The following is a 72,089-nucleotide window of genomic DNA, read 5'->3' on the forward strand; positions in this document are numbered from 1 at the left end:
TTGGTTTTATCCCGAGTTGCTGTTATACAACAATGTGGGGGTCCTTCCAGTATTTGATTTGCCATATTTATGCCCTGATGTACAAATGTTATGTGTGGTTGTGTCAGCGCTTTCAAAATTCTATTCTGCCTTAATGGTGTCAGTGTGAATGCAGAGGATGTTACAAACGCCACTGTGGCGTGTGAGGTCAAAATTGTCAGTGGGTGATGCATGACAACATGTGCGACTTTTTCTAGTAATTTTGCAACTGCCGCTGCATATCTTACACATGGAGCAGCTCTTTTCTCCTGTACATCAAACAATACACTGCAGTATATCAATACTTTCCTTATCCCCCTTTGTTTCTGATAGAGAACACCATATGCAGATGCCTGTCTCTCAGAAACATCCAGAAAAAATGTTTGAGTGTAGTCTGGGGGCGCTAGGGACGTGGCCTGCGACAAATCCTGTTTAAGACAGATAAAGTCAGAGTCTGCTTCAACTGTCCACTCTAATTTGTTACTGAGGTTACGACAACCTTGAGTTTTAACCATTGCACGCAAAGACTCAGTCCTTCCTGCGTAGTCAGGCACAAAATGTCTCGAGTAACCTGTCAGACCCAGGAAGGAGAGCATATCTTTCACTGTTTCTGGTCTGGGATGGTTCAGAATAGAGTCTTTATGCAATGCAGAGATGTCGGCTCCTGTACTGGAGACTTCTCTTCCGAGGAAAGTGACTGAGGCCCTACAGCACTGAAGTTTAGATTTAGAGACTTTGTAAACACATGCATGTAGACGCAAAAGGATCGATTTGGTGAGCTGCAGGCACACATGGGGGGCTGGACACGCTATTAAGATGTCATCAACGTACTGAACAACCAAACATCCTTCTGGAATCACTAGGTCGGCCAGTTGAGATCTCAGAATGTCATTAAAGATCGACGGTGACAGTAAAAACCCCTGTGGAACATGTGTGTATGTGAGTCTGCGTCCCTCATACGTGAAAGAAAACATGTCCTGTAGGTGTGGTGCCAGAGGTAAACAGAAAAACACATTAGCCAAATCAATGCAAGAAAAGAATTGATGAGAAGTGTCTAACATTGCAAGAGCCACATGAGGGTTGGGAACGGGTGTGACAGGGGGAGGTGATGATTTTGTTAATAGCCCGTAGGTCATGTGCCATCCTGTAAGTACCAGAGGGTTTTTTACAGGTAAAATAGGAGTGTTCTGTGACTGTGACGGTCTCAACACCCCAGCCTGTAACAGGCCTTCAATGGTGGGTTTTATGCCTTCCGTAGCTTCCTGTTTATGTTTGTATTGTGGCTGCCAAATTGGCGTAGCTGTGGGCATGACTGAATAAGATATTGGATTTACATCTTTACAGAAACCGACATCAAAAGGTCCAGATGACCACAGAGATTCTGGTAGGGATGAGAGTATTTCCTGCATCCCATCTCCATCAGTTCGCTCTCTCCCGTGGTGTCGGGTGAGAGAACGATGCTCACACACACCATTAATGTCAGCTTGGAAGAGAATTTTGTACATTTTTGTTGAGGGTGAGATCATTACTCTAGGAATTTGGGTGGGTGACCAGTCAGTAAGTGTAAGTGCCTGTTTTACCATGGGATCCAATTCTTTGGCTTGAGGCAAGAGACATGTGGCACAGCGGTGTTTGACATTTTGTACCAAGTATTTCCATATTCAGGTAATACGACGGCTGCTGCCACACCCTCTGGTCCCCTCTGATCCGTTTGTATAGTCCATGTCTGACCCTCAACCTGTTCTTCAAACTCGGTGAAATAGATTAAGTCATCAGTTCTATCATAGTACAACGTGCAGTGGGGAGGATGAGGAGGGGGATGATAAGAGGTGAGGGAATGTATCCACAGGGCTCATAAGTTAAACTGATCTATCAAGGGATTGTTTTCTGTGTCTAACAAAACCCAGTATATGTCAGCTGGTGGTGCAGCAGCAGTATACGGGGTAGAGGCCCCCAAAAGCATCTGTCTGGGAGAGGTGTCGTAGGATGAGCCACAGCGGATGACAGTTCCATCGGGAAAATGCAACGAAGTTCCCTGAGGTGCACATTTCACAGCCACTCCAAGGCGAACCAATAAGTCTCTTCCCATTAAATCCACAGGACAGTCAGGTGCATATGCAAACAAGTGATTCAATGTCTGATTCCCCACAGTCACAACAGTCTCTTCAGTGAACAGCAGTTTTTGCTCAGTGCCGGAAAATCCCAAAACAGAAACATAGGTGGCTGAGAGTCTGCAGGGTGGATCACTCAAGGTTGAGTAGCGAGCTCCTGTGTCCACCATGACCCATTTGGTTTTCCCATTCACCTTTAGAGAAAAACAGGGGGCTGCCAAACCCTGTAGTTCTTCTGCTGTTGGGCATCCCTATTGTTGTGGAAATTGTCCCCACCCACTGGGAGGTGGTGGCCATCCTCCTGGTGCCATATGTGGGTTGGGTGCTTGTGGAGGTGCAGTTCCTCTTGGGGGACCTCCATTCCCTCCCTGCTGCTGACCATAGTTATTATACGGGCAGTTTTTAACCCAGTGTCCCGTGTCTCCGCAAATAAAACATCCCGTTTTTCCCTGACCTCTACCTCTGCCTCCCTGTCCACCAGAGTTTTTACTGAAACATTTGACCTACATCATACATTGGGACTGGAACAGGCACAGGATAGTAGGGGTAGGGATTTGGAGAGGGAGGAGGGATAGGGTTAGGTGGAGGAGGGGTAGGGGTAGGGGTAGTTTCTGGCACCAATACCTGCACCATTTGTTTGGATTGCTTACTGCTGGCCTTTTTATCTGTAGCATGTTCACAGGCCTGCTGTAGCTGTAGCTTTAAAAGCTGACCCTTCAGTTCCTCTACCTCGCTCTCTTTTTTCTTCTGTTTCTGTGCGTGTACGTCCATGTGATGTGTGAAATGCCTATCCCATACATCAGATTCAGCTCCAGGGAGATCAGGATTGTCAGACATTTTAGTTTTTACTTCCTCAGGACAGTTCTGGAGGACTGCCTGCCTAAACAAATAGTCATTGCCGTGTGAGGGGTGTTCTCCTGTTTTATCCAGCCACTCCTGAGTGCATTTACTCAAGAACACAGATGCTGACTCACCCGGTTGCGGGTGGAAAGTGAGATTATGTCGTTTGTGTGCAGGAACCAGGAACCGTGCCCTAAGTGCGTCTCCAAATACAGTAGCATACAAACTAAATGGGGTGTTATCTGCTACTAGTTGTGTTCTTGCCTGTTTTTCTGTCGCGTCACTTTCCCAGGATCCACAGGAGTGGCCTACAAGGCCTCTCATATCTCCCATGGCGACAGTCTGTCCCCGTGTGAGATGTGAAACCTTGTTCAACCATGGCTGAGCTCCTTCCCTCAGGGGAGGTAACTGATTTACTAACGCTGTCATGTCACCCAACGAAAACGGTTTATATTTGGTGGGGAGTTTATTTGGACCTTCTGCAAACAAAGGGAGCTGCAGGTCTTGCCATCTCTTACCTGTATGAAATCCTTTCCTTGCTCTTTCCTTCTCCTTCAGCCTGTACGAGTTTCTTAACCCACTTCCTCTTATCCTTACTTCACTGATCTCCCCCGATATCTCCTCTTCCTCATTTTCACTACTTTCTGCATCTGCCTGGCTTCCCCTAATATCATACTCTCTGCCCCTGTTATGTCTGTCCCTACGTCGTTTATCCTTTATATCTTCATCCTGCCACACTTCTAACCTTTCCCTTCCCGCGTCCTGACATGCTGCATTCTTATATCTGCGTTTTTCCTGCTCCCACCTCTCCATTTCTGGGGCTTGATTTTTATCTGACTCTTTAGATGCGGACATGGGTGGTGAACGTAGTGATGAGCTAGAGCTTTGTTTCATGTGTTTTTCTATCCCTTTCTCCATTTCCTCTAACTTATCTTGTAGCTGAGTGTCTGCCTCCTGGAAAGATTTTAGCATTTCTCCCACTTCTCCTCCATCACTACATCCTCCCGCAGAGCACACTGAACTTTTGTTGTCTCCTACCAGCCGTATTTGTGTCACATCTAATTTACCGCGTACCTGTACTAACGGTGCTTGCACAGGTGGTGAATGTACTGTCTTGTATACTGGGTTATAGGGAGGAGGATTGTCAGATGGGTTGTGAGCAGGAGGAGGAGGAGGGGATGGATTTTTTGTGTTAGAGACTGGATGTGAGACGAGAATTAGGTTTACATATCCCATGTCCTGATCCAGCTCTTCAGTCTTTTTCTTAGCGTCTCTCTTTTTTTTAGAAAACTTCCCTGCCTCATCTTCTTCCTTTTCTGCGTCTTTAAACTGCTTTTTTTAGCTGTGTCAGTCGAGTCTGGAGAGTCTTTTTTATGTCATCCTTACAGTCGTCATGAGGAAACCAACCTAGTTGTCGTTTTGTCCCGTACCAGTCCTCAAATTGTTTGAGTATTTTTCCTTTCCTTTTTTCTGGTTGGCACACTGAGATGTTATGTTTTATTACTTCCCACTTCCTTCCCCATGTTACAGGGACACCTGATTGTTTTTCCAGTGTGGATATATCAACTTTCTGCTTTTTCACGATCAAACTCGCCTTCCATTGTTACAACTTGTTACTTTCGTTTTACAACAGTTATTTTATCTGGTGTTACACAAGGAAATATCTCATGAATGACTCCTGTAGGTCAATCGGGGCTGCTGAGAGACAAACTTCTACAGATTCTCCTAGAGAGAAAACTGCGGTCTCCCACTGGGTGTTTAAGATTCACACAGTATCCCGATCTTTTAATTCATGAAATAACTTTCCTTCCAAACCACCCCAATACTTTACCTTCTCGCAGATGTGTGTATGACCAGCATACACCAGGCCCTCCCCACAATCCCTTTATTATCACACACAAATACACATGTAGGCTTTTAAGGCCCGAAGCCTTCTACAACATAAAAACACAATACAACACAAAATATGGCGTGCTAGGACTCTCCTGCACTGGGACCTGCCCGCACAGTGCACAAACACAAAAAATATGGCGTGCTAGGACCCTATACAGTAGCATTTCAGTTCTTCTAACGGTAGTTTCAGCATTCTTACTTCAGCATTCTTGCAATTGCATAACAATTCTAACCTTGCTTGGACTTGCTTGTTATCTGCTGATACGAGCCAATATTATTGTGCATCCCCAAAAACAGTTTCATATAGGCCTACTTACAATCTTGCCAATTATGATTTTACAGATGAGATTTTGTGATTTTATATAATTTCCAAACAAGTATTGACATTTTTCTTTCGACCAAAACATATCATCTCTATAAATAAAACCGTAAAAAAGTGAGGAAATGGTATAATGTTTTGTCCTTTAGACAGGACTGTTTACTGAGGTCCCAGTTACATAAACCAATGAGCCAGGCTTATCTGTATGGCAAAGACACTTGAGGACATGCACATACACACACAGGTCGGTTTCATCCACACAAAGGGGAGAGTGAGGGTGTGTTTTCTCTAGTCACGAGAGTCTGTCTCTGTCTCTCTCCCCTTCCTGCCTGTCTCGTCTTCATGTCTTCAGCTGTCACATCATTGTTTCTATCAGTCTCTGTGCTACATGTAGCTGCGTTTGTGCATACATTGTTTTTGTCACTATTTTATATATACACAGTCGCACAAATATATTATGTAAATGCTTCACATTTTTCCACATACAATGTATTTTGGGTATTGTTTGTGTATTTGTCGACAGAATATATACAGACACAGTGCACATGTATCGTACAGACACTGTAAACACACTGTTAATTTGTCTATTAGCAAGCTAATCATTGGAAAGAATCATATTTTACCAAAAACTAAACTAATAGAGCTAGGGTGTAGGCTAGTGATTTAAATCATTGTTACAGAAAGACATTTAAAATAGAGTGCACCTACACTGTTAATTATATCCAGTGTTTTACGGGATGTAACTGAAAAATTTCACAATAAATTACTCAAAAATTATACAGTGAGACAGATACAGAGATACTGTGAATATTTTCAGGATTTTACAGGATGTAACTGTAATATTTCACAATAAATTACTCAAAATGCATACAGTGAGAGATACAAAGAAACTGAAGTTATTTTAAGGATGTAACTGTAGCATTTCACAATAACAACAAAGAAAATACAGTCAGATACAGAGATACTGTGATTTTTAGATTGATTGATGATTTTACAGGATGTAACTAATATTTCACATTAGATTATTGTAAAAATGATGTAATGATCACTGTAAAATGTTTGACTGAACATTTACAATAAATTTCAGGCTACTGGTTGGATTACTTTCACAGGAAGTTACTGGATTGCAGTTATTTATTGTGAAACATTACATCCTGGAAAATCTAAAAAAAATAATTACTGGTGTACAAAGATGCTGTGATTTTTTTTTAGGATTTAAAGGATGTGACTGTAATATTTCACAATAATGTAACTCACTGTGAAAGTAACAAGTTGCTATTAATTTATTGTAAATATAAGGTCAAATGTTTTCCAGCATACATGCACATCTGTTTTAACTGACACAGTTGTCCACACCAAAAAGCTCAAGCTTTCCTCCTGTTTTATAGATGAAACTGCATCTGACGCATCTTAAGTCCATGTTTTGCATAGTCATTGTTTCAAGTTCATGACTTTCTATTTCCCTGTAAACTCTGTCAAAGTTCACAAGCGTACAGCAGCACTGAGGCAAAACAATTCCAGTTTAGACACCAAAGAAGAAGTGCTCACTGTGTGGCTGCTGAAGAAAAGGTCTTCTGTCTCTCCATACTGGTTCCATTCAAAGTTTATTTCAATGTTAAAAATATATAAGCGTATGTAATTTTAACTCTTTTAAACGAGCAATAAAGAGATTAAGCAATTCAGAATGATGCTGATAATCAGTGACGCATGTCCTCAGAGCCCTCTGTATGAAACCTTTGGTCTCTGACTCTCAACATAAAGATGTTTGTTGTCGTTGTTAAGCTTCGGGCACAATGTCAATAGCAGCAACAAATCAAAACATGAGTTTTATCAACTTTATCAATTACCGGAGTTAACAAGAAAATGTGATGTGATGTGAGGCAGCTGTCAGTGTGTGCCCACCCTTGGTAATGAACCTCGTTTACTGCCCTCATTATGAGCACACTCCGTTCTAATGAGCCATAATAGCACCTCCTGATAATCAACCTGATAGGTGGCCCCTTCGGACCCTCTACCCCTTTGATTGGCTGGCTGGACAGCGGTGTGGGGACACTGATAGGCTATCAAAGGGGAGGTGGGAGGGGCAGGCTGGCTGCTGGCCAATAGAAGTGATAGGACCCAGAGGGCACTAACACCGCGTAGATGAAAAGGCAGTGACGTAAGGCGTGTTTGGGTGTTTCAGCTAAGGATGGTCATTTCGCTGACCACTTCCCCCTTTCATGTTAAAACGCAAAGTATCAAACTTACATTAACAAGCGTCAACATCATCGACGGCTCTTTTCTATTGAAGTGTCCCAGTAACAGTGTGACCGTGACAGTGATGCATGCAACAACATTGCAGTGGTTATTATCGTTTTCAGCTTGTGAGTCTGTGTGTGTGATCATGGCAACATGTGGCAAAATGTGTCTACCTGTTGTAGCAGGATCTGCCTCAGGCCTTCAGAGGTGGTCTTGAGTACTTTGCCAGGTTTATAAAGGCCCAGACACACCAAGTCGACATCGAAGAATTTGTAGTGTCAAGAGTCGACTGTTGCTTCGCCTCACATCGCGTGTGTCTCGGCCAAAAAGCACACCGCAAAGACTACACGACAGCCAACAAGCACTTCCGTTCTGTGTCTGCGGGAGAAGAAATAACTAGCAGACAGCGGGCATCTAATCGTCATTCAAAAAAGGAAATCATTACTGGATGCCAATGAACAACAACACAAACAATCAGGAAAATTTTCTGCTAAGGAGCTCAGTGGCTAAAGACAAAACAACTGACTTCAGTCATTTGTTTACTTTCCTCATTTATGTGTCTGTTCTTGTGTGCTGAGCTAAATGCTGACAATCAGTTTGGTGTGTCAGGGCCTTAACACTTGTGTGGGTGTTGCAAGTCAGCCCAGAGACCAGTATGACATCATGGGAAATTCTAGGTTTCTGCACCTGTATGTCTGTCTCTCTATCTTTTGACAGATTTGTCAAATGTGTCACAACCTTGCAAGATGCAGTTAGGAAACTTTACAGGTGTGTAGTTGAGATCAAAATGAAGTTTCGAAAATATTTGTGGTCCAAGCAAGGGGTGAGAGTAAGGGGGTAGGACGTAGGGACGGGGCCATTGGCCCTCAATTTTATGCCCCTGGCCAAAATTCTTTTTAAGTTGTGTATCACTGTATCACGGCTGGAAGGATCACATCACAAGATGGTCACTAGTTAATTGTGACCATCTGTGTTGTTTCATTCTGTGAAATATCAAAATGTCTGCACTGAACAAGGCCCATTGTTTATGCTCCCTCTGTAACATGACTTACGATGACAGTTTTATACAGCAGAGCCTTTCTTATCAGTAACAGTATGTTTTCTACACCACTGACTTTAATCGCAGTTTTTCTTTTAAGTCTTTGAATTGTACTTTGATGTTACTTTGACTTGATTGTTTACAAAAGCTTATTTTTTGATTAGATGATTAAATGTACTAGTTGACAATCAACACTATCAAATTCAGTTTCTTTAGCAATCAACGACTTTGGCCTGTTTTTCAAAGTTGAGAAAATGTTTTCTTTGTAGTAGAATGAGTGTCAGTGATTTGAGCATCCTAAAGGATGTACGTTTTCAGGAAATGTGAATGGTGGCAGCATGGCAAATTTGGCAAATTGTGCATGTGCAATTTGTTGCGTGTTCTTGAGAAGAATGTTACCCCTTTCAAAACGAGAGAGGAAAAAATGATGGCATGATAAAAATATATCTTTCCCCATCTCTTCTTTCCCTGGGGGGCTGCTTCTCCTGCTTTCATCCGGTAGCCTGAAGGAAGAGAGAGAGAGAAAAGGGTGGGAGAGAGAAGGAGAGGAGAGAAAAAAAGATAAAAAAGGATAGTAAGAAGTAGAGAAGAGAGAGAAAAAGTTAAGAAATAAAAGGTGGGCAGGCGTCATTCAGTCATCACCTCCCAGAATGACCAACAGTGACTCTGTTGGTGTTAAAGAAGAAGGAGAGCAATGCTTTCTCTCTCTCTTCCCCCACCCCTTTCTCGTTTCCTCTCATCTCCACTGCTCTTTTAGCCCTATATAACCCCTGACATAGACCCTCTCCCTGCCAGAGGCTGCTTTCGTTAGTTTGGAAACAGCAGGTGTCTGCATGTCACAGTGATCAAGACTTATAGATATTTTAGGTTTTTGTTAATTTAAAACTTTCTAAGAAAAGTATTTGGGCATTCTGTCCAGCTGTGCCGACTGGAAAACTGAAACATTTCGACAAACTACAGAGACAGAGACAGAGAGAGACAGAGTTTTTGAAATTATTGAAGATCGACCATCAGCAGCTGGCTGAACATGAGGAACCAATCAGCACTCATCCTAAAGATGACCTTGCTGCTGCTGCTGCTGCTGCAGGGTGCAGGTAAGATCTGTTGACATTATTTTAGCATGGCAAAAGGTTTTGAAATGATATGTTTGGATGCACATTGCATGGCTGAAATATTGAGACTGGGAGCAAAAGTAAGTTTATGCTGTTGTGTAAGCATTGAATAACACAGGAAATAACAAATATCTGATTGTTTTTGTCCCAAATCTTAAGCTTCCATGTCTGTATAAACACGGAAAATGCAAGTTTCAGTTGAATTCTGCCTCTTCAAACAGTTGATAACTTTTTGCACTTTTCAGTTTTCAATTTTTTGGAAAATGTGATAAAACTACCTTAATTTAAAAATGCCAATATGTCGTTTTAGCCTAGGAAAGCTCAATAAATATTTGTGAATATAGTATCTGTCAAAGCCAGAAACCAGACAAAAAGAAGTCTCAAACTTCTCCACAGACAATAAGTGGGAGACTGATTTTGTGTTTTTATAAAACCAATTGAGTTTTATTCTGTTGTAGTGTTTTTATTCTTTTGTACTGTTTTCAGAAACAGAAAATGTTCCCATGTACTCCGAGGTGCTTCACACTGTAAAAAATAAGCTATTTGGTTTAACTTGGTGTCTGGGTGACGATGATGACATCACAAACTTGAGTTTAAGTTTTCTAGTTTTAGGAGTTTCAAGACTTCTAGTTTTGAGTTGTTCAAGTTTACTATTTTTTTTGGACTGTCTTAGACAAATGGAGACTATGGAGCACCTGATGAGAACCCAAAATTGCACACTGAGAAACTTTTGGGTGTGGTTCAAAATGCGTTTGTATAAAAAGCTGAAACAGGTGCAAAAAACAAAAAAAAAAATCTCTTCTTCTCTCCTCTAGATGCGAGAGTGGAAATCATTAATGGTAAGCCAGATGTCGCGATGGGAGAAGAGATCCTCCTGGTGTGTAAAGGTGAGTCATTTCAATGTCATTGAGTGACCAATGAAACTTGTCCACATGCATCAAATTTTCCAGTTTGAACCTTTAAATATTATGAAGACATTTATTTTCACTTTTTTCTCTTCTTCTTCTCCTTCTCCTGTCCAGTCAGCGGGGGGGAAGGAGAAATAATGTGGCAGAAGGATGGGACAGATATCGATGATGAGGACAAGGTGTTAAAGGCGGATGAGACCACCTCTAAATTGAATATTAAGAAGGCTACGATGCAGGATGCAGGCAAATATACCTGTGTGTGTGAATTTGAAAGCGGAATCACCGATAATGCTCAGACACAGGTGTTTGTTTATGGTACGTATCAGCAGTTGTTGCTGAAACTGTCTGGTGCAATAGATCTTTTATTTAGATAGAAAAGACAAATAGGTAGTATTTTACCTATAAGGATTTGTTTAAAGCAGTAGTTGGTAAAATAACTTTTTCCATATTTGCGGAAACTGTCTCTATATTTACGCACCAATAAATGAGACCGCTGATCTGTATGGAAAAGTCATGCGCCTCTGAAGAAAATGTTATTTTAGTGATAAGCTAGTTATTGAGGCTAAAGGGAAAGTTGAGGTACTTATTCATAGTCAGTCTATACATACAATAAATGATGATCATCCCAGTGTGGAGATGCAGGCTGTAGTCCAACACGGAAGCTTAACAATATTGGGGGGCAGCAACACGTGTAGTAGACACCTAAAACCTCAATATCAGTTTAAGTGTATGCTATATTCAGAGCTTTGTCTTGCTGCACACAAAAATTTCAGAAAGGGAACTGAAGTAATAGTATCGCTCTCTTCAAGGCCAGATTCCGTTAAGAAAAACTATAATTTAACATTGCTGAACACAGGAGCTGCTGGTCTACCTCTGCCTCGATCAGTTAGTTCATTTGTGTTATTATGTGACTTGGTGTTTTACAGGGTAAGTTCAGATTCACCAAGTCAGTCAATAACAAAAACTACTGATCAAGGCAGCAGTAGACCAGAAGCTTTCATGTTTAGTGAGCTAAAATTATTGTTTTTCTCAATGGAATTTGGTGGTTTTGACAAGAGCACAGATGAGGTATTGAAGCCGTTACAAGCTTTCCTGTCGCAACGGGCTATCTGATGGAAAGGTAAAGTGATGAAAATACTCTTAATAGAGCATACATACTGATATTGATTTTTTTTAAGTTGGACTTTTTTTTAGGTGGCTAAAATACATCTTGTTGCCGACCCCTCCTTAGCAGTACATTGTTTAGGTTCCATATCAGACTCCAGCCTGCGTCTCCAAACTAGAGTTGTGCGGACTGACATCCTTTGTATATTATTTATAGTGACTATGGGAAAGTACCTCATACAATCTCAATTCAACAGTCTAACACAGCTGACAGTCAAATCAAACACTTTGTGAACTGTTTGGTTATCTGTTTTATTGTTTTCAACATGACAGCCGGGCCACAAACTTTTTCATTTTACAGCGAAATAACACACTAAAATATGTTTCTGAAAACATTGAGGCACGAAATAGACAATGGAGAATCTTTATTCATATTTTATCAGGGCTGCCTAGTTTGACAGTTTGACCGCAGTTCACAAGCAGTGATTCGCATGATTGACAGCTGCATTGGAGACTCCTCAACTTGAATTATTATGTTTGTCTGTCTTTTCAGTGTTTCTATCAAATGCCATAAGAAGCAACAGGAACAGGAGGAGGGACAGTGTTTTTTTTTTCATTTTTCACTGAATGTCTCTCCCATGTGCTACTTTTAAAATATGGTGACAGTTTCAGCAAAGTTGACAAAGTTATTTTCCTAAAAGTTACCAACTGTATCTATAATGAACCAAACCCTACTTTGATGATAATATAATTTATATTTTTTGCATTTTCTCTTTTGTCAGAGGGTCCATCATTTGGAGGAACCCCAAAGTACCATGAGTTTCTGGAGGGCACAGAGGGTGTGGTGCCCTGCCAAGTGACTGGCAAGCCAGCGGTGAATGTTTACTGGCTCAGAGATGGAGAAGAAATCTCCACTAATGGTAGGAACAGCACCCTGAGAAGCCAGAGGCTTCCTTGCAGTTTAAATCAACCTGCTAAGCTTTTGTATTGTAAATATGCAGTATTTGACTGGTAATTAAGATAAAGCTTCAGTAATATGACTGAATATATGACTTTAATCCAGAATTCTTTCTTGCTATTTGATTATTTCTGCTTAAATCTTTTTCCATCGCTGTTTGTATTTTTCCAATGTGTTTTTTCACTGTCTTTCTCAGCATTTCTGTGCTCCCATCTCTCTCTTCAGCTGAGAAACGTGTTCGTCGGCTGCCTGGTAACTCACTTCTTATTGAGAAGGTGAAGAGAGGGGATGCTGGGACGTACTTGTGTCAGGCCCAGATCAGAGCAAGGCCTGTCAATCAGCAACTTTCCGTCTCTGTTGTTGTCAATGGTCTGTATCTATTTCACATCACAATTTACCACTGGTTAGGGTTTTGAAAGATAATTTATGACATAAAATTCCATAGGTTTAGATTTCTGGGGATAATCAGGGGACACATCCCCCTCGATATTAAAAAAAATATGCATTTTCTCCTCAAGGGAAAGTATACAAGTAACCGAGGAATTTTATTTTGACAAAAGTAAAGACATTTAAACCAAAAATTGATGCAGAAAAGGCACTAAGTTAAAAAAAAAAAATCACCACAATGCAGAAATGTATGATGTTTAGTTATTAAGTGTTATTGGTCAGTGATGCTTTATTGGTTAGGCACAAAAAAATGGCATTTTACTTTGAATTAGAATGATGCCATCACAAATTTGACATGTAAATAAAGCATTATTTTAACTAAAGTACAACTCATCCCTGCAGCTCCTCCCACTGTGCATCTGAGAGAAGAGGTGAAAAAAGTGGTGGCCGGACCAGAAAACAATGTGTCCTTGCTGTGTTTAGTGGACGGTCTACCAAAACCCAACATCAGCTGGACCATGTAAGTCCAGACTTGTGGAAGTTGGTCATGTCTTTTTGGTGTCTCCATTAAAGGCACATTATGCATCAGGATGTTGAACATATAATGTGGAATGAACTAAGCTGACCTGTTTTCTCTCTATTTCTTCCACTATAACAAGTCCAATGACTTAAAGCATTGGTTGTTTTTCAGTAATCATTTGCAATGAAGTTAATTTATTTCCTTCATGTCAGTTTACTTTGATGTTTTTCATACATTCTACCTTTTTTTTTTTTAATTACAACTTTGGTTTAGGACAATGTACCACAACTGGATCATTTTGTGTTGATTGTCCTGTCTTTGAAATCTGTGAAATACACATATCCTTTGAGTATCACTCAGTTTGTATTTTGCTCCCCTCCCAGGCCCATGATGTTTGACTCTTCACGTCATCAGTTCAACTCAGACCGCAGCCAGTTGACCATACGGTCTGTTGCTCGGGACGACTATGGAAACTACATCTGCACCGCCACCAACAAGATAGCTGAGAGCACTGCTACAATTAAGCTTCATGTTTTTGGTTAGTTCCTTTTTTAAATTTTTTTCCACCTTTGTGATAGCTCCATTAGCTCACTGAAACACAACAAAGAACAACAATATAATAAGCATGAATATGCAATAGCTTTTACCACTTACATGCAGGCATCCACGCATGCATCATTTACCCACACCCACACACCACCGTACATGCACTTTGCACCACATGATGCCTCGCAACAATGATCAGTTAATGAGTTTTGAGAGGGACCATGCAAAATGGTGTATGTGTGTGAATATGTGTCTTTAAGTTTGATCATGAATCTATTAAAAAGTTATGCACCTTTTTGTGAGAAACCACTTTCATTGCTGCTACACCCTCCTGTCTAATCGTTAAAAAACAAACGGCACGTTCAATCTCAAAACTGTGTGCACAGCTTTGCAACTATTTTTTACAGCTTTTTTTTTTGTTCTCCCATTTGGTGGGCATGTCACAGGTGTTAGCCAATCAGCAGTAATACAAATTTAAACTAAATTCTAGTAGATCTTTCCTTATTGTACTTTGGTAACGCTTCATCTTGTTGTACCATGATGACGCTTGACATGTTTCATTTCAGAGGCCCCAGAGGTGTTTGTGTCAGCAGAGCAGCAGAGTGTGTCAGTGGGTGAGCGTGTATCTGTGTCCTGTAACATCTCAGGCCATCCTCAGCCCGAGCTGCACTGGCTCAACAAGCACAATGGACGAACAGTGGTAAGAGTGTATGGAGACACACACGCACACACACACACAAACACACGCATTACCACACAACATCAGCTGCACATGATAAAATTGCCACATTAGGCCGAATTGTAAAACACAGTGCTCGTACATCTTAATCAATCTGACATATGTAGGAGGTTTGGAGTCGTCCCAGAACTGTATGAGCTCTGTGACTTGACAAACACTCTGTCAAACTCACTGACATATTTGCTGAGTGTTGACTTTTAACTGCTACTCCAACAACTTTACATTTGAACATTTACTGACTTATGTTTGATACAATATGTGTCTTCATCTGTCAGGACTCCTCTACTGGTCGGATCCATGTCATTGATGGTGTGTTGGTGATTGATGATGTAGTGCCCTCTGATGGTGGACTGTATTCCTGCATGGCTGTCAGCACCATTGGAAATGCATCTAGGGACGTTGCAATACACAGTAAGAGTCTGTCTTTGTGTTAAAGAAAGAAAGTTAAGTGGAGGAAAAATAGATTTAATCTGTACTTATGAGCATGCCTCTGACATACATTTTTCTATTTTTAATTTCTTTCGCTCCCTCTTTCTTCCCTCTTCTGACCTGCCTCCTTGTACACAGCCCAGCCTGGTCCGCCTCACTACCTGACAGTCTCACCTGGACCAACCTCAGTCATCTTCTCCCTTAAAAACCCACCAGTCTCTGGTGGAACACCAATCACAAGTTATGTCCTGCAGTGGAGGCAAAGTGCATCAGAAAAGTGGAAGGAGATCGCAGTCCCGGGTTCAGGTAAAACATCTGCTCTTTAAATGAGGTTTTGTGTATCATGACTCTCTAGAGAAAATCAGTCAGTGTACAGTTTACACTTTAAACTGCTTTAAACTGCTTTTTTCTCTGCAACTTTACCACTAGATGCCAACAAATCCTACACACTAGACCTCTAAAATACTAAAATGACATTTAATTATTATATTATATGATATTTTATACACATAAGCTGATGTGGTATTTCTCTGTGCGTTTGCTTTTATAGATCCCCTTACTATCACCAACCTCAAGCCATACACATTGTACACAGTACGTCTGGCTGCCTTGAATGCAGTTGGAGTGGGACAGTTCTCAGAAATAAAAACCGTCCGCACCCAGGGAATACGTAAGTGCTCGGCTACATACACTAACAACATCACTGACAAAACACACAAAATCGGTATTTCATAATATGTGTGGAGCATTGATGGGATATGCAGCATGTGTGTGTCCATATTTACAAGTTTACACATATGCATGAATGCAGTATGAGAATATATTCATGCATGCCAGTGTATACGGTCTATATGTATTGCAAGCAAAGCTTTCCTTCCTCATCTCCCATTCCTTATTTTTTTTATTCATCTTTCATGCTACCATCATCATCATAACATCTCCATGACATCATCATCATCATCCGCTGCCTGATGTTCATTTATGCCACTGATGACGCCATTTAATCCACTATCATCCTTCCTCAGAGGGTAAAGAACACACAGTGATCTATTAAAAAAATGAAAAAATAAACAAACAAGCTTAGTCAATCTGTATGGAGCCTACAGAAATGAATACGTAACCAAAGTTTCAAAGTTAATTTTTAGTCATTACTCTTAAATGTGGATGTTTCCTGTCTGTACCTTGTAGGGGAACCAGATAGTCCGGTTTTGTCGACTAATGAGATGAAAATAGAGGGCAACTCCTTCACTGTCCCACTTAAACAGAATGATGATGGTGGAACTCCTCTGCTGCACTTTGACGTACGATACAAACACGTAAGTTACAGTGTGAATCTGTTTATGTCTCTCTTAATGATTTACTCGTCTTTGAATTTTTTTCATTCCCTTGATTTCATCCATCGGTCCTGTCCTATGCTCTTTCTCAGGATAAAGAAGGGACTAAGTGGAAAGACATGCAGGTGTCCTCCGATGCTGACTCTGTCTCCCTTAAAGATCTGTCCTACGGCTCTGACTATCAACTGGAAGTCATGGCAGTCAATGCTAATGGTTCCTCTATCCCTGCTACGTTCAACTTTACCATTGCAGAACAACCTGGTATGTGGCTTCCCACTCCCTGCAGTAAACACTCACAAATCAAATCACAAACAAGTCTGATACTGACTGTACCTCAATATTGTGGTATGACAAAAATGTCTCTTCCCATGATGAAGATGTTTAATTCATGTTGACCTTTTCATCTCTTACAGCAAGCAGCCGCAGCATGACCAAAGGCAGTGTTGTTGGCATCGTCATGGTGATCTTCCTGTTGGTATTCCTGGTGGTAGACGCCACATGCTGCTACAGAAATCGCTGCGGCCTGCTCATGTCTATTGCCGTGAAACTCTTTGGACAGAAAGTCCCAGGCCTCAAAATGCTTGAAGAAGGAGACGGAGCCACTAATGGGTGAGTAGGAGTTGGAAAAGTCTTTAAGTGTATATCTATCATCATGTATTATTTTTTGTCCGTCTTTAAGTTGTCATCTTCATATTTTAAACCTTTGTGTGGCTGCAGAGAGGTGAAGCTGAAGGGTATACCAACTCCAAGAGGCAGCGTGCAACATACGGGGGTTCAGACTCTTACTAAGGATGGGCAGCTCACAGAGGTCACCTCCGACAAAGCCCCACTTACCAAACATGAGTATGTTTATTCATTCCCGTATACATCAAAATTGTAGCTCTACAACACTAAACCAAATTCTATGTTTCATAGATGTTTTTCCAACGTAAGTATTTTAGCCCACCCCTCATATAAAAATGAACAGTGGAACAGAAAGTTATCAAAGACTTTGTTGTTGAAATTGAAAATCTATTTTTGTTATGAACATAATATCAACATTGAATGGAGTTCTGTTTGCAAGACAGTCTTAAGAGCTGTTCAAACCAGAATTGATAACAATAACAATAACAAAAGTGATGACGATGTGAGCATTCACTGATGGACAATACGTTGTGCTCGCCAGCTGTGTCGGCCGCTCAGTGACATTGACGACCTGTTACTACTATACCTTGTGCAGAGTAACACAAAAAACAAAACAAAAAAAAATTATATGGGGTCACAAATTTAAAAGAAGTTGGGAGAATCCAAGACAAAGAATTGTATCCATAATTTTGTATAAGTCAACATCAATTTGGCAATATTTTATCGATTATCAAAGAGACCAAAGACCAGGCACTAGGTTCTCAGATAAAATTACTTTTCGTTTTCTGTGTGTGTAATCTGTTGACTAATATTATGTTACATAAGCAAATCTGATTCCCTGTATTTTCAGAATGATGATATCTCATTGATGAATCATTTCTTTACCGCAGGAAAAAACAGCCAGGCAGAGACCTGCACCCTGCCGATGCATGAGGTTAGACACCGGAGGAACAAGAAACAACAAATGATGTATAGACAACAAAAGAAGATATAAAATAATCACTGAGTCAGAACAGTCAGCGATGGCCACTATCAATACACCTGGGATAGGAAGAAAACACTGAGACTGTTGCGGTTTGTTAAAACAGATCTGTTTCAGACGTCTGTGCACTGAAATGAGATGACAGTGGGCTGAAAATCAGTTCACGTGAGGCAGATGATGTCATTTTGTAGATTTTTGTTGTTGTTATATGTGTTCTGATTTAGATTAGTTCCATAGAAAAAATTTTATTTTACAGGGTAATCTTGATGTCTGTGTTCTACAGGGTAAATTTACTGGTGTTAGAAATTCATCCTCAAATGTTTTCTAAAAATCACAAATGTTTACCTTCAAAAATCTGAATGTTGTACACAGACACAAGGTCTTATCATTTTTTTCGCTCTTTGTTAATCTTGTTAGTGCATTGAAAATATTTGTCTCTGATAATTATGTTTTTATATATATCTTTTTACCGTTCACCTTTTTATTGATCTGCATTGTGGCTGCTTTCTGATGGTTATATAAGACTGAACATCTTATTCTTTCAGATGAAATAACACTGTACACAGATACTGACTATTTACAGGACATTTCATCTTAAACTGCACCTATCCAGCCTTCATGTAATTATCATGCATGAATATTTATTGTTTTAAAACCCATACATGACAGATATTTATCATGAGAGGCTTTGAAGTTGAAGCCATTTTAGACTTTTTAACCAGCTTTACTGTTCAGCTTTTTGTGGAAGAACCTTATAAATGCTCGTCAACACACAGAGGACCTGTAATTATAAGCAACTTTTATTATGAGATCATTCTTCATCAGACAGGAAATCCGCATACACTATTAAGCTAGCTCCCAGGAATTTTATCCAACGTTTTGATGTAACAGATCTTCGTCAGGCATTGTCATTCTTTAAAGTACCTGTAATAATAGGTGTCACATAAAACATACTGTATACAACAAAGTTGACTGATTCTGTAAGTGAAGGATTTATAGTCATATTAGTATTTACAGTAATTAAATAGGTTCAGAAGCGCTGAATGTGATTCTGGAGAAAGACAGTTGATTGCTAAGTCCCCTTTCACAGGTTTGCCAAATACTGACGTGTTGGGCTGGTGGTTCGACCCGACTACCAACCAAATATGTCTTTCTCCAGAGTTACATACAGAACCATAACTTGCAGCTTTTTTTGTTTAGAAGATACTTTGACAGTATGTCATATTGAAATATGTCATGTTTGCATGTGACCTGATCATCTTAATTATGTGTTGTGATATTTTTATTGTATTGTATCGAACACTGTACATGGCTGTACATACACATGTTGTTACATCTTTGTCTTTGATAAAAACATGGACTATACGACAGCTTTATGTCTTTTGTGATCACCAAATAAATCTTTGTTTTTGCATTTTACAGGCATCTCCATGACAAACTGGGGGGGGGGGGGGGGCATATCTTGCCAGTTGCTCACTGCCTTTTTTCCCTTGTTTTCAACAGAAATCAAACATCAAACCAGTTTGCTCAGGTTTCAAAGGGTTAAACAGCCTCTAAAATGTGTCTGAATGCAGCAAAAGAAAACTGATCTTTATGTTGGTTTTAAAGGGTTTTTCATCTGTGTGTAAATGCACACTGTAAGCACACCAATCCAATCTGTGCCTCTATATAAATTCATCTGTTCAGGCACAATCACTTCATTTTAGACCTTTTAACTGGTTATACGACTGTTGATCTGAGAGAGATTACGTCAAGGAAATGACTTTGAGAGTGAATCCAACTACCCTGGACCCTAACATCTTGGCCAGGGAGCTGAACAACTGCAACATTGCATACGAGGCTCTAAGCACCCAGGTAGAGGTGCTGAAAGCTCACCTCCAAGGCACAGAGCAGCATATTGCCTGTCAGGAGGAAAAGATGAACGAGTTGTCCACTCAGCTTGAGACAGAGACGAAAGAGAATAAGTCTCTGCAGAAACAGGTGGAAGATTTGATCAGCGAGCTCCAGAGAGAAAGAGCTGAGAGACTGAAGCTCAATGATCAAATGACAATTCAAACTTTACAGTTCTGTCTGTATTGTTGCATATTTTAGTAATAAGTTATATTTCTGAGTCATTCTGTGTGTTAAAGCACAGCTGGAGTGTTGGAGACAAAACAATCCAGCTGTTTTTGTTTTATATTGTGTTTGACATGTTTTTAAAGTATGTGATGTTAAAAGTAGATTTAAAGATAAATAAGAAAGACAGTGGGAGAATGAATAAGCTCAAAGCTATGACCAGAATTTGACGGTTTAGGTCTTTGATGTCAGTCAGAACAGAATTTTCTTTTGGTATATATGCAGGAAGGTGTGGGATTTTCAGGCAAGGATGTCCAACATAGTGTATGTTTCAGTTCATGTAACTGCCCTGACTGATACATATTTGAATGGGAAGACAAAAAAATTTGCAGCCAGATTCTTGTCCAGTGCTCTCAACTCATTGGGCATTGCAGGGGAGAGGAGGAGTGGCAGAGAAAGCCTCAAGATGGCTGTGGCTCAGAAAAGGAGCACCATGGGGTGCAAAGTAGCTATCTGGACACAAGCTGGGGTCTGATCAGCCTCACCTGGGTCACCTGGAGGAGGGTGTATGATGTTGAAAGACCCCATATACCTGATGATTCTAGAAACATCACTGAAGATGTTTCCAGAAGCATCAGCAGACGTACTTGTATGATAAACGGGAAGACAGATACATTTTAACAGAGGACCAGGATTGTTTTGTATAATTGTATTTGGATAATTTACACCAGATATGCACATCGTCATCTGCACCAGATATCACACAAAACTTTTCAGGTATCTTGGGTTTGAGGTCTCTGCTGTCAGAAGTTTGACATGTGACAGCCGTGTGTCACTCATCAGAAAGGTGACGAAACTGTTAACAGCTTTTCTGCTGATGCTGGTCCTGCATTGACACAAGTTCGGGGAGGAAGTAAAGGGTTTGGTTTGCAGAGATGTCTGAGTCAAAGCTGAGTCAGACTGTCATTAAAGACTGAGGGATAAAAGATGTGGCAATCAAGAGTCAGAAGGTGCTGAGGGGAACGTGACACATTTTATAATCCACTACAGTATCTTTATAGAAAAAAAACATCTGATCGAATGAGACTGAACAGCACAGTGAAAAGCATGACTGAGTGAAATTTTGAGGTAAAAATGCTTTTTTCACCATAAAAAATAAATCACCAGCTTGGAGGAAATTAAGTGTGTAACACAAAAAAACTCTCAGTTCTCTGCAACAGAAAAAAGCATTAAACACATCGGGTGAAGTTTTGCCATGGTTCTCTGCTATATTTTTGTGAAGAAAATATGCTGTTAAGTAAAATAAATTGGTAACTTGCAACTAAGAACGCCAACCTTACTCTAATAACATAGTCAGGTGAAATGGGACAATCATGTTAGCTTGTTTTCCAAATGGCTAAATCAGTTTATCAGTTCAGTCATTAATTCATATTATTTATTTATTAAAAAAAGATTGCCCTACTATTTTGCCATTCTCTCCCCATTCTTTTGTTGTCGTTGCCTTGGTCCCATACTGTCTACAATGGACATGCATGTGTGTGTACAATTATTTATTTTGGATGACATAGACTCTAATCATCATATTGAGAATCATCTTTTTTTAAGAGACAAAAATAAAAAGCACACAGTAGCATATGTTGTGACTTTATGGCACCTGGTAGCCTGAAACCATGCTGGTTTCACTGTAAAATGTCCCATTTTAGCTTTTTGTCCAAATTTATGTCCCACATTACCTGACTTCACCCCAATTTCCTGCATTCTTGTTTTTTTTTTTTTATGCAGCACTTTGTGCCTTAAATGTATTTAATTGTGTCAATATGAAAGCCTTTTGTTTCTTTCATGCTTTTATTGGGCGTTGACTAATGTACATGGTCTATATAATGAGGGGGAAGTGCCTCTTGTGTCCCCCATTGAAATATTTTATGTCTACGCCCTTGGGAGACATGCAAACAATAAGACACACATACCATGAGTAAAATATATTTTATTATAAGGTTGAGTTCCGCATGGCAGTCTGAATAAAGCAGTTAAATGCTAAACTATAACCGACAGTGGTAGATATATAGAGCAGCAGCTCTATGTGCCTCAGTGCTGTGTGAGTTTGGGTCCGCCCTCTGCCTGATACGTTCCTGCTGACTGAAAGCACATGACCAGGCGTGTTTACACCTGCAGTGACAGAGAGAAACACTGCTGCCACTGACAGGGAAGTCCATTGTTTAAACCGAGATAAGAAGCAATATTGTCGTGAGAGGTTTTTGTTCAGCGGACGCCCAGTGGGACTCGGTAAGTTAGCCTCATTATGAGCACGGCTGTTGTTTTTTCCCCCCTGTGATGTGGGGTCGCTGCCTGTCGCCTCTTCCGTAGCAGCAGCTGCTACGTTAGCATGCTAGCGCGGCTCAGTAGGTTAGCTCGCAGCTGCAGCATCACCACCCAAGCAGGTAAAAGCCATACATGAAATTACAACACCTGCTACGAAAAGCGTGTCGCCACGAGTTTTATTCGGTAGCAAGTTGTGGGTGCTTTTATATCGTCTCTATATAGCTTAGTGTAGTTACTGCATGAGTTAGCTAATTCGTTTTAGTTGTTGATGTGTCAGTAGCTAAAGAAGTGTCTCGAGCAGGTAACGTTAGCTGAAACACGAAGTGACAGTCAGATATTAAAGCAGTTTCATATTACCTAAATAGACTACGATAGCTTTTGGTTGATAACAATAATATTGTCTGAATATTTGCTGTGGTGAAGCTGCCACAAAGGTCAGTTTGTCAGCTGTATCTCATCATCATCATCATCATCATCATCATCATCTGGTTTACATGCTGTCATTTTAATTAACCGCTGGTTCTTGGTGTCATGTGAAAGTTATGTAGCTCGGTCAAGAGCTATGTTTGGTCATATCCGTTATTGTAGCTGGCTATATAGCTTACAACGATACAGTAGGGTTCCTGCAGATAAACGCAAGGTAGATTCAAAGATTTTAAATACTTTTTTTTAAATACCACTTGGATTTAAGTGCAGGACCAACTTTCTAATAACCAAAATTGAAGAAGAACAGCTTTATTTTGTAACATAAAACTTGCCTTTCTTTTGCCCAGTGTTGTCCAAAAAGTGTCATTACTCACATCAAAGCAACCAATTACTTTAAAATTTTACAATGCAATGTCCGATTCATAAAATACTACTTCCCATGTCTGAGCATTTTAAGGACTTTAAAAATATTAATTTAAGTCAATATAATGACAATTGAAGCAGCTTTTTTTAGATTAATCAAGTTGATGCCTTCTTAACACTTTTTCAGATCTGTGGGAAGCCAGTACAGACATCATTGGCTCCTGGCATGGAGAGATTCACTTTTTAAATATTTTCAATAAAAATAGCAAAAGAATATTTGGCGTAGAGATACTCAGCCTGCTTTGCCCAGGAGGGCACTTTTACAAATTGAAAAGAGACCAAGGGCCAGCTAATACGCAGAAATTATTCATATTTATCAATGTACATAATAAATGTATTCAACCTTTCAGTGTTTGCCGTCGTCACTTTTCTTTGCCTTTGGTAAATCCTGTGGCTGTAGCACTGCACAGGTGTGAGCAGGGGTGTTTCTAAGGTTTGATGGCATTCAGGGCTGGACTGCTGTTGGGGGGTCTGGAATTTCCTCCTGACCCCCAGGATGAAGTTCAGCATTGCTTTCCAAGTGGTTTTACCGTAAGAAATTCCCCTGCAGCCCAATATGCATTTTTTCCCATGGATCACCATTTTAAAAGAGCTGTCTCCATATACAAGTTCATTAATGACTGTTTTTATTGTGATTTTTTGATCCATAGAGGTTTTATGTTTGTAAAACTTTCCTTTAGCTGAGGAAAAGACTTCATATCTGCGATCATCAAAACATTAAGTCTATGAGCCAAGTGGAAACCTGTAGATGGGGCCAGCTGGAGAATCACTATTTCACATATTCAGTGGGCAGCAAACAGTAAACCAGGAGACTAGAAACTTTTTTGGCGTAAGCATCTCCATTGAAATTAAAATGTACTGTCTTGGGATCCTGTGTCAAGCTATTTTTATACGTCTATGGATCCTTCTCTGGGACTTTTTTTGTGTTTAATCTTTTTAACCGCTCTATTTTGATTGAATTTTTAGGAACTTCAAAGTACAACAAATTGAATCAGTTTATTTCACTGTGAATTAGAAAATAGTTGGTGGGTTAGGGTTAGGGTTAGGGTTATTTTGGGTTATCTAGCACCCTATCTGGCCCACAGGCCGTAAATTCAGAATAACTGCTGTTGAACATGACAATAATATTCCCTTCATATCCACATTTTAAATTATGTCCCTTAGCTCTGGGCAGCCTCTTCCCATCTGTACCCCAGGAGGGAAGCTACATCCTCGGCCACAGGCTCCAGGAAGCCAGCCCTCTTGCTGTCCACCATGGACGAAACGGATGTGGAACGTGAGCTCTCTTCTCTTCTCTTCTCTTCTCTTCTCTTCTCTTCTCTTCTCTTCTCTTCTCTTCTCTTCTCTTCTCTTCTCTCTGAATGTGTTTTAATGTTTGCCTCTATTCAGTTTCAGTAATCAATTTGCTCTGTTTGACACAGTTATGAATGCTATGCCATGCGTATTTTCCTCAGATTTTCCACTTTTGCTGCCCAGCTGTTTCACACTATGTCTAGCCATTTGAATTTACTCACTTTCTTGGTTCTTTTTACATTTTAATCTTCCTGCTCAGACTTATCTTTGTTCTGTTGTGTGTTCTTTCTAGAGGTGACCCTGGCTCTGTTAGATGCTGCCACTGATAAAGACTCAGAGGTCCAGGAACAGGTCAGAAAGTCCATGTTGACCCTGGGAAAACAGCAGCCAGACAGAGTCTTAGCCATGTGCCAGGACTACCTTCTGAAACACCCTAAGGTAAAACCCCAGAAAACAGAGAGTCGGCCTAAAAAACATACTGGAGTAACATGGAACTAATTATCAGTATTCCCACCACAGACACGCTCTTGTAGCTCTTGTCAAACAAGTCAGATAAGCATGACTACCATTTAACTCGACCTTTAGTTGTGGTGTTACTATTAGTGTCATGTGTCAAAACTAGCTTGCAAGGCCTGAGAGTTATATACAGTGCTGACTGATGTGACTCCACTGTGCAGTCATGCTGTGCACATTAAGAGTGGAAGCTGCAGGGGAAGACCCCAAACATGAAGCAGGATTGCAGCTGTGGTTTTGTTTAAGATTTGACTCTAGTACCCACTGCTAACAATAGTCTGCTGCCAGTCTGCTAAATCTGCTCACACTTAATTGCACCCCAGAGTTCTGAGCATGTGGTTTGATTTCACACATGTACACGATGTAAACATTGAAAGAACTAGTTGTATGTGCATTTCTGTCATAGTGGATTTTCAGGGTTTACAGATGGCAGTCAAGCAGCCTGAATCATCACTTATTAATCTTGTGATTACTTTTTTGATTTATCAATTATTAATTTCCCTCTAAAATGTCAGAAAATTGTTTAAATGCTCACCTACATTTCATTAAATTAGACAAACAGCCCAAAGGCCCCAAAATATTCAGTTTAGAACAATATAAACTGGAGAAAAGCAGCATATCCTTAAGGCTGAGCTGGAATGTTCAGCAGTTTTTCTTGGAAAATTACTAAATCAATTAGCCAAATAGTTGGCAGTTATCAATCTATATATGAAGTAAATATTTGACTGAATGTTTCAGCTCTGGTGCTGAAGGTCATTTGATTTGCCAGGTGTATAATTTCCCAGATTTGCCCAAAACAAACAATAACATGAAAAAAAAATATTGTTTCATTGACATATTTGATTTAATTTACAGAAATTGCACTAGAGCTGTACTGCCAAATTTTGATTAGCAGTATCTCTTCTGCTAATATTTTACCTGCCTGGGTCTATAGCAGTCTATATCAGTCTTAAATGTTGCACTAATGTGGCTTGATGCTTTTGCTTCCTAACCATTTCACCACAGAGCTCTGACTCAGCCTGTGTCTGTATGATGCTGCAACATGTTGTCATACTGTTTCAGCCCCTGACTTTGTGATTATCACATGATTTCACAGAGGAAACTTCTTGGGAAACAACAGTGACATAATAATACAATAAAGATGTTGAGATGGTGTTAAATGTGCTACAGCATATCTTAGTTTGCCTATGTGAAAGCCAATTGCAAATATTTTACTGCAGATAAATAAATACTGTTTCATTGATTAATATTTCATATGATCTTTCTGTTATTCTTGTCCCCCCTTTCTCATTCTCCCCCTCTTTTAGCTGGTTGTGAGCCACAGAGTTGTGATTCTTCAAACTATTGAGCTGATTGTGGGCTGTAGGATAGATGAAATAAGTTACCCCCGGATCAAAAGTATCATCTCTCTGGCCTCAGATGAGATGACACGATCAAAGGTAAAATGTGAGATGTTAATTATTCATTTTTGGTTTCTTGCAGTGTACAAATGATAAATGATGTTTCTCACTGTTTTTTTTTTTTCTTGGTCTTCTGGTTCCCTCAGGAGGTCATCCCCGATTGGCAGCAGGCAGCCAGTAATATCTTGGTTGCCGTGGGTAACAAGCACATCAATGACATCATGGAGGAGATTCTAAGCAAGTTTCAGCCAGGACTCCTGCCTCACTTCTTTGTGGTCCAGACACTAGCAAACCTTTCAGACTCCAATGGTAAGAAAATATCAACTTGCACAAACACAAAGAAACAACACAAGGACATAAAGGATACTACACACAAACACACACACACACACACCTACACACAACAGGGAAATCAGAACTTCCTCATAAGGCAGGTATTCAGAGGTTTGCTGAGAAAGACACAAACCTGTTAAACCTGTCCAAAAACAGCATTTATAGGACAAAGTTTGCACACCACCTAGTATGTTCTTTAAGTAGCAGTGTCTTATTGTTTAGAAATTGTAGGATGTTTTGAACCTGTTGCTGATAGAGCGATTGAACTGATCAAAACATTTCTAATCAATTAGTATCAGATATGTAAAGCCTGATGTTTTTACAATCTTATGTCCAGCTGCCAAATTTGCCCCAGAGCACTTTTTTAAAACGCTCCACCATACTGCTAAAGGATTAGGATTTAATGCAAACTATAGGGATTGGTGTTGTAGCCTATCAAGACATTTTTAACCGATCAGGATTTGTTATATTGAACTATGTAGAGCCCACTCCAATCTTTTTTTATATCAGCTGTCACACAAGTGTCTTTGAAGTCACATTAAGCTTTCATGCACAGCGAAGAAATGAGTGCAGCCATCATCAGCCCTTCAGCCCTCCTCTGTGTGTTTGTCCTCCACTCCGCTCTGTGTAAAGAGCAGGGGCTAAGCCTCGCCTCTGGCGAAACACCACACGCCATAAGCGACAGTATGAGACTTATTCTTTTTGTTTTTTATCTTAGCTATGAGAACTTGTTTCATTTCAGCTTAGTGCAAGAGTCTCTTGCATTTACTGTCCTCTGCAGCTTATGGTGTTTCAGTGCGGGCAGAGCCCAGCGCCTGGTTGGAGGAGTGACAACAACCACCACTCTCGCCACGCTACTACATGTGCCCCATGCACAAAAAGCTAAAAATAGTATTTTTTTTAATGTATTTGGTGCAAAGGAAGTACAGATGTAAAAAATAAACATGGAGCAAGGCTGCACCAAAGCAACAAAAACTGGAAAATACGCTCTGAAGCGGACAGAGAAATTCCCTTGAAACAATGATGTGCTAAAAACATTAACGAGAGGGTTTGTTATTTATATGTAAAAAATATAAAAATTAAATATAAAAATAAAGATATTTAAATATTTATGAAAAAAACAGTTTTGAAGCAGGGAATTTTCTTTTTCCTAATACATTACAGAGCTGTTCACATGTCACGCATATTCACTGGATTAATTATGATAACTTGAAAGTACTTGAAGTGTGCACTGTGCTGCCGTTTTATCGAGGAAATTAGACTAGCATTAACAAATACTCAGCATTAAATGACACTGATCTTGATTTGGGGCAATCAGGGGTTAATAGATCCCCAGCAGCATCCTGGTTGTCATGTGTTGCGTTGCATGGAGTGATGTTGCATAGCACAGAATGGAAGTACAGCCAGTTGCAGTAGCAGTAAATCATTGACCAATATTAATCTTGATACATAATGTGATTTAAAAAAAATACATTTCACCAGGGACTAGAAAAACATTCCTCCATGCTTTTTTGTTAACGTTTATACATTATCTCTTATTAAAAAAGCATTGCAGCATATTTCCACCGCTGTACAGAGGAAGTTGTAGAGAATAACGTCACATTATTGCTGTGTTCTTCCTTCTTCTCTAGTTTATGGCATGGTGCCCTTCCTCAATGCTATTTTGGGCACCATGTTGCCCATGTTGAGCATGGCCAAACAGGACAACATGAAGTGGGTCTTCTCCTCTGGTAAGAATCTCCCTACATGCTTTTTAAAATGGCCAATTATGGAATTATATTAACCCCTCTCCAGAACACCTAAAAATCTACTTCCAAACACAAAAACGGTAAACTTCCTCCCCTTACTCTTTCTTACAGTTTTCTCATCACATTTTTTTCTACTCTCTAATTTCTCTCTTCCTCTGTTTGTGTTTCTCTTTCTGCAGCTCTGTGTCATTTCAGCGACAGTATCTTGGAGTACCTCGCCAACCTGGACAAAGCTCCAGACCCCACAGTCAGAAAAGACACATTTTCCAGTGAAATGTATGCTGCTTTCGACATCCTCTTCAATAACTGGTTACAAAGCAGGGAGTCTAAGGTAAAGTCACTGTAGGTCACTGTTGGGGGTTGAACAGGATGGTTTTGATATGCAGTGGATTATACAACTTTCAAAGTTATGTTCATGCTTTGTTGAAAGAAGTTTGGTAAGTTGGGAAGCTGATTTGAACCATCGAAAGCTTGACATTTTGAGGTTTGAAGATGATGATGACAGTCCAAAAGGCATATTTTGAAAGAAAAATACACTTCAGGGTAAACAAATGACCATGACTTGTTGACACCTAGTTAATGTAGCAAATTTGCTAATCTGTTTGGTCTTATCTCTATCGCGTCGGTCACATCCTGTCTCTCTGTCTCTGTTTGTTCTAGTTGAGGCTAACCGTGGCCGAGGCACTGGGCTCTATGTGCCATCTGATGGCCAGTGATAAACTGGAAGAGCAGATTCCTAAACTCATTCCTGCCATCCTGTCCCTGTACAAGAAAAACAATGAGCACTACGTGATTAGCAAGGTGGGTGTGGGCTGCAGCATGAGTGCAGTGGAGTGATTATTATGGATACTTTATAAACGGACAATCACTCTTTCTCTAAACTGCCTCCTGGCTTGTAATAGGGATTAATATCTTGTTTTCTCCTCTCAGAGTCTGTGCCAAGTGCTCGATGCTTCTGTCAGCATGGGCAGCAGGGTGCTGGAGATACAACTGGACAGTCTACTCTTTGCGCTGCATCAACAGGTACACATGAAGAGCATACAAAATTAAACACTGCAAGTTTAACCCTGAGGTCACTGACATTAGACAAAGATGCTCATAATTATTCTCATTAAAACAGTGCCCATAGATATACATCCAAACCAGGCTTTTAGCATTCTTACACAACCTTTGAATTCAGGAGACACAACATTAAACATCTTTTAAATGTTTAATGGAAAACTGTTTCATTCAGCATTTTTTTATTATCTTTTTCTGGCATTTTGAAAATCCACATTTAATGTGAATTATAAAAAAAAATATGTTAGTAATAAATGAACATCTTTTTTGATGCACTGATTAGTCTTAACTGCTTGACTTGGAACAAATACAAATTCTTTAATTGCATCTGCACTAGTGACAGCTGTGGCAAGAGGCATTTTGTTTTCAGGTTGTTTCATTTCATTTGAAACCATTTTGCCTGGTTTTAAAGAAAGAGAAGATGGAGATTTTAATGTAAAAATATTCTGATGCTGATTTTATAAGATTTATTTGCCGTATAATGAGAAATAAGAAATTACCTTAGGGATACAGGATTTAAACTGTGATTTTTTTTTCCATTTCACTGGGTCTGTAAGTTATGACATGTTGTTGTATTCAAGTCAGAAAGTCAAAAAAAACAAAAAGAGAAGTGGGAGCGCCCCGTCACATACCTTGAACAAACCACAAGCATACAAGACTTAACCAACAACTACTTTATATCAGCTTTACCTGAAACTATCTGGTCCGACAGCTGTCAGTTTCTATTGCCAAACAGTTCATTTAGTACTTTCTATCACAAGACTAACTTCTGTCATGCCAGCTGTGAAGCAGTTTTCGTGTCTCAGCGTTCCTGCTTTATGACAGAACAGTCCACCACATTGAAACCACACATCTGGCTAAAGAGTGGCTGACTGGATCACTTCTTTTACTTTATAGATTCACCATATGCTGTTTACTAGTCAAATGACTGTTAGAGAGTCGCTTAAGTCAGATGTTTTCATAATCTTGTGACTCAACTGACGCTTGGCTCTCTGCCTTGACTGTTGCAACATTTTACCACAGTGACTCTGACAGTGATTGGTGTGTACCTTTAGGATAGTCTGATGGGAACAGAGTATTTCACCAGAGTGCTACAGCAGCAGTATCATATTATATATGAAATATCATCATATTTATCTCAATCTAACACAAAATCTTATAATTTTGTTTCCAAACACTATGCTGTGCCAAGGCTGCACAATATGCAAAAAAAGAAAATATGATTATTATAATAGGTTTTGTGATAGGAATAGCAATTTTAGTTGAAATGTTTGCATCTAATTTTCACTGAAAAAAATACAAAAGTGATGCTGATTGGATTTTTGTTTGGGTCTGTTTTGACACTTCTTTCTTTTTGACACTTTTTTTGTGTGTTTAAAATGGACACTTTTGAAAAATGTTCACCTTGACAAATCTCTCAGTTACTCCAGTTTATGCAGTTCAAAAACACATGACTCTATTATTTGTTTGTCCAAGGAGTGGCTGACTGAAAATGTTTTTTTTACAGCAAACTTCCATTACCATTTCTACTATTATCACCTCTATTATTATTATTATTATTATTACTGCACCATATAATCATGTAAACAGTGAGCCATTTTTGTTGAGTTTGAATAAAATTGTTCTATGATTGGAATTATTTTCCCATGTAACCAAAATGTCAGTTTTCATCACAACTAGCATCATAGCATAAGACTGTTTGAGGGTGCAAAAGTTGCTGTGACAAAGATCAGAGTAACATTTCTTCTCTGTCCCCCAGGTGTCTGCCCCTGTCGATTACAGTAACCCTCCTACTGTCAAGAACCACAATGAGGTCCTGCGCTGCTTCAGCTTACTAGGTACTGAAGCTCTTCAGTGGATGCTTGTGTTTATTTTTGTATTTGTGTTTTACATAAAATATAATAATTTTGAAGACAGTTGTGTATAAAGCCTGCAGGGTAGTAGCTGATTGTTGTCTAAGAGCTTCAGGCATTTCTATGTGTTTTAGTTCTATGGAGTCACAAGAACAGTAATGAGATCATCCATTAGTGTGCCAGACTCAGTGTCCACCACATCATAATCATATTAGCTGTGACAGACCTTCCTCTCTTTTCTCCTTCAATTTCATGTGCCTTGTCTTTCATGTTTTTTGCACTTATTTTTTTATTTATTTATTTATTTATTTTTACAATTTACACATTTTCATTGTCTTTCTTTCTACCCCCTCTCCACTCTACTCCCTCTAGCGAACTCCTTCCCAGACCGGATGGTCATGTTTGTTCTTCAGAAGTTGGAGAACAGCAATGAGCGAAGCAGGATGGGCTCTCTGGCTGTCCTTCGTCACCTCATCAACTCTAGCAGTGAGGAATTATACCGTTACACATGCATTCCCAACTTACCCCCACACACACCTATTATCCACATATGTCAGTGATTCATTTTGCTGTGTTTATTCAGTGTGCCCTGAATTATATTGGTCATGTGTATTACATAATCCTACTTTTTTATTTATCAGTTTATCTTTTATTGTCTAGTTAACCGTGTTTGTGTGTCTTACTGTGTTCATGTGTTATTGCAGCTTCCACTATGGAGAATAAGAAGCTGCTGATTCTGGCCAGCATCAGACAACCAATGGCCGACCACAGCAACAAGGTAACACACACGTAGAAACACACACAGTCTCTATGTGAGCTTAAACACATTTTTTTCTCTTTGACATTTTTATTAACAGTTAGTTTCTGTGCTTTTGTTTAGATAACAATGACATTGTATTGTCTCACACTCTGTCTGCTCCTCTCTGGGTCCCAGGTCAAGAAGCGCGTGGTTCAGGTGATCAGTGCGATGGCTCATCATGGCTACCTGGAATTAGATGGAGGAGAGTTACTGGTTCGATTCATCGTTCAACACTGTGCCTTACCTGACACATATCGGGTAAAACTTCTGTTGTGTTTAATCTTTAGAAATGGAGTTGTGTGGAGTTGATGCATTTAATTATTTTCTCAGACATGTGGCTTGTGTGATTATGGTGGGTTGAGTGATTTCTCATTAGTTACTTAATAAATCTTCCTGGAAGAGAACTGTTGCTCAAGTATTTTCACGAATTGTGAAAAATTGTTTAACAAAGCTAATAAATGACAAAAAAAATTGGAGAAAACAAACACATATGTGGTCAACTGGCAATATGGAAGACACACATCAAGTAATATGTTAACAGTGCAAGAGATAATAAGGTGCTCTGCTGAAGTCTTTTTTTAAGAAGTACTAGACAAGGCTTGCAGTTAAACTGACTAGCTGTCCATCCTTTTGCATAAATGAGACAGAATATAAAAACATTTAATGGTGTGTGATTGTGTCTGTGTCTCCAGCGAGGCCATAGGCCCACAGATCCAGAAGAGGTGACTAACGAGGCGCTGAGGACGATGTGTGACAACACCCTTCATCTCCTGACCACCACAGTAGGACGACTAGCTGATGTATGTAGAGACTACTTCTCTTTTCACCTGTTCGATCCATTGGTGAAGTTCAGTTTCATTGTAATGTAGTTTGGATTATATTGGTGTCATGTAACAGCAGTTATTGTCCATTGTGACAATCACTCAACGTATGTATTTTCTCGTTTGCAGGTGCTATGGCCAAAACTGCTGTACTATCTGACCCCGTCACAGTACAGCAATGCCACCACTCCTCTGTGTAAGAGTCTAATAGTGCTCGGCAACAAGAAGAAAAACAACCAGGAGTCCAGCTTTAATATAGATTTCACAAAGGAAGGTAGGAGGAATATTTACTGACTAGGAACATCTATGTGAAAGTTATCTGCTGTGTGTGTTACATGTTAAATATAAGTCCATCATAAGGAGCATGTTTGACTCATAGAGAAAATGGCAAAAAATTGCAATTTTAAAGAGAGCTACAATTATTTTAATTAACAATTATTTGTCTATAAAATGTCAGAAAATAATGAAAACTGTCCATCGTAGTTTCTCAATGTGCAAGGTGAAGTTTGTAAATGTTTTGTTTTTTCAGTCTAAAACCCAGATAAATTTAATTTAATATGATATAAATCAGAGAAAAGCAGGAAATTGCCGTATTTTAAAGTTTGAAAAATAAAATAGAGAAATACTTTAAAGATTAATTGATTATCATTTTCTTTTTTTTGTGTGTGTCAATCAACTAATTATTGCAGCTCTAAATTGAATGTTGCCATTCATATAGTTGTGTGATTCATACCAAGCTAAATGTGTGATGTCTCTCTCCTCTAGTCAATCTGTCCTCTCCTCAAACACTAATGGTCAGACTGCTGGTAAGTAAATATAAATCTATAACCCTTTTTTTTCAAACTCTGGTGATTTCATGTGAAACCAAAGATAAACACAGACTGTGCTGTGCTCAAAGCATATGCTGAACTGCACTACAAAACAATAACTAACCATCTAGTCTATTAACTGGCTGGAGTAACAGTTTGTAGTAAAGTATAATTAATGAATTGCAGCCTCTTGTTTAGAAAAAAATGTGTCATGCCAAATAATCCTTTTGTTGTCAAGTTTGATTTTCTCTTAAATGTTTCATTCAGAAACTGTGACTATTATTGTAATATAAATTTTAAAGATGCTCTTACTGTACAGTATTAAACATGGATGAAAGCAGTAACAGAGTAGTCCTACTCAAGTGGTTGGTTTACTTGTTTTTATTATAATTTGTAACATCTAGTATCCCTGACTTCTACCTGTGTGTGCGTGCGTGTGTGCATGCGTGCATGTGTGTGTGTGTCTGTCCTGGTTTGCTTCGGTGTGTCCCAGGTGAACGCAGCGTTCCCGTTCAGCAACAGAGATCACGGAGCTCCATCCCTCGCTCTCCTTCAAACCCTCAGTATCAACATCCACCCCAATGCTGAGATACTCTGGGAGAAAGAGATTCCTCCCCTGCTTTCTATTCTAGAAGGTATGGTAATATGCATAAATAATCTTTTTTTTATTGATCTTTATAAAGTCATAGCTTTCAAGAAAGTCTTGCTTTCCTGTAGTTATACTAGAGTGGACACTTGGGTCTGCGTTACATCGTTTGTAGGCTGCATGCTGTATTGGTTCCCTTTTCCTTTTCAGTCTCCTCATGTTGCAATAGTTTTCCTCCTCTATAGTAAAGGAGTCTGACTGTGTGCTGTTGTTTCCAGAGTCAATGCCAGAGAGCCTGGATAAACAGCACTGGGATGAAAAGTTGCTGAAGGTGAGCTTGTATCCTGCATATGGGAAAATTATCTCATTCAAATCATTACGTGTCATTGTTTTGTATTTGAATAAAGAATTTGTCGTGAAATGTTACTTTGTGTGCCTGTTTTAGATTGATAATTCCCATCAATTTTATATTAGTGGCTTCATTGTTTGTATCGAAAATATGAAAATGTTTAAATCATTCTAAATTCTCATCTTCAGCTCTTGTCTAAAACCCTGGCTACTATTGATGATGACAAGTGGGTGTGTCACTTGGCAGCTGAAGCAACAAGATACCTCTCCACATATAACAACGCCTTAGAGGAGAAGGTAAGTGCTTTCAGCAGCTTTTTCACCCAAAAATCAAGAGCGAGCTGATTGCAAACTATTGCATTGGTACAGTTGCTAACATGTTTCCAGTGAATTTTAATCAATAGGCATAGTTTTTTGGCTTGTCGAGATATTAAGCTCCATAGCAAGCCCAATTTGATGACTGTGCTGAACAATGATTCTCATCCTGTGGGGCTCATGACCTTCTGAAACAGAGCCGTGCTTCCTCATAACCTAACAGCCACAAAGCGTGTACACAGAGAGGTGAACAGTAGACCCACCCAATCACAGGATGAAGTGTATAGAATCTTTGCTGTGTATTTATCAATAGTAACCAAGAAAAATCTTGATAAATGTTGAGAAAAATAACTTGTAAATTGGGATTGTATGGTGTTTCTGTAGCATTTTTATGACACCCTGGGAAAACAGTACTTAGTAGAGTTAAGTACATATATGCTTGTAATCTAATTAGTGTTTCTCTTTCTCTCCAGAATTTCCTTTATCGATGTATAGGAGTGACTCTCCAGCAGTGTTTCAATAAGGAGGTGGTTAAAAAACAGCTGCAGGAAATTCTCCTCGCAGCACGACACAATGATGCCATTGAAAGAGAGGTACCTGTAGATGATGATTTTACTGGTGTTGTGGTTTCTCTCATCTCTAAATAATTGGTATTGTGTGTTTCACACACTTAAAAAGGTTAAAGCTCTAACTTTTGGTTTGTGTCATCTGTATCTGTCAGGGAGTTGCAATGGGTGTCGGTCTGTGTGCCAACAGCCACTTAGAGGGAACTCTGGCTAAGCTGGAAGAGTTTGGCAAGTCAGACGCCTTCAAGAAGTCACCGAGCATCTTCAACCTTCTCAAAGTACTCAAACTTTTTTTAAAATATCACAAATGAAGATCTTATTGTTCAGCTTCCATTGTCTGTCTTCATCTCTCCTTCCTTTCCCTTCCTCAGGAGCGTAACGATGTTGAGGTAGAGAAGGTGAAAAGCACATTAATCTTGTGTTATGGTCAAGTGGCTCTGAATGCACCCCCAGAAAAGATCCTGACCCGCATTGATCAAGACATTCTTCGCTGCATCAGTAAACACTTCAACACCAAGGTAATGTAAATACTAATGGGGGGTAATTTCATACGGTTGATGTGCATACAGAGAAAAGAGTAAGAGTTGTAATAAAAGCTATGTTAAAAATGATGAACAGGACTAATTTCCATATAAAACTATACCAGTTAGTGTTACAGTAGTTTTCTATGTTCCAACTTAATCCAAACTGGATCTGTTGAATTGTATGATTTTAGCCTCCTCAGTGGTCATCTATGGTTGCAAGTAGGCTGCTAATTTTAAGATGTTTCATTAATGTCAGTTTACTCTTTTGGCTTCAAGTGCATTTTTATAGCAATATGATGAAATTGATTCGCTGTAAGAGTGTTCATTTAACACTGGCCTCAATTTAAGGGAGCACTTCCTCATTAACTTTGCGTGTGTGTATAGCAGGCATTGGCAGTAAATGGTGAATGGTGATTTGTCTTTCTCAGCTGAGACAGTAAACATATAGGGCCCTGTTTTAATGGCAGTGCAATGACCACCACTGTGAAAAGCATAAAAGAGAGGCACAAAGTTAGTCAAGTGAGGGAGTGGAAAGCCAGTTGTTGGTATTTTGGTGGAAAGATGTTATTAGACTTTGCACTGAGAATAGACATCCCAGAACCACGTCAGTTTCCAGGGCAACAATGTTCCACTTTGGTGAGTTTATTAACAATATTAAACAGATAGTTACATGTAATGGAATAATGATTATAATATAAATGCAGCTTTAGTTAAAGTACAAGTTCAGTTTTTTTTAAAAAACGTGGACCTGTCAATTTATGTCTTCCTAAAGAGCTTGTTTTACCACTGACATGCTGAGATTATTATTTCAACATAACGGAAAGAATCTATGCACAGACAGACCTTTTCATAAAGATTAAAATCCTTTTTGTTTAACCAGAAACAGCCCTGACATCACTATTGAACACACCAGACTGGGCTTGCGTAAGAAAAATGGCACCTATAAATTTAGACCTATGGGTAAGATTGCTGTATTTATTTGTACACTCATGACTTTATCATCTCTATTTTAAACAGGTTCTGGGGATTAAAGTAGAGACAAAGGTATTGTCACAGAAATACAGGGGCTGACTTGCTCTTTTTCCTCACTCTTCTTTGTATTTTTTTTCCCTACTACTCTATACTCTTGTGGCAACTAAAATCTTAACTGAAAATCTTCAAGCCAAGAAAACAGCTTGATACAATAAAGCAAATACTTTTTCTTTAAGCTTGTACTTTGCTGTATCTTAGTTATATTTCACACTGGTAGAGAATTAGATTGAAGTGCGTGTGTCTTAAGGGCATTCATGAACGATCCATCGCTAAAATTAAATTGTTCTGGTGGTGGAGCAGATATTGGTTTTGAAGGAGAGTTTTTATTTAATTACTTCATTTTACTCCTCAAACATGTACTGTTAATACCAACTAAACCACTGAGACCATGAGATCATAACTAAAGCTGCTGAAACACTTTAAGGAACACTATTGAGTAAAAAACACAACCAACACTAATGTTGCTGAGTGATTATAATTGTGCTGGTGACACATGGACACATTCTACCTCAGTGAAATGTAGCTTTATGTGATACACCACAAAAATCTTTTGAGTATCAAACACCTTATGTAGGATTGAAAGGTGGTTAAGTTTGTAATTTCCTCATAGACTGAGAACAGTGGATGTGGTTGAATTGAGTCAGTTAAAATAGATTCCACGCATGACCAGTTTTCACAGAGGAAAACTATCAAAACATCTGTTACAGTCACATTAATAGCCTACAGTGTTTGATACTCTGAGCTGGACTTGGGGTGGATTGTAAGTCTATTTCACTAATGTAAAATTAGTCACATGGCTACTATATTGTGTTTCCAACCTTACATCTAAAGCACAGTGAGTTTTGAATGCAGCTGGGATTCCACTAAAGCCTGCAGGGTCAAATTCACAAAGAATGGATTGTGGCCACTGATAGCCACATGAATTGCACATCACCTGCAGCTGCTATCTGTCCCATCTGATTCACAAAAGATGTTGTGGGAATGCTATTATGTCGCTAACACAGCAATAAAGTTGTGCATCTGATTGCAAATATCCATGTGGAAAATGTTGCCTTGCACCAAGAACATGGTAAAAGAGAAAAAGAGAGAGAAGAAAGAACACAGAAAAAAAGAACACAGAAATCTTAAGACTTTGCTCTTCAGGTTCTTATCACCAATTTAGTGCAGAGGCATTACTCAAAACATCGGTCAGGAAATTTAAACGTGTTTGAAAGACACCATATTTGGGATTTAATATCGCAGTCTGTCAGTGCGCTTCAGTTACTATCAACTCCGAATATGCCAAAAATTCGACTGTTTTTTTGCCTGGGCGTCAGCGATAGATGCATTATGTGTTTGGGTTGTGTGGCTGTACATTTGTATGTCTGTCCATCCAGCACATTTTTGTGAATGCGATATCTTAACAATGCCTCGAGGGAATTTCTTTACATTTTGCACAAACGTTCACATGGACTCAACGATGAGGTGATTAAATTTTGCTGGTCATAGGTCAAAGGTCAAGGCCACTGTGACCTCATCAGTCTCATTCTTGTGAACGGGATATCTCAAGAATACCTCAAGGAAATTTCTTTAAATTTGGCACAAACGTGAGTTTACTCAAGGATGAACTGATAAGATTTTGACACTTAAAGGTCACAGTGAACTTGCATTCGCCTCATTCTTGTGAGCGCAATATCTCAAGAAAATCATGAGGGGATTCCTTCAAATTTGACACAAACATTCACTTGGACTCAAGGAAGAGCTGAGTACAATTTGGTGTTCAAAGGTCAAGGTCACTGTGACCTTGCATCTGTCTCATTTTTGTGACCGCAATACTGTCTGGAGGGAGTTTCCTCGAATTAGATTCAAACGTCCACTTGGACTCCAGAATGAAGTGAACACAATCTGTTCAAAAGTCAAAGGTCAAGGTCACGGTGACCTCACATAACATGTTTTTGGGTATAACTAAAGAGCCTTGGGTGTGCACCTTGAAACTGTTCTTGTTCTATAGACCTTCTATGTGTGAAGCATTCATGTTTTCACAGACATAGATGTAAACGGTAAGAGTAACCTCACTGGTGTGCGGAGGCAGACAACCGAGTGGCTTTATATCTATTTGCAATGAGGCTTATTTACATAAAACAGGGCCAGTTTTGCACCATATGTATTTTAAAACAGTGGAGCACCAAGACACTGTTTGCTTAGCATTGCAGTGACAGTGGGGGTGCATCCCACCCTTTGCAGGTGCGCTGAGATTTACACAATTTCTTTTTGTCTTATTTGGGCAGGTTTAGTAGCTGCAAAAGCCACTCAATCTTTATGTGAATTTGCCCCTAAGTGATATCCTCTGGCCATTACAGACAAAATGTCTTTTAAATGACCTACATTAGTAACATGCTAACTAGATTACTTGTGTCTAATGAAATGGGTCGGAAAGGAAAGGTTCTTGTTAACAAGCCATTTTATGGTTGCTGTATTTGGCTCTAAAGCTGGTTCCTGATTGTGCTGCATTATTTATGCAGTTGTAGGCTGTTACCATGACTAACTGTTTAGTTCTGCAAACATACTGTACACTTCCGCAAGCTACTTTTTATCCCTCTCAAGTTTAACTGAAATTAGTATATCCCATGAAGTAATACCTTCCCTTTTAGATCCTTCTCCCTACTATCTACACACAGGGTTGTCTCATTGATTCATTCTTTATTTCCTTCATTTAGTGGACTATTTTAAAGCTCACCAATGACTCTCTCTCTCTCTCTGTAAAATGGCTTTGGAAATGTCTTGCTAAACTTCAACACTTCTTGGTGTCTGTTCTGTCACTTCTCAGACCAGAGCCTGCAGGTGGTTTGCTGTTCAACCAATCTCTAACCTCTAATCAAACTCTGATTTCAAACATCTCTCCATCAATAGGCATGGAGGATCAATCTAAAATATCGCTATTGGATTGATTTGACTGATTGAGTAGACTGATCGCTTCAGTTTTATATGCTTGCTGATTCTCAGCCGCTTGTAGAGATGCATCCGCTGAAGGGGGTCTGCGGTTGGCCTTGTTGTTTGCATTCCTGACAACTAGGAAACTGCAATTATCCAATTTCCTTCACATTTAGCCTACTTTTCCTCCTGACCTGAATCTTCTGATCTGTGTTTGTCTTTTCATGTATTCTGTTTGTCTGTCTTGTGTGGGTTTTGTCGACATGCATTTGTGTGTCTTTACCCATTTCAGGACCTGACTATGAAGCTCAGTTTGATCCAGAGTGTTGGGCTCATTGGCAAAGCCATCAGTGAGTGTGTGAAGAGACAAGGCTACGTGTTCTCTCGCAAACAGGAGCTCATTACCGTCATGCTGGTCAGTAGTCAGTCATCACAAACACGCTGTGAATGTTTAATTGCTGATGCAACAACAGTGTCTTTTCTGATCCCTTCTCCCGCTGTTATGTCTTTACTGGCCAGGATTTTATCAAGGCTGAGCCAGCTGATTCATTAAGGACTCCAGTACGCCATCTTGTGATGACCACCTGTGCCAACCTCATGTATCCTTCAACTTCAGTGACTGATGTGTGTCACGCAGGTTCACAAAAATTTGTGGCATCTTTGTGTTCCCTTACTGGAGGTTCTGTCTTCGGTCCATCTGTCCAGTGTTTTATCTTTGACCTTTAGTGCTTCAGGCCTCTGGACCCTGCTCTGAGTGAGAACGAGAGCTTTGACTTGCTGAAAGTGTGTGTGAACAGTGTGTTCTCTCTGCCGCCTGAGACACACACGCCAGAGAAAACTAAAGAAGAGGACATACTGGACCCCAAGCAGAGAAAGGTGAAGTACAGCAGACAGAGATGTGTGCTCACACACATACAGTATACCTCACAAATCTGCTGTGTATTTGTCTTGTGCCTCCATTCATTTTAACTTTCATAACTACTGGAAACTGTTTGTAGTGATCACGAATACAGTAATCAATCACTTATATGAATCAAAAAACTCCAGACAGAATCATTCCTAAACAAATGCAGTTTTCAATAATTAGCTTATAACAACCATGTAGTCTGCTTACAGTTTATTTTCATTTTTTACTTTTTATACACGACAACATATAGAAAAACAAATAAAATACAGTTTTCTTTTTTTTCTCTTCATTTTTTAAAACTTTACTCCCATGATACTTGCACTTCAGTAATCCGTCTGCTTGTGTCTAGCTACCTGAGGCTGGTGCTGTGTGCAAATTGAAATCATGACTTGGAAATGAAAGTAGTTCTCTCTGAATGAAAAATATAGTCTCCTTGAAGCTAAAGGCTGCTAGTCATGGCTCCTGGTGATGGAGACAGAAAACAAACTGGCCCAGGGAGAGCACCTAATGCCCAGTCACACGAAACCCTCATAATTAAATAGCTGCACTTTATTTTGAAACTGTAAGTAAAGTCAGTAAAAAGCAAAAAAGCAAAGCTGTCTGTTTCATAACTTCGTATTTATGTAATAGATATACAACTTCAACTGGATAATCTACATGAGAAGTAAAGAAAAGGGGGGGAAAGGGGTTATAGTAATCATCTGTTTATGATGATCCATTTGACCTGGACTGACCTGATAGCTATAAATGGTTTCCTATTAATATCTCTTTTTGTGTAGAGAGGTGCACAAACCTTTGAAATGTGTTAACTTCATGATAAATTTTGTTCAACATTAATTATATCTGTCATTTTGTCAAACTAATTCATAAATATATACAGGCATTGTACAAAGACACGTTGACTGCACTGCAGGAGCTGCTGAAAAGTGTACTGGCCAAAGATCCCACACCTGATGGCCTCCAGAGTGTCTTCAAGGTGAAGCTTGTTTCACACTAAACAGCTCAAATCATCTTTACCTAAACACAGTATCAAGTATCAGTAATATTTGTGTCATTATTCTGTTGTTTTCTGATTGTATATATAAAAAATGGAGTACTTATTACAGTGGCTACAAATGGTGGCAGCTCTTGTTATCACATGTCAGCACATTGCTGAACGAAAGAAAATCCTTCATACTAATTTCTTGGAACCTCAGGAATATCCACTTAAGACGATAGCTTTGTTTAGCATCTTTTTTTCTGTAGCTTAAATAATTGTACTTTCAAAAACTTTAAACCAACCAAGGACCGACTTACCAAGAAAGTGTCACAACAACAAACAAGTAATGTAAGTTTTTGGCTACTCTGGGGCAACATACGCATTCCTGCAAGCTATAACCAAATCCCACTACTTTTTCTCATGTGTCTCTGTTCCTTTATCCCCTTGACTTGTTCAGCTGTCTCATTAAAAAGAATAATTTGCTCCAGTGAACCACCGAGAAATAACTTTACCACCTGGGATATGTTACATCTTTCCGTCTTTTGACACGATGTATTTTACTATCCTGTGCAGCACATTGAATCATGGTTGAGCTCTGGACAGGACCATGAGAGACAGAGAGCTGTCACAGCGACTGCTCACATACTGGCTTACTACCTGGATAACCTCACTGTCAAGGTACACACGGACATATACATGCATATTTCTGTGTCTTTGTCATTTCTGAACTTTTTATTTTCTTTCATAACTATACCAGCACACCACAGATGGAAGCTTTAATAATAATCCTGATAACTGTGGGTGTATAGTTCTTGTAACTCATTCAAACATAATCAGTGGCCTAAAGTATTGTCTGTATTTTGTCTTCACTTCATGTTTAAACTGACGTTTTGAGTGACATCCATTTTTTGCCTTTGCTTCCTTTCTTTTACTTCTGTGCATCTTTGTGTAGAACATGGTGTCTTTCCACAACCTTGGAGCTCTGCTGGGTCGACTGTCTCCACGATGTTCTGACCCTCACCCTGCTGTACGCACTGCTGCTGTGGACTGTATATACTCACTGCTTTACATACAGCTACGCTATGAAGGTACAGACACACAGAGCCACGACCTTTTTACCCACGTCTTTTTATTTTATTTAATTTGAAGTCACTTTTTGATAATTAAAATAACTGTTTACCTACTAGTTTTAGTAAAACTTGCTGTTTTGACTTTATCTAAAAAAATGTGTTCTCCTTTTCCTTTCTTCATGTGTAGGATTCTCCCTTGATTATAAAGATGAAGCTGTGGAGAGCCTGTTGCCTCTAAAAGACAGACTAGAAAACCCAGACCACTCAGTTCTGTATAAGACCTGCTCTGACCTCACCAAGGTACGCTTTGTGCCGCTCAGCAAGACGGTCTTAAAATTATATCAAGTATACCGAATCATTTTCTTTCCTCTGTCCACAATAAAATAGTCATATAATCAATGTTGTTGTTTTAATGTTTGTGTCAAGTTTACAGACACAGCGGTAGCCCATACATACAGTAATACTGTGTAATTGTTTCTTTCCCTGTGTGTGTGTCAGGTGATGAGTAAGCGTCTGCCTCAGCAGCAGCTGACGACACTGGTGTTCATGTTGTTTGAAGGGCTGGTCGACAGTCAGGCAAACTGCTGCAGAGCATCATCTGTCATCCTAAATACTTTGCTGAAGAACAGAGGAGGAGGACTACAAGAGCTGGTAGCACACACCACACCACACCGCGCACACACACACACACACACACACACACACACACACACACACACACACAGGCTCTCACACAGCCCTTTGTTGCATCTGCCGAGGTCAATAATTATATAGACATCAATTATTTGACTCACATACCAACTGTACATGAAAACCACAGAGTGTCTGTTTGTGTGTTAGGTCCCAGAGATGCTAGAGGTGTTACATGTACGTCTGCAGAACATCACAGAGGAGCAGGTATGAACTGACATCTGTATGACAATATAGCATGAATATTCATTATTTAATACTTTTTTTGTTACTCTTATTATATTTTGAATAATCATGATATAAAGATTTGATTATGAGGCCTTTTGGCTTATTTTGAAGTAAAGACCTGCTCAATGTGTAATTATATCTTAAACATCATGGTCTATAGCCACTTAAGTTGAACTTCAGTCACACTGAGGGAGCTGTTTCATTGTGTCTGTGTGTAGGTGAGAGTGGCAGTGGGACAGACGGTACTAATCCTGGCTTCTCAGCATCTGCAGACTGTTATCAGTACACTAGTAAACCAACCAATTCCCTTTGACAGGTATATATACAAAACCTTCATGAAGTCCTCTACCTCAGCATGACCACAATTGTTTTCACAAATTACATTCACTCACCTTCTTCTTGTCACTTGCTTTTTTTTGTGAATCGAAGTTCCCTAAACATTAAGTTTTTCTGTCTTTGTGTCCAGCTGGACCAGTGAGATGTGGATGGCCCTGGGGGCAGACCCCATTGTAGCCAGTCAGATCATTGAGATGGTGATGGAGAAGCTTCTCATCATGGCGCCCTATGTTGACCAGAGGGAGTCAGTGATCAGAGGAGGGACAACAAAGGTGGCCACCAATCAGCCACTGGCTGTAAGTCACAAACACTCACAGATATGTGTTAATCATTTACAGTTTTCTTAAAGGTGGATTCAGTGATACTAGAGAAAAATTGCTGATATCCGCTCAATTTGATGAGAGGCATATTGGATTATAATCGCTGAATAACGTCTACAAAGCCTGTGTGGCAAAAGCTGCATGTAGCAGAGCAGCAGCAGCAGCAAATTTAGTCCCACGTCTGTGTAATATACAGTCACTGTAGTTAGAGGCATAAATTGGAATAAAATGTTTGAATGAATAAAACATGCTTCAGGCAGCTGTTACATGACCCTTTCTGTGAATGAAACACCAGCAGTTACGACAGCCTGTGAAATGCTGTGTTGATTAGAATAAGAGCCTTCCATCGAAATCCACAAGAGACGGATACACTCTTTCTGTGTGGACAAAGACATTTGCTACAGCCATTTTTAAGGACCTGCACAGTGTTCTTCAGCTGGTTTCTGCATTAGCCATCACATCCACATCAAATAGATAGTGCAGAAAAAGGTGATTCTCACGTTTTAGTGTGTTGGCGTGTGTGTGTGTGTGTTCTTTGTTTCCAGATGACATGTGGTCTTAAAGAACTGCTGTTAAATGGACAGAGTCAGGAGCCAGCAGTCAGTCAGTTTCCTCAGCTCTTCTCATGTCTGACTGTGAGACTCGGATCAAGCGTCGGGGTCTCAGCACCGAGGGACAACAACACCAAACACACTGCCTCCGTCCATGTGGCAGGGTAGGCTTTTTTTTTTTCCTTTTTCATTAGCAAAATCAAGATGAGTTGGCTCTATAAATATTTAATTTAAGTGTATGTGTGAGGGATAACAATTTCACATAACGTTTTTCTGTGATTCAGGGTTGCAGCTGATGCCCTGCGCATCTTGTTAGCACGGGCCCAGTTAGATGAAGTGATGAAGAGACTGGATGAAGATAATGCCTGGGATGCAGTGAAGGAACAGAATACACACATTACAGGAGTTACACTACTGGCAAGGTGCGTTCCTGGGCACAGAACACAGGTGACGTAAGCACTTTACAAAAAATAGCAATCAGGTGCTAGACCAGCAGCAGCGCACATCCAAGATGAATTTACAGAATCACAGTAAGGTGATACTGTATACAACTAGTGACCAAAAATTCCTGTATAGGATACCTTTAATAACAAAAAGCATTATTCGTATCTTAATGAAGGATTGAAACATATTTCCTGTCCTGCATTCTCACTGTTGTTTCTCTCTATAATAACTAGTTAATCTATGTACTGAATAATAATACACTTTTCACTTCAAGCTCGCATAATTTTGGGTGTTTGTCTCGTCTGTAGGGCGATGGCTAAGCACGCTGGTCCCAGGTTGCCCGCCATTGTGGAGTGTCTGTGTCCCTCTTTGAACAACATCTACGAATGCCAGAGAATCACCGTCACTGCTTTCTTCTCTGAGGTGATACATCATGAAATATTGCTTCATGCTTTTTTAAAAAAATGTCTTTGTTTAGAAGGCCATTGTAGGTTTTTTAAAAAGGGGGAGTAATACTTTGATGGAAAACTCAGTATACCTGAGATTAAAATGATAAATTTACAAGGAAAAATAATTCTGCCAGTGTCAGGTGACGTAGTATAATGCGTGAAGAGTCCACATAGGAAGAAAGTTGTGGTATCATGCTGATATATTTGTCCTATCAAGTAAAGGGAAAAATTAAAAAGGGAACAGTTACTCAATACAATAATCTGTGTCCGGTGTTTATAAAGTGGTCTGTTAAATTGGTTGTGCATCTGAAATGAGGAAAGAGGGAAAGGGGCCCACTCAGGGTCAGCTGCAGGGGGGCCTCACATGTTGTGTTGCATTACGTTCTGCATGCTGTATGTAAGTCAGTGTTGGCTTATTATTTTTAGAATCAGCTGATTTATTATTTTAAGCTTTAAGGATGTATAAAGCTGCTGAATGCACACTGTGTATAGAAACTGGGTTCTGCCAAAGTTTATATACACAGTGTGCATTCAGCAGCTTTATACATCCTGAAAATTGAAAATACGAAGTCATCGAAGTTTAAAAATAGCTAGCCAACACTGACTTACAGGGGACATGAACCTGGTGTCCTGAGTGGAAGTCCTTTGTTTGACCCATTCACCACAACTTCCTCTGTATGTGGACCTTCAGTCTTTGTATTACATCACCTGACTTTCTGGCAGTAAATATGAGTGTGTCCCCAAGAGTTTTTTTATTTCAAATCAATTTGATTATTGCAGTACTCTTTTTTACTGGCCTTCCAGTTTTGAAACTCCAGCTTATCCAGAATTGTGCTGCTAGATGTTAAACCAAAACATGAAAGGGAGCATATCACCCCAGTGTTAGCTACACTCCCCTGGCTCCCAGTATCTTTCAGAAAAGATTTTAAGGTGTTTTTACTTGTTTTTAAAGCTCTTACTGCTTTGGGATCAACCTACATTGCATTGTTTTAAAAATATGCACAATTATACCCACAAGAAAGTAGTGAGTCCAGCTTTTGTTAACTTTGTTCCAGAATTATGGAATTCCCTTCCAAAAGCTAAAGGAGAAGCGGGCTCTGTGAACGTTTTTAAGCTACAGCTGAAAGCCTATTTATTTAGTCTGGCTTTTGATTAAAGTAATTCTTGTAATTATTATTTTATATCAATTCTTCTATTTACTATTACTTACTGGCCTCTATACTTTTTACCTTCACTTTTATATTGTGTTTATTGCCAACTGTCTTTTGATTATTATTATTATTATTATTATTATTATTTATTATTATTATTATTATTATCATTATTATTATTATTATTATTATTGTTATTATCCCTAACCCCCAATGTAAGTGACACAGAGTATGAAAACAAAATCATATCAGTTGTTACGGGATATTGATCAGCTTTTTTTTTTGTTTGTTTCTCATTCACTGATTTCAGCTCTTAAACCATCACGTGGTGACGGAGTTGATGTTGATTGATGTGTTAATGAACAACATGATGGAGAGGATATCCGATCCCTGTTGTAATGTCCGCATGTTGGCTGTGCGGGGGCTAGGCAACATAGCTGTGGGATCACCTGAAAAGGTATATCTCACACACACACACATACACACACAACAGAGCACATAATATGTGCTACCATTGGCAAACTAGCTGTTAGATCACTGACAGATAACATTTTTCTTACTCTCACATCCCTCTCCCATCAGGTGAATAAATACGCCAAAGAGCTGCTGGCAGCCATGAGTTCGGGCATGGAGGAGAAAGACGATCCAGGTAGACTGACAGCCTGACATTTCCTGTGCTGGAAAAACTAAAGTCACAGTAATCTGTTGTCTGGCTCTCCTGATTGATTGCAGTGATTCTTAAAACTTACAGTCTAGTGGTCTGGGGTTTCACTTCCATCATCACATCCATCATGTTTGTCGTACAACATGCCCAGCCTCTTATCCTGAATGTTGTCATTAGTAGAAATGCTATTTTTCATCTCTGGCCTCTGGTCTTTCTGCAGGTAAGCTTATTACCCTGGAGGCCATGTCTGGTCTCTCTAAAGTCCTCCTCTATCTGGACAAGAAGAACGTCCACTTATTAGTGGTCTACATCTTCATGAAGATTAAACCGTTCTTGGAAAGCGTAAGTTTTCTGTTGATACACTTTAAAATATTATTTGATGTAATATAGATTGTATGATGAATCTCAGAATATCCAGAATTTTGTATTTTATCCAAAAAAATGCTTGAGTTATTTAGGGATTATTTTGTTGACCCTTAATGCAGCGTACAGTATGTAGTGTCTTTTAGTTATTCAGAGCTGTCGGTGTTATGTATCTCTGTTCAGCCTTATGAGAAGGTGAAGTTGTTTCCTACACTAATCATACTCTCTGGCTCTGTGCTCATCAGGAGAATGATGAGATCCGCTGTGCTTCCATCCACCTAATGGGGAACTTGTCCAAGTTTGGCTCAGGGGAGCCAGTGTTCAAAGACCAGATCCACAATGTTCTGGTCAGCCTGCTGTTACACCTGGTTGACCCAAACCCACAGGTGGTCAAGGTACGGAAGGAAATGTGTATGCATACACACAGACTTTCAAAACTTCTTTTGTTTTAAATAATACATTTTGAACCTACAGGGCAAATTCTTACAAAGTTTAATACTAATATGGATTTTGTTTTCGCGTCTTTCCAGGCGTGTAAGTTTTCAATGCGAGTGTGTGCTCCGGTGGTGGGATCAGAGCAGATCACAGCCATGTTTCAGAACCACCTCCACGAAGACAAGAGCTTGCACTACGGAGAGTTTATCAATGACCTCACCAAGTACCTGGTGAGACACACACAGTCAAACATGAAGCCTGGCTGAATAAGTGCACCTTCTTATAAATGTGTTCAGAGGGTTCTTTTGTAAAGTTAGATTGATTTAGATGCATGTTTTCTGCTGCTATTTTACAAAGAGTAACAGTTGTGTGGAAATCTGGACAAAAGAATCAGATCTAGGTGTCAATTTTCTGGTTATGACATTAAGTGTATTTCAGGAGCAACAGCACAGATTCTTTGCAAAATCAGAACAGATAATTTTTTTGAACTAAGACGTGTATTCATGTTTGATGTTCATTGCATGTTTTGTGGTTTATAGATTCAGGACTTTCCAGGCATGCTGAACTTTTATCACATCTCAGTCATCCAGTTCTTCAAGAGCAACTGGCCTGAGGTCAGAGCAGGAGCTGCCATGTTCATAGGTACGACTGTTAGAACCTGTCATCTCGCTCCGTGCCGTTTACCCTCCTCAACCTGATTTGACATATGGATCAGAAACAGTGTATTCATACTTACTGTGTATGAATTAACCTTATGATAAAGCGTGTGTGTTCATCAGGGTTTCTGCTGGGGAATCTTCCAGAGGAGCATTTCTCCCACCTCAACATGGGAACCATCACAAAAGGTGATTCACTGCACACTCTTCTCTTCCAGGAGTGGGAATGACTAGAGGCCTCATGATACGATAGTATAATCATTTTTTTAGTCACGTTACAATATTTTCTGTGATTTAAAATGTTTTGTGATATGCTGAGTATTACAATAACATAATTTGCGATTTATTACCTTTTTCAACTGTAAATTATGTAAAAAAAAAAAAAAAAAAAAAAATGTAAAAATGTCAACATGTTTTGTTTTGATAAGGTAAAGTTTTGAAGATAAAGTAATTGAGCAAAATCATTCTGTTTGTCTTGTGGTATTGACTGTGTTCTTGGTGTGCTTGTGTCCTCAGGTTTAGTGATGCTGCTCCAAGATCCAGATCCTGTGGTGAGAGTGAAGGCTGCTGAAGCCATGGGACATTTCCACTGACACACACGCACGCACACACACACACAAAAACCTACATACAAAGCTTTCCTTTTGTCTCAAGTGGTAGGTCTCCGCTACATAGAAAAAAGAGAAGGAATATTTATGATATGACCCACAGTTTACAAAAACATTAAGAGCCCATCATTTCAATGTGCAGGTATTTTAACAGCATTCAAATTATACAACTGCAACCTACATTAAACCAAAACAGGGACCAAAGCAGAAACAGATGTGGAGCCAAAAGCCAAACTGTCAGATTTACCAAAATGTCAAAAAAATCATACAAAATCAACACGATACTAATTATTTATATGCACAAATACACACACATATATACAAATATTTAACCATTAGCAGCTTTGTCTGACACTTAACTATGGTACTTGAAAGGAAGTGTTGATTCTTAACTATATTTTAGTGACCAAAGACTGTGTTTCTCTGTAGAGATAGACGTCGTCTGTAGTGTTTAGCCTTCTGTCAGTGACAATAGCAGAGGTAAACTGTGTTCTATCAATGGAAGGCGCCAAGACGTTTCTAAAGGTTGGAAAACACATTTGAACTTGAGAAAGACGTTTTTTAGAATAAATATAGTTTCTTCAAATATGTGAAAAGATAACAGTGCATTCAAAGTACATGACGACGGTTCCACATGGCTGGTGGCTGAAGTGTGTTTGTGTGTGTTGTCATACCAGCATTTCACGGTGGTGTTGTGGATGTTAGTTTTAGTTGCAGACGATCTCTTTTGGAGGTAGTTTAAATGAAGGGGTCTTTTGGTGTCCTAAAGAGCCTCCCTCTGATTAACATGGTATTGTTCTTTTCACAATCTGAGCTTTATCCTCGACCCTCCTACAAGATCAAATGAAACATTTTAGGTCAGTTAAATATACAGCACAGCGTGTAAATTAATGTGAATCCTGTATTAGAAAAAATGGCTATAAATGTTGAATGCATACAGCAAGACTTTGTCAAATCAGCCAGCAATAACCAGTCTGTCACTACTTCTAGGTCTTACTTCTGTAACCAGTCTCTGACAGCAGGACTTGTCTACACTAACAGTCCTACTTTTGGGGCTGTACAGTAGCTCACATGTGAACTGGCTGGTTCAGAACAGAGGAAACACGGTTTAGCCAAGATTTTGAACCACGTGGACAAACTGGTGCCAAGCTCACCTCCATTTCCAAGCCATTAAGACGCTGTTTATGAGTTACTGCCACAGCTGCGACTGAAATGGCCACACTGGACACTTTCTGGCACAACAATAATTTCTTTGGTCCAGCTCATGCAGCTGCTTTTACTTCTCTCTGTTTGATCTGCACACAGTTTATGATTTTAATTTCACATTACGGGTCTAACAAGTGTTAAGCCGCGCTCTGTACGAGCATTAATTACCACGAGATGACTGCCAGGCATCCTGTGGCAGCATTCATAAACACACCTGCCAACTGACTCATTTTAATGCAGTGACGTTTTTCTTCTCCGTCAGGCTTTTTATGGCCGTTTCTTCTTTGAGAGGTGAATATTATTTTGTGTTAGCCAGGTTAAACTTACAAAACAAAGTCGGAACCAGCCAGGTCCAGACAGTCACACCATTACTTACCAGTGTTGTTGGGCAGAACACACCAGTGTAGCCATGCTGAAAACATTTAGTGCCAAATGTTCGTTGATAAGATATATAATAATAGCACCGCAGAGATGCTGTAAATGATTTTCTCTCTCTCACTTTGAATGCACTTAATGTTGTTTCAATGCCATTACTCCATTTAAATGTTTGTACAGTTTTAGGTGACAGCCGTTGGTTTGCAGTTCTCATGCTGTTGTGTAAATATACGTGCAAGTGTTGTACTGTGTAAGGATGTCTCCACATGTTACTTAATTTACTTAAATGCCAACAAAGACAGGTACGAAAATAATCCAGCATGTGTCTTCATTTGAATCCGTTTGGTGACAAATGTCGAATATGATTCAGGTGAAAGTAACACATTGTTTGTTTTAAAATAATTGATCACATGTGTGTTTACCTTAAATATTTCTATTGCACTTTTGAGCTCTGTCATGCAGTCCCTGGTTTAAGAACTGAAATGCAAACAAGGAGCTGAACCTGTTTATTTGTTTTATCTTTATTTTAATTTCTTCACGAGACATATGTCACATTTGGAGAAGATTTTCTTGCTCTTAAATAACTGAAAAAAAGCTGGTTTCAGCTGTAGTTTTTTTTTTGGTTATTTAAAAGGAAAGCAAAGGTTTTCCCTAATGTGATAACTTTTTATTGGAAGACAAATATTCATTCAGTAAGTTTACAAATCAAATATGAAAGGCTGCTCTGGTATCTGTATCTGTTGTATTAGTTATTCTACATACAGGGACTCGTGGCTTCTAGCACTTTCTAACACTATGGCTTTGTTTAGGGTGAATGGTAAATGAGTAATATTTTAGTTTTAAAAGCTGATATGATTTTTTTTTTCATGTCATCTGCCTGTTTTATAACATGTTGAATGCTGTTAATATCCTCGTATGATTGACACATGGCTTCATGTGTGAATGTGTTCAAGCGTGAATGTGTGCATGTCATTTTTCATGTTATTGGATCAGAGGAGAGAGTGGTGGATGGCAGTCATTGTATTTAATTGAAGAAATAAACAGTTCCATCAAATAATAGAAATAGTGATTTTTATTTCTGTCTTGCAAAATTGAGTGTCAGATTATTATGTTTTTTTTTAAATCTTTATTTAACCAGGAAGTCTCTGTTTTCTGAAGGAGAAAATACAATAATCAAACACAGAGGAGATGAAAACTAGTTGTAAGTGTACTTTTCTGTGTATCCATGTGGGTGTAGTAAAGAGCAAATTATTATGATCATGCAAGAAAGATGCTAGAAAATAATATCTTTTTCTTTTCTTTCAGTAGAGTCAACCTCTTGATATTGTCCATGACCATTTGATGTCACAGTGCTCCTGCATGTGCCTCAGGTGCACTTTGTCTTAATGCAACATCAGAGTAGATTAGACATAACTGTAATAATGAGTCAGGCTCCCAGCCTAATTGCAGCATATTTCCCTCTCCGCTCTTTACTATAGCTCTTGAATTGTCTATCTGCTCTTTTATCATATTCATCGTCGATGTAAATTCTCGAGTGTACCAAAAGCATTACAGATATGTTTTGGGGATTTATTTTTTTCCGATCATCTGTGTGTCATGGTCTCTCGTGTTTGAGCTGTTGGTCTTTGTGTCTGTGTGGTCTGATCCATCCGAAACGAGACAGTGAGTGTGACATAGTGGGAAATTGCAAGTGTCTTCTTTCTGTCTGTCTCCTATAGCAGCAGAATAAATATGAACCACTTGAGCTCTTGTATAAGAGCTTCACATACAGACAGACAGTAAACATGACTATTATGTGTTTCGGACAGCAGGATTATTACATATTAGCAGATGTCATTCTTCTAGCTGTGCATTGTGTTTTGTGTGTGTGTGTGTGTGTGTGTGTGTGTGTGTGTGTGTGTGTGTGTGTGTGTTAGACAGACACACAGTGTCCTTGGTTTATCTGCTATATGTCAAGTGTAGATAAGTATTTTCAAAGATTAGTACATGTTGTGACTAAATTGTGCTGATGAAGAAATTTTGAGCAAGGATTAAAAATATTTGATACTGTATGTAAGTACAATTGCTCAAGCGCTGTACATATAAATTTGAAACACCTTAACCTTATTTGAGCATTTTCCTTTGATGCAACTTAATTTTCCACCCAATTAGCAGAATTTAGGATCAACTTTAATTTCATTTCTTCTTAAACCACTTTTAAGAAAAATGACAATAAATCTACCTTGTACCTTCTATTCTTTCTCAGAGGAAAAGATTAATTAATTTAAATAAAAGGGACTATTCACAGTTTAAAACATAAATGTCACCATTTGATGCACATACCAGGTTATAGTTTAGAGCTTATTTGCATCTGCAGTCCCTCAGCAGGTCAAAAAACAAGACACAGCACAATAACATCATAATATAAGTTGTACAAAACAACAACAACAAAAATACACAGACAAGACAAATAATACACACAATAGCTCATTATATAAAATGATACAAAGAAGACATGAGACAGACAATGCAATATAACACTAAATAAAAAGCACATCACACACAAACACAATAAACAGCTGCACACAGCAGCATGTTACCAGTGATTGCTTGTTAAAATTAAAACAAGGTATAAAGTCCAGATTTCAGGATCAGTGAGAACAGAGCTGAGCAGTTTTAAATTGTCATTTCCTATCTACTCCACTGCATTCGTTTGACAGCTTACATTTTTTAGATTACAAGTTTTCATACCTTTCAGGTCATGAAAATTATGAATCTCCAGATGTAGTGTTCTCTATTTATTAAGATAACTTTACTTCCTCAGAAGCTAAGCTGGAAAATGCACCCTCATAAATGTGGAAAATACTGTTTTTGTGACACCAAAAGTTGATTTTTTGTAGTGATATGTTGTTTTCACAGGGCAGCACAATGGCAAACATATGGTAATGTAAAATATGATTTATTGCTGTAGATTAAACTACCCAACAGTAATGTTAATCCGTAAAGGAGGCAGAGCAGGAGATGGCCTCTGAATGTTTTCTTCAAAGCCCCAATCTTTTAGATAAAAAAAAATTCAGTGTTGTGCTTTTCAGATAATTTAGTTGATCATATACTGCTATTTCCAAAGGAAATCTAATATAAATGAGTAAATGTTCTTCTGTTGGCCTAATATTCAGTCCAGAGTATTGGAGACCATATTTACTTGGTATTGTTTGGGATCTTTAATTTGCATTTAGAACAGCTCAGATTATTATGGAATGGAATCAAATGCAGCCGATTTTTCAGCAAAACATTAGTTCTCTGTGAACTCTACTCAGGTTTAGTATAACAAAAATAGTTATCAAGATTATTAATGCTGTTTATGCCAAATTCCTACCCTGCCTATGTTATGTAACTTAAAAATATTATAAGTTCGGTCATTTTTGCCTCTTTTTAGGTGGCAGGATTGAAAATGAGTCATCCTCAGCATTTGTTGTGTACAGTTTCAGAATGATGAATACAGCTGCAGAACAATTGGATATACTGATTGATTGATTGATTTGTTTATTTAAGTGTCATGCACTTTATTTATTTATTTATTTATTTATTTTGGCAAATATGTTTTCCACAAGTTAGTTTTGCTAATAATACATACTTTTACTTGTTTACCTCTAAATTTTGAATGCAGGACTTTAACTTGTAGTGGAGTTTTTTGACTATGTTTTGGCACTTTTTCCTATCTGATTGCTTCTTCCACAATTGGATTCTGAACTGTTTTTTTTTTTTTTTTTTTTTGTGTTGTGCAGCAATAAGTGTGTCTTGCTTCGTGAAAAGATGCTTGATGGAACAGTTTATCTCCTGCATGTAAACCACTTAGATAATACACTCAGCGGATGAAGGGATTAATTTATAACAAGCAAGGAGGCGTGAGTCCAGTTGAGTGTGATTTCAGAAAACTGGTTCATTATTGCAAGTGATAATCCTGGGAAAGTCTGATCAATGTAAACAATAGATAATGCTATAGATAGATACTGCTGATACTGTCCTGGCTTTTTGTAGGAAGCCCTGGTGAATTACGCCAAATTCTCATGTAGAGGAACACCCGTAGACAGACATGGCAGGCGGAGACCACATGAAATTCTTGGGATCAGCCCACCAACTGTGCTTTTGAAACATAATAACTATAATATCCCAAAGAGAAAGCATTTGCATTTCTTGCTGATGTAAGAGGAAAATGGAGCTTTATTTTGAATTTCATATGATCTGAAAGTTGGTAGAAACATCTTATTTATCACAGAGACTTAACCTTCAAGAGCGAATACATACATAATCTTCCAAAAAAAAAGAACAAAACCCTTCCACTATTCATATCTACAGTACTTGTAATCCCGATTTCTGCCACCGAGGTCCATTACGTAATGATGGGGAGACTCGCAAGCATCTTATATACAGGAGGCAACACTTTGTGCTTTCTAAGAAATATATTGTGCTTTTCACACTGCACAGTTTTTGGGTTCCCCTCAGGGGCTGGGGTGAAAGGTTGGTGCTGTTTTAGCCCCAATTCTTCCAGTTCTTACTGACTCCATACTGTAACTGTAATTTGTTGTTGTATTATACTGTTTTCGTTGCAGGAGGTTTGATATGAAAATACTTCTGTCCAATTGTGTATAGTTGAAGTGAGTAAAAGCTCTGGGCTAATTATCTGAATGCATTCAAGGATATAGACTTGAAATTCTTTTGATCCAATTTGCCAAAGACGCCTACATGGCTCATTAAGGTCCAAATCAAGGCCTTTAATACATTCTGAATTTTGAGAAAAAATTAGACACAGAAGTGATTTTTTTAAACAACATCATTTTGACTGCTGAAACACTGTAATCAGGGCTGAAATTTATATATAAAGGAACAGGTTTTGCTGTATGGGCAGTTATGTTTGCTCCTCCAAATGAGTTTAAAATCTATTGGAAATTAATCCATTCAAGAAACCTTTCGTTCAATGTTGCACAAGACTTAGAAGCAAATGTCTGCTGAGCTGGTAAACTAACTTTGTTTTTGAGTCATTTTGTTCTTACAGTATAGGTCTGTTGATATTCTGTTTTTCCCTTAGGGACTGTATTTTATTTATATGGTCAGTAAAGGTAGTAAGGGTAGGGAGGTAGCTGCTGATGACCCACCCCAGAGCAACAAGTACGTTCCTTAAGCCTCCCTGAGTGACTGGGGGAAAATACATGACCCTCCCTTTACCTTAAACAACCATATTATACCACAGTTTCTGGCTGAGAAATTGTGTTATTTGGGAGATTTTTAAAGAAAACATGTCCTTTATACCCACTTGCAGCTTTAGGGGTTTAAACAAATACAAAATATGATAATTTTAAGTAAAATGTCTCTACTCCATCTCCAGTGCTTAAAAAAATGATTTGAAATGCCTCCCCTGTTTTGCCCCCCTCATAAATAATAGACAGTCTCCCTATTATCAAAAAAACATGAAAAAAACACCAACAATGAATTCAAATATTCTAACAAATAGTAGCCAACACCTTAATTATCCCATAGACCTCCATTATTGTCCAAAAACTAATAATGCCCATCAATGAGTCACACTGTTGCACTGTGGAATGTTCCTAAATTACCATGAACACACACACTGTGGTTTATCTCTAACTATTTCCATCTATTAGAGTGATGTTTTTTCCAAATACTCATTTTCCCAGCTGTTATTAAATCACAGAGTCTTGGTAAAGGTTAAAGCAGATATGTGTTTTTAATGATTCATGTCTTCAATAGAAACAATATGGGCTTCAGGCTGAGAGCCACATACAAGAGAGAAGTCAAAGTATTAAGAGATAGACTAACGCACTGTTGGTTTTTATTTTTTTAAAGAATTTCCTGACAATAAGAACAATTTAGAACATCGCCAGCCTTAATGTCAACTTTTGTGTTTACATACAGTTGTGACATACTGCAGGGAGCGGTTTGGAAAGTGCTCTGAACTTCAGCCATGAGATTCAAGGGTCCACAGATTTCAGGATGTGTCCTTTTTGGGATATTTTCTTTCCTGTCTGCTTAAATATTATGACGCTAAACTCACTCAGGTATCCAGTCAGTCAGCCCTTGGTTACAGTAAGTGCAGTGTGAAAAGGGCTCATTACATTTGTGGGCTTTTATTGGCGGTGATGGGGGTTGTAACTCAGGTTTCAGCAGAAGCAAGCCATTGCCTTTAGGAGGAGTATTCGTACTCCTCTGCACTGCGTCTTCCAAAGTCCATCCAGCCGGTGTAGTCTCTGTCCTTTATCCTGTGGCCGGGGGCTAGACCGCTGGCTCTGCTATTGAGGGAGGATCTGGTGTGGTAGGGAGAGCCTGGAGGAGACAGAGAAGTACACTCGTCACACTTTATGATGCTGATGATGTGATGGGAACAACAAGATGTCATTTCGTTTGGCAAAAATGGGATTACAGTGCACATTTTTCTGACTGTACAGTATAATGAAAACTCTGAATGAGGATGTTGAAGTAACACGTGCTGACTTGTTTTGTTTCTCTGTGTGTCTCAATAGGACCAGTGAGCTCAGCAGGTCTCCCAGTCACACAGTGTTGACTATAAAGAGAAACAGGGACACACAGTGACAGAGAGAGCAGAGAGGCGTTGGAGGAGGAGGTAACGAGGAGGAGGTATGGAAAGATGGAGGGAGGAGAGAGAGAAAGCTGGAGGGAGGCAGGAAAATGCCAGATGGTGGGACTGAGACTCAGCGTGAGTGACGGCAGATTTTCCAGATGGATGGATGGATGGATGTTGGGAAGATAGAAATAACAAGACCAGGAGCGAGATAAGACGAGAGGAATGTTGTGTGTAATGAGGTGAGAGGACTAAAGGGTAAGCCTTTCGCTCCAGTTACACTCTCTATCCATCTCATGTTGTACGAGCGACGGCTCACCTTTCCTGGAGATGAGTCTGGCCAGTAGCTGGCTCAGGCTGTTCCGGGCATCTGCGTCTTCCTGGGGTTGGTTGTAGTTGGCCAGGTGCCCTGAGGGGGGCGCCGGAGCTGAGCGGGCCTGGCGTGTGTGGTGGGGTGAGGGGGGAGGCAGGCTGTCTGACACAAGAGCCTTACCCTCAGCTATCTGTGACTGTAGAGGGTGAGAGAAAAGCATGAGGAGGGATGACGAATAGGTCTAAAATAAATTAAAAAATAATGTGTATACATGTCCCATAAATTGCAAGAAATTAGTTAAAGGTGATTAGATAATTACCTTAAAATTAGATTGAAAAAAGGAGGTTGAATTATGAGGAAATTTAAAAAAAAAAAAAAACAAAAAAAAATGAAAATGGATATTTATGATTATTATACTTATGTCACAAAAATATGTTTTATAATAAAATATATATAAAACACATAAATACTTTCAGTATTTAACTTAACTTAACTTGGCCTAGTAATGTTTTAAGCTGCTTGTTGCCATCTCTCCATGTTTTTGAAAGAAATCAAACTGGCTCAGGTTTCAAAGGTTTATGCAGCAACCTCTACTGATTAGAAACCAAAGACATTTTTGTGGACTGCGTTTGTACATGTTTTGTACTCAATGAATCAATGAATCAATCAGCTATATCTATTGTATATGAAGAAATCTATGCAGACATATTTCAGAACACCTCTGAAGTAGCTATGTATTACCTGTAGTTGTATTTGCTAGTGAGGACGTTTTTGTATAGTGAGTACATTTTGGGCATGCCTTGTTTCTTTGAAGCTCTGTCCTAGGTGTAGGTTAAGGTTAGGGTTTGGGTTGGGCTTAGGCATTTAGTTGTGATGGATAAGGGGCACAGGAATGCATTATGTGAGAGAGGGTCCCCACAAAGACAGAAGTACAAGAGTGTGTGTGATTGTGTTTGTGTATGCTTTACCATGGACTGTGAGGGCAGACTCAGGGAACCGTTGGACAGCGCAGCCAGGATAACACACACACAGATACCTACATTCATGACTGGCCGGAGAAAGAGAGATGGGGAGGGGATCAAATATAACAAAGTTAGAAGAAATCCACAAAACCTAATGTGGTCATTTTCCTCTTCATTGTCTCTCTGCTGCTCATTCTTCTTTTGTATTGTTTCCCTTCAGCTCATTAAAAATGTGCTTCCGTGTTCGAAAAAAATCACTGGCTATGTGGCTTTTACAGAAAGCAGCAATAAATCATTTCACCTTCACTGTAGAACAGTGGTGGTGTTGAGAGAGGGATTAACCTTTGATGGTTCCACTGGAACCTGAGGCGAACATCATTTTGTATTTCTTACACACTATATGTTTGCCCTGTCACATAGTGGCAGAGCAATTTAGTGTTTAACACACACAGGCAGAGTTGGTGTGTGGCGTAGTTGAGATGAATGTACACTGTCAGCATAGGCAGAATCCCAAAGGAAAACAAACCAATTATCTCTAAATCTTTCTTTTGCTCTTTGTGCTGTTTTTTTAACACAGTTCACATGAGAATAAATGTAAACATGATGGCACTGACTGAATGAATTAAATTAATTTCTCCTTTTTCTTTATTCTCTTGCTTATATAAATAACTCAAAGTATTGATAAATAAACAGAGGGAGCAAAATCTTTCTTGATGCTCTCATCCTTTTGTAATCTGCTGTTTATCTATTTATTTAATGAACATAAATTGTAGATTTGACATTATTTTTTCTATAGAAGAGGAGCTCCATATTAGTGCAAAAGGAAAAAAAAACATAAAAGGTGACATATTACATTATATTACATTTGTCAGACTGATCTGCTAATTTTCTATCACCACATTTATCTTGGAGCCAGGCGAAACAGCATATTAGTTGTGATGAGTGATGCTTTATGCCAGAACATTATTCCAGTGCAAATCATCCAATTAGATAAAACCAACAACACCAGTCGCTCTGAGGCTTTCAATCTCTAATAATTCAAAATCCACTCTCTCTGTCTGTCTCGATGTTTCTGTTATAGCAAATTGCACTCCGCGGACTTCTGTGGCTACATTTGTTTATGGTTACTTGGGGGGTTTACTCAGTTGCTCCCTCTTTTTTTGTCTTCTCAGTTTTTGAATTCTCTCTCCCCATATATATACATATATACATACATACATACATACATATATATGTATGTATATAGAGAGAGGGAGAGAATTTTGCTGCGCTTATGCATCAGAAAGCACAAAAAGAGGAGAGTATAACACTGAGCTCCACCAGGCAAAGTATCATGGCAGCTAGTTTTTTATTTGTTGAAGTGAATATTTCAACAAATAACTTTAATGCATATGGAGTTTTAAGTTATTTGTCCTCTAGTTATCATTCACTGGACATGATGATTTTACACATTATCAATTCTCCTCATCAACATTGAGTACAGCATATTAAAATCAAATCTAAATTCGATTTAAAACTTGTAGTTTTAAATCAAATTATACTGAAAAATGATATCTGTGTAATTTTATCAGTGTGCCTCAATACAACAGGTCATATGAATAATTGTGTTAAAACTGACACAGTGGTGGTGTAAACAGCCATTCTTTTAATGCTAATATAATTCCTCTTTGCAGCTGGTCATTGTCTCTAATTCATTATTCAATGAGCTGGTAATGATGTGGTACTGTAATGCGTGTGAAAGCCCTCTCTGTCTTTTCCTCTACTGGCCTCAGAAAAAAAACGAACAAAGAAAAAAAAAAAGAAAAAATCATTATTCAAAACATCATCATGGTCTATTAATGTACAGAGATTAATATTTCTTCTTGATATTTCCTCTTTTGGACACTAATTAGCATATATCCCCTTACTTTTATCAATGATTAAAAACAAGAGATTTTGTCTTCATGCGAAACTTAAGAGAAGAAACAAAATTCCTATTTTATAATCCAGCTACTTGCACACTCAGATTATAAGATTATTTTGCCCAGTTAACAATTGTTATTGGCCATCTACATTTTATGCAATTCGAATACGTATGTGTTCCTTTTACATCAGTGAACTAGAGAAACTGGGATAAAGTATGAAGTAATTGCTAAAGGTTTAAAAATAAATGGAAAAATGACTAAAAGTAAATTTAAAAACAATACACCTCTTTCTCTTAACTTTCCAAATTAAAATTTATAATTTCTGTATTGAAGTTGTGATAAATGAAGGAAATACAAAATAAATTATTAAAAAAGAAGAAGAATATGCCTTTAAAGAACCTCTAATTTGTCCCCCTACAACAGAAAAACCTGAACTAATGACACGGATTTCAAAATCATTATTTTCTTCTTACCTGCAGTTGTTTGCATGGACCAGAAGGTGCAGAGTCTGAAGATGCTGAGCTTTGCTCCTCCAGTGTTCAGGCTGTGAGTGAGTGTGCAAGAGATGCGGCCATGGTTTATACAGATACACAGGAAGGGGGAGGGGCCTGTACACAAGGGAGGAGCCTGCTACTGGCGCAGAAACTGACGACACTGACGTAATTGAGGATGCAAACGTGCACGCATACTGCAAACGCACAAACGCATTTGCACACACAAACACACTAAACTATGTGGGGGTAAAAAGGGTCATGACACAGGTGAAAGCTTTAATTGTGTCACTTTCTCTTCACCTACCTGTGTGTGTGAAACAAAAGATGAACACACACACGCACACACACTTCTCAAAGTTCTGGCTTTTTAAATCAGTGAAAAGAGAAGCTGAATGTTTTTTAAAAGTAAAATGCAATGCTGCTTGTCTGAGCTTCTAAGTGGCGCACACACACACACACACACACACACACACAGAGTCAAAGACAAACTGACAGATGGACAGATGTGAATAAACTGAGACAGAGAGGTGGAGATGTACTGAGATATAAGAGGGAAGAAATTAAAGAGAAAAAAATATCTCGTGTGACTTTGTAACATATGCATATGTAGATGTACAGAGAAAAAGTAGCTGAAAAAACAGTCGATTGTGTTCAGGCCTTTCGCTCTCATAGAGCAGGAGCAACATGCAATTCAGTGCCCTTGCAATTTCAGAAAGGGCGAAATGACTCTGTTTGATCAAAACCAGGGACATAGTTTAGGTATGACAGGCCATTACAGTTTCATAAAGGAAATTTCTCTCTAGTGCTTTCTTTTGTTCATACCACCGCTGATCACTGATGGAGCTCTGACGAAATTATCCCAAAGTGACCACAGGCATGTTAGAAAATAAATGCTGCTGATAGAGTTTAGAGAAAAAACATTCTTGCTTTTCATCCAGAAAGATCAAAGATTTCTCAGTTTCATTACTCACGTTATTGTTTGTTTGATATATAATGTGGTCTTTATATTTGCTCTGAATATCATAATCTATGGTGACACTTTATATCTTACATGTATGATATGTCATGTATTTTGCTATGTAGCTTCTAACAGGCTACATCAAACACAGATCTACTACATATAATGGGTATAAATTATGTAGGTGGGTTTTTATATTTTTTATGTCCGATGGCTGATGATAGAAACTGGTTTAAATTTGAACCAAAGGACATTTTCAAACAGACATTCAGTGATTACAGTCTGATGCAAAGACTGATTGGCCTTCATACACTACATGGTATAAGCCACACACTGGAGTAATAAGACAAAGTGGCAATGCTTTTGTTTATCAAAAAGATGTCTTTAGTTTAATGTTGTTTCTCTTTTAGCCATGATTTAACCCTTTATTAAAAAAATGAAAAAATGCTGCATTTCATTTCAGTTGGCGGATTATGAGACAATGGGCCCCTGAGTGTAGATTTACAAAGGGGCCCACCATGTCAACTCTGGGCACACAGACTTAGTGGAAATTTTGCATCTCTTTGTGGTCGTTACACATATTTTTGCGGCTTTGTGTCTCTTTGTAGTCACCTTTTGTCTCCTTGTGGTTGATATGTCATTTCTAGTCTTTGGGTCTCCCAGGTAATTTTGTGTCTCTTCTGAGATAATGCTATGTGTATTTTGTCATTTTGTGCCGCACTGTTGTAATTTTTACGTGTCCTTGTGGTCTTTTGTGTCTCTTTGTAGTTATTTTGAATATTTTTCTGGTTGATATATGTTAGTTTTAATGATATTTTACATGTAAAGGCCTGAGGAGGGCCCCTTGACACATATTTCTGGGCCTGCACCGAGTAGACCCATTCAGTTATACATTCAGAGAGCAGTTTGACAATTTTGCTCCTATCAGACAGATTTTTCTAATTAGTTTTGGGATAATACAGTGCAACAATTACCATTTATTGAGGCCATGTGTTGACTCTACTGGTGTGCTGTTGTCACGTAACAAATTCATTAAGCAGAGAAGGAGAATTACCACAGGCATTTAAAAATAAGCATTAAGTTAGAATAGCTTAAAATGCTATCAAAGCTGAACATATTGTGTGTTTTAAGATGTGGAAATGCCACCTCATTGTTTTTTTTTTTGGTGTTTTTTGTTTGTTTTTTGGGTTTTATAGTTGATTGTGAGGTTTTTGGATCAGGTAGTGATGCAGTATGATATGAGAACATCATGACTTGCATACAGAGCTGGGTTGTACTGAGTGGCAGATACTTTCTGAGAAGTCCAAAGCAGTTAAGATTTGCTTTAACTTTTTTGCAGCTATTACTCACTTCATCTCAGATGTGAGTCTAAGATGATTCATTAGTACTTGACATTGTCAACCTCACAGATAACCTCATTGAAGCTTAAAGGGATGGATAAGCTTTTAAGTCTCTGTTCAGGCTAAAGTATCAACTTATCAGTGACTGACTTCTTTTAACACATCATTAAGCATTACCTCTGCAGTGTGCTTACCACAACATTCAAATCATAAAACTATGTGTGGAAAAAATAATCAGTCAAATAGAGCTGGAGGTATGTTACACATCATGTCGAGTGGAGACACACAACTGTGCTTCGCTTGCTAGGATCGAGTTACTATTCCTGTTACGTCTATTTAGATGCTGATTTGCTTGCAGGCCTTGTCCGAATCATTTAAAATTCTTAAGTTGTTCAGCTGCCGGCGAGGTCACAGGATGGCTTTAAAGCATTTTTGAAAAATATTTTCACTTTTTTAGCTTTGTGTAACTCAGGACCTGAAACTTTAACTTCCTGGGGGATCTTTGGCACTCAGGCTCAAATAAATAAAGTTATGTTTTATGGGTCTATTTTGTCATTGTTTGTGGATGTCCTTGAAGTACAACACTTACAGTGTTTTAGGAAGTTTTCAGTGTAAAACTGAAACCAGCCATAAATAAAAAATATTGTTGTCACAGAATGAATAATGCGTCCAACAACTGTGATGTGGTAATTTCAAAATTGCGTTGACCAAAGAAGGATATTTGACTGTGCATTTTCTTTCCAAAAGATCAAGTAACTTCCAAAAGCGTACATGTTACAATTTTGTTCTGTCAGCATTCAAATGGCAGCTTCACAGGGGAGCTGTTGCAAATAAGTTACACTAAAGACAGGCAGCATATTAACAGAGTGTTGTGTGTGTGTGTGTGTGTGTGTGTGTGTGCGCGTACGTGCACGCGCATGTGCATGTGTGTGTTTTGTTTTTGAGAATGAGTGAGTGTGTCAGTAGACTATCTGGGTCTGCTCTGGTGTGCTTTTAGCTCTACTCCTGTATGTTAACGAGGCTAATATTAGCCTGTTTCCAAACACTGTCAATAGCAGGTGTTTTACATTTGATGAGGCGTTTCCCTACATACTGTCACTGACACCTGTCTAACTCTAACATACACATGCACAAACAGCAGTTTAAAATCACCCACCACATAAACGTCATGAACACTGTGAGTCATGGTGCCTTTGGGTTGCACAACAATATATGACTTGATTTAACTCATGAATAATGAAGCTGCTCCTCCCTGCTGCGCACAATTGAGAGTATAAAGAAAACACATTAGCAGTCCACTGCTGCGCTTCATAGCTTCACCATCGGTGGAAAACATTTGTTTACCTGCTCTACCACTTTTCAAAAGCTAATACGTAGTTTCTAAGACACTGAGTTTGCTTTTATGTAAACAGAGAACTGAACAAATGACGCCTTCCTCCCAAAGGGTTTCATTACTGAAGTACAGCTGGAAGCCTCATCAGACAGTTTCCGTCTGCTGTTCTGGGAAAAAAGATGAAAAGTCTATAAATAAATACCAGGTGTGATGAAGCTACGTTCTCATACTTCAATCTGTATCATACTTTATATTACCTGCCTTTCTAAATCCCACTACTCTACATTACCAGCTAGGGACTACAGGGACAAAGCCACACTGTACTCTCCATCCTTCTCCAACCTTCACATGCAATCAAAAGATCATTTCTATACATTGCATGGATATGTACGCACAGCTCCACTGCATTCATCTGGAACTGGCTTCTGTCTAAAGCAACTTACTTTTTTTTCTCACAGTACACGCTCCAAGCAATTTTGAGATCGTAGTCTGGACAGGTAGAAATAGAGACCTGAAGTGAGTCAGGGTGACTAACAATTGAGCTACATCTGAAGCAGGTATCTGGCACCTATCATGGATGACAGTCATTAAATGGTGCATATTTCCCCTAAATATGGCATGTATTATCATTTAAAAAGGCATGCACAGTGACCCTGCTTCCTTTAGTGTTTCATGGGTTCGAGAACATAGATTTTGTTTCATCATTGGGACAGACAAATACGGAAAAGAGGGTTTGGGGATCCTCTTTCAGGAAATTTAGAATCAAACATTTCATCTCCTGCATTCTGGCGAGTAGTCATGCACCAATTTGTGCCTTTGCTGCGTCAGTCTATGGTGTAAATGTCTTTAATTTTGTCAAAATGAAAGTCTTCGTGCTATTTGCAGGTTTCAGTTGGGTGCACATGTTAATATTGAGGGGAATGTGTCCTCTGTGTCTTCTGAGAAATCTACATCTATGGGGAGAAGGCTTATTTTACAGTAACTTTTACAGAGAAGCATAGGTGTGAATAATAAAATCAAATATGCGTGCTTGTACCCTGTCATAGCTTACTCCGTCACTAGAATAGAACTGAGTCTTCTTAAATTAGTTAGTAACACCTGTATTTTTATACCTGTGTGATGACAAGTCAAAATATTGCCTGTGAAAAACTCATGTTGGGATTTCTCCAGATTCATCTGACAATTCAATTTCTCAATTTCCTCAGACATTTGAGTCACAGATCCATTCTAACTGAATCTATTATCCCACTTTTAATAGAATAGGTATGGTATAGGCCTACTCTGCTGGTAGCAAAATCAAACACACCCTCTGAAATGGGGGGGAGGTCTGTTTAAGGTTTTGGCTGAAGCTGTGTTTATTCTGTTTGTTGCTTTTTCTTCATAAAAACTTTGATAAAATACTTTGATTAAATAGACTACACCGGAAAACCTTTAACTTAATTTTAGAAGTTTGTAACTTCAGCAACTTTTTTGACTAGCCATGATGCACTGCTGATATATTTGATGTAAATCCTGTCTTTTTTTTTTTTTTTTGCCGTGCCTGGTGACCGTTTGTTTTTTTTTACCGGATCACCTGTTGGGCATCAAACGCACCTCAGAGGTCAGAGGTGAAGTGTCATGGCCGCGGTGTATCTGTCTACTGGACCAACGCTGAAGGATTTCCTCTCCACTGTGATAGCGAGGATCACTGCGTCACTTCCACCAGATAAGTCTTCGCTGTTTGTCTTAACACGCGCGCTGTCGGTTGATGTTTTGGCTCTTTTGTGGTTGTTGCGTGTGTGTTTATGTGCTCGTGCGCCACCTGCTACCAGCTAGCTTCTTCTGCGCTATTTTTCTAACATTAGCAATGTGCTGTCCTTGTTTTGTTGTGAGTCGGTCATAATGTTCTTGCGGTGTCTGGACTCACTGTCCTTTTGTTGTTGTTTGGGGTGAACCCTTATGGTATTTTAATGCTAATTTGTGTAACATTAGTGGTAAAAAATACTCATGTTGGAGTTTTCTGAGTAGGCGGCAGGTCATAATAATGCTCTCCATATTTCCCCTGAGGTTGTTGTTGTGTTTTGGTAGAGACATATATGGCTGTTTTCTTTTGGCGTCAGTGATGTAAACATGGCTTTCATCTTGCTCAGTGCTTATTCACACAGTCATTGACTTGTATTATTAGTTTCCTGGGAAGCTCTTTGTGGCTTATGTCACATTTAGGGTGTCTCTGCTGTGTGTAGTTATGAGAGGATATTGATGGTTTGTTTTACACTCTGCTGCATCCAGTGCCACCTTTTGCTTATTTTTTTGTATTGGCTAGCGGCTTGTAAACCTCCTTTCTTAGGGAGACAATTATTGATCAAGCTCAAAATGAATTTTGCTGTTATTAGAGGGGAGACTGTAGCTGTAATTTACTGTAAGATTATTGAGGAAGTGTTTTGTATTTCAGAGTTAGAATCCTGTTTATTGCCAAGTAAGTTTTCAAGGAATTTGCTTTAGTGTATTGGTGCATAACATATAAACATAGTGACAGAAAATTAACTTTAAGATGAAAGCAAGTTTTGCAAAAATCAAGAAATATTGATATTGAAAAGCATATATTTAGGCACACTTTAAACTGTTAAAAGTTAATGTATCGTTCAAACCAAATTCAATTTTGCATTTGCAATTTTAAAAAAGCTATTCTTTCTCATTGTACGTAAATTTTTGCTCAGTTGTTTTTGAAGAAAACAGTTCAGGCCAGGCCTGGAATTAAGTAACTTTAGGTTAAGGCAACTTGGTCTGCAGTGGGGCAAGTATTTATTTATTTATTTATTTTTTTTGCACAAAGCATATCCTGAAGCATTAAGGCCATAAAAAAACCCATCACGTCACATCCATAAGTAGGGCTGGATGATATGGGGAAAATAAAAGAAACATGATATTTTTTGACCAAATACCTTTATAACGATATTGCAACGATATTATAGGGATGACTAATGGTGCTTTCAAAAAATATTTACACAATGAAAGTTTTGACAAATAAACATTGCTTATATGGATTTAATGAGTAAGTGCGTAAAGGCAAATAAAAGAACACCAAGAGCAGTCTGGTCAGTTCAGAAAGTTACATCACATTACAGTGATGCAATCTTTAAAACCAGGAAAATTCAACACTTATGATATCAAGATATATATATATATATATATTAATCATTCAATCAATCAGTCAAAATCAATACATTGCCCAACCCTATCCTATATGAGTGGGACAGACATATACACCGTGTATTTTTTCATATATCATATTTATGTACAAGATTGTTCCCTATGTAGAAAAAGCTAAAAACATAATTCATATTATAGGTCTAAGCCAATTTGAGATGACCCAGGAGGCCTGCTGTGGCTGTCAGTGAGTGTCTCGCCCTGGTTAAGACACCGTAAGACACCATAAGGCACCGGTTCCGTTTTAAAAGTATCATTTCATAGAACTATTATTGGTAAAAACGAATCAATGCCCAGACACACAGGTTTGTGGTTAATAATGACATCACTGTCGTCGTCAAAGAAAACATATGCATGTCAGGAATGAGTTCATATTTATTCCCTCTGTCTCTCCCAGTAGTGACTCATGGCACTTGAGTTAATTGCAGCGTTGGGCTGTGTGGGACAGAAGCCTCTTCAGTGGATGGACCCTCTTTTCTGCTCTAATAAACTGGCTCGTTCTGTATTGTCAGACATGAGGAAAAGGCTGAGATGGAGATAGAGGGGGGCAGTGGGCAGGGACAGAGATAATACTGATGATAAAAACATTAATCATTTGAGTCATCTTTAAAAATTGTACTTTTGAAAACAGCTACCAAGTGCTTTTGAGAAATAAGCCTGTAGCAGACTGTCTGAGGCTGAGGAATAGCAAAGGGTAGAAAAGAAAGTCCTGGGAATGAGAGGAAAGGCTGATGATTTTAAATTATAGAGGAGAAATTGAAATATGCTGACTATGGCATGCAGTCCAAAAATGATATAATCATTTTGACCATTAGGCACATCAGTAACCCACTTAGCTTGTAATTTGATAATACCTACCATCATCTTTTTCTCATTGTCTTTCATCATTTCATCATTTGGATTGTTTTGATTGCAGATGTTACCTATAAAATCTTTCAGCTTAATAAGAATCTGTAGATGGGCAAAAACATCTAGGTAGACCAGTTGTCTGGTTTTGGTGGCCTCGAAATAAAGTTTGCTTCTTTTTTCCAAAATGGGATATTAAAGACAAGCTTTGCATAATCTTTTAGGACCCAAATATTTCTCACCAAGGCGGCATGGTGGCTTTGTGGTTAGCAGTGTTGCCTCACAGCAAGAGGGTCCCTGGTTCGAAATCCCAGTTGGAACGGGGTTCGAACCCCTCTGTGCGGAGTTTGCATGTTCTCCCTGTGTCTGCGTGGGTTCTCTCCGGGGTCTCCGGCTTCGTCCCACAGTCCAAAGACATGCATAACTCTAAATTGCCCATAGGTGTGACTGTGAGTGTGTATGGTTGTTTGTCTATATGTGTCGGCCCTGCGATGGTCTGGCGAACTGTCCAGGGTGTACCCCGCCTTCTGCCCAATGACAGCTGGGATTGGCTCCAGCCCCCCCGCGACCCTTACGAGGACAAGCGGTTACAGAAAATGACTGACTGACTGACTATTTCTCACCACCCTTTACACATTTGCTCAGAGTGGGTATGTTGATTAAATGATGCTACCATTCTAGTCGGCACCAGACATACTAGTTGGTTAAACTTATTCAGATACCCAGAGGAAAATGGGAAGAGTTAGGATCAGCATGGGAGACTAACCAGTGACTGTGATAGTCAACAGCTCTATCTCTCTTTCATGATCTGTCATTTTCACACACACACAAACAAAAGTGTGCGCTCTCAGACTCACACATATTGGCAGTGGCTGGATTTCTTCATGCTAGGCTGATCAAGAGAGGTGCTGCTTGTCATCAGTTGGGTTAGGTGAGTGCTTGTGTGTGTGTGTGTGTTTGCATGCACACCCATGCATGAGAGAGTTACCTTGAAAGTGTGTGTGTGTTTGCATGTTTGCATGCAAAATGAGCGGGGACGTTAAATACTCAGAAAATAAATATTACTTGTTAACTTTAATTTAGTGGGTTGGCACGTTTGTAGGATAATGTGCCGTGGTAATAGTGCACATGGTGTAAAATGTTGCATTTCACAGTGGCATTTAAAATTCAACTTGATTATTGAAAAATGTGATTAACAATTTAAAACTGCTTTTATGATATATGCAACATTTTGTGGACAGTGTTTAACCCTAACTTGCGCCCCCTCATGGTTAGATTTTGCTCAGTTTGGGCTGTTTTCTAAGTGTTTTCATTTAAACTAGTTGCCTTGACTTAACATCAGAATTTTGATATGCTTATAATGACAATTTTAAAGATCTGATGTTTAACAGGTATCATGTTTATCATGTTCTGCATCTTAATTTAGCATGTCAGCATGCTAACATTTTCTGTTTAGCACACAATATGAAATACAGTTGAGGCTGATGGGAATATCAGTTTTCAGGAGTTTGGTCATAAAACCAAGGGTGTTGGACAAGTTAAAAGTTAGGCCTGATGATGGTCACAAATGAAAAGTTAATACATTACCAACATTAATAACCAACATTAGAATTCAGTTTTATTTTACTCAACGTCAAAAATGTAAACGTGGTGACGTAGGGAAAAGTCGGAAAATTACCAAACCCACTATAAGATGTTTGGAAACCACAATAATCTGTGTAAAATGTCATGGCAGTAGTGGTTGGGATATTTAGAGCTGATATAATTATTCATTTGACAGAAAATTAATCAACTATTTTGGTAATTGATGAATAGTTTTTTTTCTCTTGGTTTAGCTTCTCAAATGAGAAACGTACCCGCCTCATTGTAAACTTCAAATGTCTTGTTTTCTTTAAGACATTTGAAGACACCTTGGAGAAGTGCTGATATTTCTTAACTATTTTTTGACATTTTTGTAAACTAAGCAGTTAATTGATATATATTAAAAACTAATCAGCAGAGAAAACTGACATTGAAAACAAGCATTAATTGGAGCCCTAGAGATATTTAGGGCTATATTCTGTGGACAAAAGTGGTGGACTGATCAGTGTTGCTATCAATAGAGCCATGCCACTAGCTTGACTGAAAATGGAAGACTATTCATCATTAGTGGATCTTCTTTGCAGGGAAACAGGAGGAACTGAGAGTTTATGATCCAAGAAAAAAAAATATTAACCTAATATTTCAGCTTGGAAATGGTATATTACTGTAATTATGCCTCCCATATTTGTCTGCCTAAAGTGCTCTGAAAAGAAATGTACCCTGATTAAGAAGGACCGCCCAATGAAAGCACAAATAAATTCATTTCTAATTTGAAAGCAGTTATATTACCATGCTTTTGACTGTCCACCAATGTTAACATCAGAGCAGATGATTAATACATTTGATATAAGAATCATTGAGGTGGTGCGTTAACATTTTAAATTAAACAAAATTTCCAAAAGGACACTTTCTCCCCTCATTATGTCAGGTGTC

At 38.9% G+C, this 72,089-nt stretch overlaps 3 protein-coding genes across 3 annotated transcripts; 2 read left to right on the forward strand and 1 right to left on the reverse strand.

Annotated features, from left to right (window-relative positions):
* Positions 1-9,228: 9,228 nt before the first annotated feature.
* ncam3 (neural cell adhesion molecule 3) lies at positions 9,229-19,520 on the forward strand. The gene is made up of 17 exons (XM_042489126.1): positions 9,229-9,552; positions 10,386-10,457; positions 10,593-10,793; positions 12,365-12,502; positions 12,766-12,909; positions 13,330-13,447; positions 13,831-13,985; positions 14,560-14,693; positions 15,008-15,143; positions 15,300-15,467; positions 15,712-15,831; positions 16,187-16,189; positions 16,350-16,477; positions 16,588-16,756; positions 16,909-17,104; positions 17,213-17,338; positions 18,010-19,520. Exons 1-17 carry the CDS (start codon positions 9,486-9,488, stop codon positions 18,050-18,052), a joined length of 2,118 nt encoding a protein of 705 aa, XP_042345060.1. The 5' UTR covers positions 9,229-9,485; the 3' UTR covers positions 18,053-19,520.
* A 2,784-nt stretch (positions 19,521-22,304) lies between these two features.
* mroh1 (maestro heat-like repeat family member 1) lies at positions 22,305-52,724 on the forward strand. The gene is made up of 45 exons (XM_042489667.1): positions 22,305-22,439; positions 24,489-24,600; positions 24,910-25,055; positions 26,438-26,569; positions 26,677-26,839; positions 28,495-28,593; positions 28,791-28,942; positions 29,272-29,412; positions 29,542-29,634; positions 31,430-31,508; positions 31,896-32,009; positions 32,228-32,301; positions 32,458-32,580; positions 33,015-33,122; positions 33,273-33,417; positions 33,909-33,949; positions 34,446-34,587; positions 34,817-34,869; positions 35,076-35,183; positions 35,675-35,794; positions 35,923-36,045; positions 36,139-36,285; positions 37,309-37,335; positions 40,526-40,648; positions 40,753-40,832; positions 40,968-41,109; positions 42,021-42,116; positions 42,693-42,797; positions 43,072-43,207; positions 43,377-43,489; positions 43,688-43,840; positions 44,030-44,086; positions 44,326-44,423; positions 44,574-44,739; positions 45,309-45,478; positions 45,599-45,736; positions 46,067-46,181; positions 47,669-47,815; positions 47,941-48,007; positions 48,243-48,364; positions 48,631-48,780; positions 48,916-49,050; positions 49,360-49,462; positions 49,600-49,665; positions 49,993-52,724. The coding sequence occupies exons 2-45, from the start codon at positions 24,579-24,581 to the stop codon at positions 50,067-50,069; spliced, it is 4,911 nt and encodes a 1,636-aa protein (XP_042345601.1). The 5' UTR covers positions 22,305-22,439; positions 24,489-24,578; the 3' UTR covers positions 50,070-52,724.
* A 4,700-nt stretch (positions 52,725-57,424) lies between these two features.
* On the reverse strand, positions 57,425-61,955 carry LOC121946181 (cholecystokinin-like). Its single transcript, XM_042490651.1, has 4 exons — positions 61,892-61,955; positions 59,521-59,600; positions 58,559-58,748; positions 57,425-57,983 (listed from the first exon to the last, which is right to left on the reverse strand). The coding sequence occupies exons 1-4, from the start codon at positions 61,905-61,907 to the stop codon at positions 57,844-57,846; spliced, it is 426 nt and encodes a 141-aa protein (XP_042346585.1). The 5' UTR covers positions 61,908-61,955; the 3' UTR covers positions 57,425-57,843.
* Between the last annotated feature and the right edge of the window lie 10,134 nt (positions 61,956-72,089).

This window comes from Plectropomus leopardus, chromosome 7, assembly GCF_008729295.1.
Source record: "Plectropomus leopardus isolate mb chromosome 7, YSFRI_Pleo_2.0, whole genome shotgun sequence".
In the NCBI taxonomy this organism is placed as follows: Eukaryota; Metazoa; Chordata; class Actinopteri; order Perciformes; family Serranidae; genus Plectropomus; species Plectropomus leopardus.

What these genes read in the sequence shown, in the direction of transcription:
- ncam3 (XM_042489126.1), top strand. Translation starts at nt 9,486, where the DNA reads ATGAGGAACCAATCAGCACTCATCCTAAAGATGACCTTGCTGCTGCTG. An exon ending in GACACAGGTGTTTGTTTATG is followed by an intron (nt 10,794 to 12,364) that starts GTACGTATCAGC and finishes CTCTTTTGTCAG; the next exon opens with AGGGTCCATCATTTGGAGGA. An exon ending in GATCGCAGTCCCGGGTTCAG is followed by an intron (nt 15,468 to 15,711) that starts GTAAAACATCTG and finishes TTGCTTTTATAG; the next exon opens with ATCCCCTTACTATCACCAAC.
- mroh1 (XM_042489667.1), top strand. Translation starts at nt 24,579, where the DNA reads ATGGACGAAACGGATGTGGAAC. An exon ending in ATGAGATGACACGATCAAAG is followed by an intron (nt 26,570 to 26,676) that starts GTAAAATGTGAG and finishes TGGTTCCCTCAG; the next exon opens with GAGGTCATCCCCGATTGGCA. An exon ending in ACCACCTGTGCCAACCTCAT is followed by an intron (nt 40,833 to 40,967) that starts GTATCCTTCAAC and finishes TTAGTGCTTCAG; the next exon opens with GCCTCTGGACCCTGCTCTGA.
- LOC121946181 (XM_042490651.1), bottom strand. An exon ending in GTCTGCCCTCACAGTCCATG is followed by an intron (nt 58,749 to 59,520) that starts GTAAAGCATACA and finishes CACCCTCTACAG; the next exon opens with TCACAGATAGCTGAGGGTAA. An exon ending in CAGACTCATCTCCAGGAAAG is followed by an intron (nt 57,984 to 58,558) that starts GTGAGCCGTCGC and finishes TGTCTCCTCCAG; the next exon opens with GCTCTCCCTACCACACCAGA.